The sequence below is a fragment of the Dermochelys coriacea genome, chromosome 14, assembly GCF_009764565.3.
Source record: "Dermochelys coriacea isolate rDerCor1 chromosome 14, rDerCor1.pri.v4, whole genome shotgun sequence".
Taxonomy (NCBI): Eukaryota; Metazoa; Chordata; order Testudines; family Dermochelyidae; genus Dermochelys; species Dermochelys coriacea.
Window position 1 is genome coordinate 10815507 of NC_050081.1, and position 72089 is coordinate 10887595.

Sequence of the window (72089 nt, forward strand, 5' to 3'; positions counted from 1 at the left end):
GCACGGCTCACTAGCACAGGGTAGATTTACACCCCAGGTGGCCGTGCCCTGTTTGTCTACACAAGCCCTGAAATGGTAGAAGGGGTGGGGAAATCTCTCTCTCTCTCACACACACACACCCCCTAGCTATACAGCAAAATCCCTAATGTAGAGGCAGTTATACTAGCAAGAAGTCCTTTTGCTGGTGCAACTTATTTCACTGTGGGAAACTGGTAAGCGATATGGGACCAAAGAAGTCTTTTGCATTTCTGCTAGGAGGGTTGCCAATCTAGCTATACTGGCAAACCCTTTCTAGTGGAGACAAGTCCTGAAATGAAATTCTAATATAAATCACCAGTCTCCAAGAGCTGGGGCCTTAGACATGGGCTGATGCCTTAAGCTAGCCCTGCCATCATTCTTCCCCAAGAATAGCTTTCTACGATCCAAAGAGGAAGGAGAGTCAGATGTCAAGACTACACGGTCAAACCAACCAACATGGAAAGTGCCCAGATATAGCAACCAAGACCCAGAAGTACAAAAATAGATATCATCTATGCTCTAATGATGTGATCTTTTGAATTCCAGTGCAAGTTTAGTTACTTTCTCCCTAAGTTGTCCTTTTTCTTTCTGGAACATACCAAAATGTCACTCTGGACTTAGACTGATATGAATAAAACCAAGAGTATTTAGTTCGGAATCAGAAATGAAAAGTCCAGTAGATAATACAGATGCTCAATACCAAAACCTTGTACATTTCCATTAACGGTAGGGAAACTTGGAAAGGTTGAGTTTGGATGAACACTCAGAAGCTTATCAGAACTTTATGCAAAGCTCCTAAATTGCTAAAATTGAGCTTCAAACCAAAAAGAGCCCAGGCTACCTTGGAGTTTGTTAGTGCTATTGATACTGGTTCCAGTTCGACTGGAAAGCCCGTGCAATTCCTCAAAGAGGACACGGGTCTGGTGCAAAGCTCATTAATCAGAAACTTTCCATTAACTTTACTGGACTTCAGATCAGACTCCAAGTGAGTAAATCAAAATAGAGTTTTAAAGTTAACCAAACCTTTTCCAAACCTCTAACAAGGCTTAATGTGCGTTTTGCTTTGCAGAAAAGAATTAGTGCTGGTTTTCTTTTTTTGGGGTGGGTGGGGGAAATAATTCATCCTCATCCATCCATCCCTGGTTTCCATACCAAGCAAGAGAGGGAGTGCAGGATAACTGAGAACAGCTTTCCCAAGCCCCTAAAATGTATCTGAGGGGAAAAAAACACATTAAAAATGATTTAATATTTGACAGATTGACAGCAACTAGCTTGGCTTATACACACTTTGTTACAGCAATGACTCTTCCTCTGCACTGTATCTATTGGAGTTCTTTACAAGTCTGTTCTATCTATATAATCTTCCTGAAAAGACACTGTATTTGAGTTGGAAGGTAGGGTAAGAGAAAGATTCCCACTAGACTAGTGTCAACATACTGAATGATGTCAGACATGTGCTCATTGTAGAACTGCCTCTCACAAGATGATGTGCAAAGGGAAACACTAGCTGTCTTTGCTCAGGAAACATCTGGTGGATACTTCAATTCTCAAGCAGGTCATTGGCTATTTTAGAGCTTAGTGGAACAGAAAAGTGTGGGAAGACAGGGGTATAGCCCTCTGATATTATTCTACCTAGTGGGCAGCTATAGACTGAAAGAAAAAAAAAAATAGATGTGAGGAAATGTCCTCCCTTTTACTGCTTCTCCGGGGACTTGGTCACTGCCGCAACATACAGTCACATTTTCTAGCTTGCAATGGAAAACCTATACTGTTTACAAAGCTTAAAGGGGCTGCAATGGGAAAGTAAGGTTAAATGTGCAGTAGCGAGGAGGGAGAGGAGGGGGGAGAATCTGGAGACTTTCAAGATAGCATTCATGCATAAGGAGTCCACCAGTTAAAAGAAAATAGCTTGGAGACTAAGATAAACTATCTAAGAAACACTGTTGAAAAGTTCTAAAATATTCTCTTTTCTCCTGCAATGGGATTTCACCATCTCGTTCACTCTACATTGGGATTCCACAGCTTTCACACTCAAATGAAGTCAAGCAAGTTGATCCAATCTTCATTAATATCTCCTGGCCACCCTCACCATTACTTTCCCCTCTGTTAGAATTACACACACACACACACACACACACACACACACACACACACACTTCTCTGCAGGGTCAGTGATGGGCTACTCTGTTTAAGCGGAGCGTCTCTTCAGCCAGTACAAGCTTCCTTCCCACTGTATACGAGAAAAGTTAACAGTCGTCTGCTACTGTACTGTAGATACCAGCTTCCCGTGAGTTTCTTCCTACCACAGAGCCACTAAGATATCAGTTCATCAAACCTTCAGACACTCTTTGCTTCCCCCCACCCCCATAACAGAAAATTAGAGGAAGAGAAGCACCAGATAAATATGAAGGCGAGGCTTTACCAGCAGGCAAATCAACACAGCTCTATATTAAAATGGATTGAAGACACAGTTTTGTGGAGACTGGCTAATGCTGGAAGCGAAACTTGGTGGCTTCACTTTGCAATCATGAGCACAGGTTTTCCGGTTTTGATCCGCCCAGAGCAAGTCAGGTCAGGTTCTCGCCACTGTCCTAGTTTCATCTGGTGTCTCGACCAATAAATTCAGTGTCAAACTCCGTTTGGTATACACAGCAACATGAAGGCACTCACAAACCTGCACAGCTTAATTACAAACATGCTGCTGATCTGACTGGTTTTGGGTAGCTCCTAAAAATCACAGAACACAGTGAGCACCACAAAAGGACTCTCAAGCTATTTAAAGAGATACTTCTGGAACAAAGGAGTCAGATGAATTTCAGTTTTCGTTGCAGACATTTTCACACCGCTGTTGCTAATGGCTGTATGGAGATTTAGGAAGAGCCCTGAACTGGGAGATAGCTAAAAAATGGATGTTACAGACAAGGATTTCTAGGCTGCTCTAAATTCCACCGTATGTAGTAATGAGACATACAAGTGAAAACATAAAAGAGGGAGGAAAAAACAAACAAACAAACAGTCTTCCCCCCACCCTCAGAGTTTAGTGCAGTACTTTGTCTTCTGCCAACTCAACTGTAAGCTTATCAAATATTTTGGGCTGGATATCCAAATTAGGGAAATGGATCAAGATTCCTGCTGTGGGATAGGAACATTAGAAATGATGATTTTTAGGAGAGAGTCACTTTCATTTAAAGAGTGGCAAAACTATTTAGAATTGTATTCTGTGAATATCCATCCCAGGGGAATTGGCCATAAGCAGCAATATTATCTTGAACTGCTTTGAATACAGGTATTAAACAAACACTTACCTTACAAGATGGCCTCCCAGTTGCCCTGTGCAACTCATTAAAACAAATGGGAATCACACCCCTCACGCCCATGGACTTTTCACATTGAAAGCGCCAATGAGCCAGTTTCCCCACCCTTTCCCTGTCCTTACTACCATTCCTTGCACTGAAGAAAGTTGCAGCATGTCTAGTGGCTATGGACAAATAGCAGTCAGTAGACCTGGGTGCTATTTCTTGCTCTGGGACCATGGGAAAATTATTTCACCTCTCTCTGTGCCTCCATTTCCCCTCCGTTTAGATGGCAAACCTTTTAAGAAGAAACTGTCTACCATACTAGGCACTGTACAAACCAAATTCTTAAGTACTATAGAATATAAATTGTAATTCAATTTCATGACCTTAAGGTCAATATAATACCGGCTGGGAAGACTACAGGGGTATGTTGGTATGATCCTGACTCATGTGACCAGTGAAATGGTCATTTTCACTACAGTGGCCTGGAATGCCATCTCCTCCCACTCCTTAGGAGGATAGTTTGATCTAGCACCAAAAGGAGGCTTTTTCGTCATTCTCCTGTTGCTTCCTCTTCATTGGCATCTTGTCACCTCAGGGACACAAAAAAAGAATGCAGACTTAAGGGTGTGTCTACACTGCAATCAGAGGGGTGATTAATCCTAGGGTGGGTATGCCTATCTGAGCTGCAATCTCCTGCTCAAAAATCAGAGTGAAGATAAAGAAGTATGGGAACTCTGGTACGTACACTGGTAACCTGTGCCGCTCCATCTTCACTACTAATTAGTAGTGTGCTAACGATATTAAAGCAAGTTCTAGCAGGCCTACTGGAGCAGCAGTCACACCTTCAATTGCCGTGCAGACATACCCTATGTTACACCTACATTTACAGATGCACTTGTGTGTGCGCGATATCTTTTGCCACAGCTAGAGGGCTCGCTGCACCTCTGCCCATTTGTGTTCGAGTGTAAACCCCCCAGACATCAACCCTGCAGCCTATACCTCTCCGGGGGTGGAATTCCACAAGTCTCCCACTCCTCGACCTGACCCTGGGCTACTGCACCCTGTAGATCAATTATGTTCACGCAGCAGGTCCAACTGAGTTCAGACATCTGCAGTTCTTCCCTTTGGGAACCTGCAACAGTGACCACCCAGCTTTCTTAAAACCAAAGTATTGGTTATTTTAGCAGTAGGAACAAAGCATGGAGAGGATGTTTTAAAAAACAAAAAGACAAACATGTAGACTTATCTTACTAAAAAGCTGAGCATCCCTTGATGGTAACCTGGGCAGGCCTAACTTCTTCAGCTGCCCCAGCAGATGCCCCTCTCTCAGCCTGGCTCCCCAATCTCTTTACTCCCTCCCAAGAGAGAAAGAGCTCCTTTTTAAACTGCTATAGTATTTGTTATTCTACATTCCTGGGCAAAACAAGTCCTGAATACTAAGCAAGAAGCCAAGCCAGAGGCCTCAAACGCAATGGCTCTGCCATTGTCCATTAGCATCCCTCATGTATTTGCTGAGAGGTGGCTATCTTAAGTCATTTATCTCCTGTGTGTTTTTCCTTGCAGACCCAGTATTAAGCTAATTCAATAGATTCGTGCAGTAAACGTCCCAATAAGCAGCTCAACATACAGTATTCAGACACTGCAGAGCAGCTTCACAGCCATCATAGCTACATTCCTAGGAGCAATTGGGTACAACAAGCAGTCAATTCTCCCTCTCTCTCTCTCTCTTTTTTTTTTTTTTTTTTTTTTTAAATTATTGAGGGCAGTAGATGTGTACTCCCCTTACTAACCAGAACAGGAAGACCCGAGTGACCAATCCAGCTCAGCCTTCTCTTTGGAGTTCCTTGCTTTCCCAAGCTTGCTTTTGAACAAGTTATTAAGACCATGCCACCGCTGTGCATTTAAAACCTTAGTGCGTGGACTCATTATGGGAATTATGCAACTGAAATTGCTGGAGAACACATATGCTAGAACCCAGGCTTCTCTATCAAAACACCCACCGTTTGCTACAATAGGTACAGAAATGTCAAATGACCCTTTCTTTTATGAAGTATTTATTTCACTTCATTCCCTTAGAACCAGAGGAAAATGTAGAAAAGCTACAAGCCTGTGGAAATCTTATAAAGGATGGAGTGTGGAAATTAAAAAAAAAAAAAACTCTATAAAACAGATGAACACAATCAGCAGCATAGTACATTGCTTTAGCAGGAAACAACCTTGCAGACACGAAGGGCTGTTCTGTCTGTCTGCATGCACAGCTCTCACTGGAGACAAAGGTATACTGAAGTGTATCACTGCCTTTCATAGACCTTGTTATAGAATGTGGGAACAAGGGGACACTTGATAAAAATTAAAAGGAAATAAAAGGTTTAGTGCCTTATGAACTGAACAGTCAAGCTGGGAAATTTAGCAACATCAGAGGTAGAGACATACTGTGGATTTAAAAAGGACTCTGAAATTGTATGACCTTTAAATACCACTGGGAACAGGTCAAGCCTGGATAATAAGGGTAATCAAGTCTTATGCTTCAATGAAAGATGGTTGTCTGCAAGGGGAAGGACTTTATTGTGCAGAATTGCCCAGTGCTAGATGCATTATGGTTTGTTTTTGTATCTTCCTCTGAAGACAAAGCTATTGGCCCCATCCAGAAGCAAATGAGGCTAACTGATTCAGAGAGCTGATTTCAAAGGGTAAATTGAGCATTCCAAAGTTATGCACACAGCAGCATAGACCCTTTAAATGTCTTAACCACTGTCCTATGTGGTGTGCACTTCACAAATAAGACACCACTGATTACCATACATAGGGTAGGGAAAAATACTTAGCAACATTTGAAACGAAGCAACAGTTTTGAAGGCAGCAGCATTTTAAATTAACACCCTCCCCACCACACCAAAAAACAAAACAAAACAAAAAACACAAAACAAAACTCCACCCCATTCTGTAAAAACCTAAAGCAAAAAACTCGTACAATGCTAGGTTTTCTCCTTAAACAATTTCCTCATAGCACTGATGTATCTCAAAGCCTCCTGCAGCATGCATGAAGCACACGGAGATACAGCCTGAAGAACTAGAGGGGATTTCTTATATATTCTTAAGGCTCCGAATTATTTCTTATACAGTTACTAAAGTTCCACCAGAGATAAATATATAGGATCTGACCAATTTCCTCCTCGACTCTTCGTAAGACGACCAGGGAAAGTTTCAGTTCATTATAAATTAAATTCTATGAATCTGTGATTAGGGCCAGAAGAGACCATTACCGCATAATTTAGTATAACTTGCATAAAAGAACCCAGGCCACAGAATTTCACCAAGGAATTCCTGCCTCAAGCCCTTATCTTGTGATTTTTTTAAATAGTCGTAGCACTGTATGCAAATATTTTTTTTGCAAAAATTAATTCCTGGGGTATATGTCATTGTATGCAGCAAATTGTATCTGTAAATGAAAATAAGGCCTGACTCAGCCAGTTTGAGTAATAGAATGCAAAGCGAATGATGTTTTAAGGAGATCAGAATGCTGCATTTTACCTACGTTATAGTTACCAAAAAGGTGGAAAAAATTGACTTGTGGCCTCCAGAGCTTCCATGCACTCCATTGAGGTAGTTTACAGCCACCTTTGTCCATGTCCCTGTGCTGTGCCTCCGAGAAGCACAGTGCAGAATTTCAGCCATGCAACAGTATGTTTATTATGGTGGGGCCTAAGCACCAACCAAGAACGGGACCCCATTGTGCTAGGCACTGTACAGACACATAGTAGACAGTCCCTGCTGTGAAAAACTTACACTCTGAATAGACAAGACAAATGCAGGGTAGGAGAGAAATGAGCAGAACAAACAAACAAACAAACAATAGGAGGGCAGAAAACATCATGTTAGTTTGATTTTTGGGTGGGTTCACTTGGGCAGGGATAAGCTGAATGGAAAAAAGGGAAAGGGGCTGAGGGGGCCAGGGTAGGAGAAATAGGGGGTGAGAGGGGCCGGTGTAAAGTGAAGCTGAGGTGAAGAGACTGAGGGAGAGGATTAGGGCAAAGCAGCCAATCAGCACAGGGCAGAGAAAGCTCAGTCAAAGCGGGATCAATATTCCTATCAGTGGGTCAAATTAATCACTAGTGTATCTGCACTGACTTAAGTCTAGAGAGCAGTAGACTTCACGATATGATGCCACATGTGTTTGAATAGCCTTCAAGCCTGTTACATTTTGTTTTGCAAGTTATCAAAGGCACCAGTTAGACTGATGGAGTAACTGTTTACAAAACCAGGGACAGAGTCTCAGCTGGGATAAATTTGCTGCTTTACAGCACTTGAGAATCAGTTCCAATATATTTTATATTATGGCATTTTCTTCTTCTTCCAGTGGAGAAGCTATCTGAAGTCATAACTGACAATGATTACTGTTTACAACTTTAAAAAAAAAACCAAGCAGATTAATCAGTTTACTCACCTTTTAAAAACAAACAAACAAAAAAAGTCACACAGTCTCACGGTGTTCACACTGAAGTGCAATTGATGATCTGCCATGTCCATTAGCCAGCATTACTATGGCTACATGTGCAAGTGATTAAGGAGCAAAAACTTTATAGCAAAGATTTTTTTAAAAAAAAACTACTCGTATAAATCTGTAATTTCAAGGTTTTGTTTTTAGTTCAATCAGCTACCATTCAGAGCACATAAGGTATAAAGGCAAATAACTTACATTATTACTTTTATATACAGAAATGCGTATAGGTCGTTAGTTACGGAGAAGATTTGCCATTCCACTGAAGGCTGTGCATCTGGCTAGATTAACAGCATGGGCTATGTCTATGATATCATCACCTTTGTGAAAGTGTTTTCCCTCAATATTCTCCCCACACAGACACACTCACATGGAGGTTTTACATGTGATTTTTTTCCCCTCTTTTACTGGGATTTCTTAAGTTATAGTATCAGCTGGAAAGTTTGGTTCTTGGTCTTCTCTCCTTGTATCAAACTTGGTAACAGGAGCTATCCTTAAGACAGCCATTGATCCCCATGTCAGATCAAGAATGAAGAAGCAGAACCTTAAAATTAGTCCCTAGCATGACAGTTAGGAGATCCTCTGATAATGTCTGATACTGGGACAGTCCTAAAAGGATTTCAAGTTATAGTTGATATCTGAGCTGTGTTTTTCACAGAACTCTTCCAGGTAAGGGCTTGATAGACTTTGTACACTAATTGGTTTTCATTAGAGCAGAACAAGGAACTGACTCATTCAGTCTTATTTCAAATCACAATTTTACTTATTATATGTAGATCTCTTCCATCCTCCCCTCAACTAACTGGATGTGGCAAAAGCATGGTAGGTACAAACTATTAGATTTGATAGATACAAAAATTCCAGTATTGGGACTTAGTCAAATGCCTGTTTAAATGCAAATGGAAGACATGATCATAGCAAAACTCTTAATTATACCCTGTAATAGCATGAGTCGCAGTGTGGGCTGCAGGTTATCTATCAACACATATAGCAAATATCCTCCCCCTGGATGGCCAGCAAGCAGGATGTGCATTTCTGATCAATGAATCTCAGCTCCCAATAAATACAGGATAAAATTTAGGAAAAGACGGGATAAAGAAACATACTTAGGATCATGGAAAGTATCCAGTGCATTAGACTTAAGAGCGCCTTCAAGGGGCAGCCAGTTTTGGCAGAAGGACTTTATTAGCAAGGCAACACCTGCCAGAACTGGTTATCTAATGTATACAGAGACCTGATTCATCACAAGAATCAAAATTTACTTTAAAAAGCTGCCATTTTACAGTATTCTTCTCCAACACGCAGTAACGGGCTCTACTCTCTGTTGAGGATTTAACATAAGCCAAAGTTCCAAAGCATACAGAATTGGGGGTGGGGGCGAACGAATGGGATAAAAAGGAAGGAAACTATTTGAAAAGCAGGTAGTAATTGCATCAGCAGTTGAAGCTAAAGTGCACAAGAGATGGCAAATGAAAAAATAAAGGCTTGACCACTTTGAAGGCATATGCCAATGGAACCTAACTATAATGAGTAGAAGATCTCAGGAGGTAGATTTCATCCAACAATGTTTCACAACAGTCGTCCTTGGAAGCATCCAATTTTGGAAATCAAATCAACAAACAATTCAGAGAGAGACTCGAAGCAGCAATTCAGGTTTTCTTGCAATAATTAAAGCAAGCCTTCTGCAGATCTTTGAGGAAAGCAGATACTCCACTCTGTTTAAAAAAAAAAAGTATACAGTGGTTATTCTCTGATGATGCTGGTATAAAAAAAAAAAGACACCGCAGGGAAAAGCTATATATAGACACCATTTTACACTACAAATATTCCAAGAGATAACAGAAGACAGTGCTTCTAACAAAAAGATTAAATTTACTACAAAGCAGTAAATTCTGTATTTGTTCCTAGAACATCACATTGTATTTCAGGAGTTTGCAAACTACTAAATCTGTCTGCTCGTACTTTGGAACATGAGTTTTTCTGGCCACCCTGGTGCAGAAACAACTCTCATGAGTTTTAGTATCAAGAGTGAGCTTTCTTGAGGTGTGGGGGAAGGAACAGTTAAAGAGACAGCTATCAGAAGGGAGGCCTGAAAGACAAGACAGAGTGGCCAAGAGGAAAGACGACTTCAGATAAAGATTGGCTGATCTTGTCTGATTTATGGAGGCCAGATTTGGATCCAGGGGGTGGATCTTCAGGAACAAGTTAGAAAACACAAAAAGATATTGCCCCCAGCTTCTTGCTTACCTTGGCTGCCCAGTTAATGAGCCATGACGGAATCATGCCACCAGGATTATCAAAGTAATACATGTAAACTTAAAGAGACAGAAATCGAAGGGAATATAGTTTATTATAACAAAATAATTAGCAGTTTACTTGCTTGGCTGCAGCTATATTGATTACAACTACAGTTTTTGCCTTACTATGGAATGCAGGATTTAACCCTAAGTAATGTTACATATACACATTGTTATCAAATAAAACATTTTTTTCTTAAATATCAACTTTGTTTTGTTTTTGATCAAAACATCCTTCAGTCTATTTAGAGGAACTTCAAGATTGGGTTCATGGAGATTCATAAGTGACTTTTCAATTAATGGAGTCTTCACTGGGTTATCCACTTTCCATTTGCTATCAGTGATCAAAACAGAATAACCAATATCCAATAAGTTCAAATGAATGACATTGGTTCTCCATTTAGTGGAGGGAAATGACTGATTGGACTTGCACAATTAAGAATGGTCCAATTAGAGAGTGACAGTGGCGTTACCTAACACATGAAGTCCAATGTAACATTCCCAGACAAGCTTCTTTCAGAATGGATTTTCAGAGATTATAAAACTCTTGATATACATCTTTACCGTATTGTTTGTGTGTATCTTCAAGTCCTTAGCCTCTCCTGCTTTGATGGTATCTGAGATTTTACATTTCATTTCCTCAATAAATGTAGAATAAAATTTGAAAGCTTGCTCTACTTTATTTAGCTGTAATAAGTGATATTTCTTACCTTTGGATCCAGTCTTGCCATCACTCTCAAGCACCAGACTTTGCACATAACTATTTACTCTGATAATCCCAGGTTTTTCTGGACACTGAGGAAGAGACGTGCTTTTAGCCAGCATAACCCAGATCTTCCGCCCATCAACCTCCATATCACGACGTTCACGAATATACACATACTGTATTGCAAGTTAAGAAAGATGCCTGAAAATTGAAGAAAGATGTGCGCATACACACAAAAGTATAACTGGGTTCAAAAAAGAAGTAGATAAATCCATGGAGGATAGGCCATCAATGGCTATTAGCCAAGATGGTCAAATATGCAACTCCATACTCTGGGTGTCCCTAAACCCCTGACTACTAGGGGCTGGGATTGGATGACATGGGGTTCATCACTCAGTAAGTTGCCCTGTTCTTTTCACTCCCTCTGAAACATCTGGCACTAGCCACTGTCGGAAGACAGGATACTGGGCTAATGGACCATTGGTCTGACCTAGTGTGGCTGTTCTTATACAACTATGATCAGTTTCACAATATCATCATCATCAACTTGTATTACAGTAGCACCCAGCAGCCCCATCATGACAGACACTGCGCACAACAAAAAGGCAGTCTCTGACCTGTTTCAATCTATGTTTCACCTCAGTCTATTAAATGAATCTTAGCGTTTGCATTATTGTAGGGTCTGATCCTGCAGACTCTCGCATTCAAACATGCATTTAATTGAAGTCAACGTGATACCCAGGAGAGTGATTCACATTGCACAAGTGTGAATAAGGATAGCAGGATCAAGCTTTTAAACCCTTTGTTCTCATCTCAGGTTTGGCTCTTCAACTCCCATAGTAACAGACAAGCAAAACTCTTACAGCTGCCTGCATGGACTCTTGAATAAGTTGCTTTGCCACCAAGACAAAGATTTGAAAGGATACATCTCTATTTGACAAAGGGAAAGGGTACTTCACTTCCCAGTAGATTATTCTCTTCTCATCATAAATCTTCTCACATAACTCTACAATTGGCAAAAGGGGAAAACAGTATTGGCCGTCACAGAGTTAATTCCAGTTGCAACATTTATACATATGTAATACCAAAACACCACTTAGACTAGCAGTGTCAAGAATTTAAAAATCTGGTTGCATCTCAGCACAGTTATACCAGGAAATGCTAGGTCTAGTAAAGCCAGGTTGAGAGAAAAGTTTGTTTCTACTATAGACCGTTCCATTCAGGAATTAAGTAAAACAATTGTACCAGAAATTGCAGGAAGAATCATATCTCCATTGCTACTGATTTCATCAATGCAAGAAGAGAACAATAGTCTTTGAGGAGCCCGAGTCAAACTCCCACCCAGAGAGTTAACTCATTCAAAGCTTGTCCCACCTCTTGGGTAAGCCTGTGCATAAGCATATGTTCCTTTTAATGCACAGCCTGTAGCTAGAACAGCTCTGTTGAACATGCATTTGAAACAAAACAGGCAATCACTTTATATCCTTGAGAGCCAGTCCAATCTAACATGGAATTAGAACATGTGGCAAGTATGAAAAAAAGAGAGAGACTCCCAACTAAAGCAAGCGATGAGCAAAATTTGGAGTGTGTGGTGGGGGAAGGTTACCCTTTTTAAAAATTCCATTGTTGTCATTCATTGGCAAGTGATAAGTTAACTCTGTTCCAGAGTTACCAGCAGGTGCCAATGTTTGCTCTGCATACTAGAAGCAGAAATAGGAAGCAGTCCGAGTGGGAGAGCCTGGGAACAGAATCAGAGTTCAAGAGACAAGATGACTCACTAAGGAGATCAGATGGGAAGAAAGTAGCAGGAAGGAGAGAGTGAGGGAGCTTAAGCCAAACTAAATCACTGGCTGTTAGAAGGAAGCTTTCCATGGAGTAAGTTATCCCCCTCCAACCGTCCACTGCAGGGTTTTCTTCTGATGCAGCCAATACTGGCCATTGTCAAAGGCAGGACACTGGACTAGAAGGATCCTGGCTCTGAGTCAGGATGGCATATCCTATCTGACCAGGAAGGCAACCATGTCCGCTGATGCCCCTGAAAAAAACCAAGATTAAGGAGGACACAAAAAGAGCCATCAGTGTTAGTTGCATGTGGTCAGATTGTGCCCAAGGACGTTAACAGTACCAGTGAGTTAGCACCATCAGGGTTAAGTGTTCTCATATCAAAGGAAGCATCCACTATAATTTTTCACGCTGGAACCATTCAGCTGTCTCCTAGGAACTCCCACTCCCAACTCAAGGTAGTGGCTGAACGATATATACAGATATTGCAAGACTGTAGTGTCATGCTCATGCACAGCTTCTTGGGTGTATTTACAAAATGGCTTTGAAAGTAGCACAGGAGGAAACACCATGCATTTACCCTTCCAAATGAACAGAGAACGGTGCCACAGAGGACGGGGAGAGTGACTTTCATGCGGGAAAGAAAATGAAAGAGGGAGGGGGAAATGGTGCATCTAAAAAGAGTTACCATTATACCCAGTGCATATGACTGTACCAGGTGTCCCACAAAACATACAAAAAATCCCATTTCCATTCCCCAGCCCACTTGCAATTTCACTAACATTTAAGACGTGCACACAGGATGCTGCAGTCCCTGAAATGCAATGACAAACCACACAGTATCGTGTTTTCCACCAGAGGTCACTGGAGTATTAATTTGTTGCCTTTTAACTATTGCTTTCGTTTAATTCTTCTTAGCTAAAATGCTAAGAAGTGAGTTTTCCTCCTTTTCAACAGAGGGGTCAATTTGAGAGTGCCATGCCAATACATATTGGACAGAATGAGAAGTGCTGCAGTGAAGAATGGCTGATTTTTGTATATGAGCCATGAACATGTGAATTATTATACTGCGCCATAGGAGCATGTGGTGCTTTATAGACAGAGACAAATCTACAGCTTATAGTCCAAAGCTTTGATGCTGAGATGGAGATCACTGTAGGATGAAACTGCAAGTCAGACCCAATGTAGCAATGCATGCTCTGTGTATACCTGTCTTTTGAAAGCTCATTCCACTTTTCAGGAAAACAAAACCACCTTCCACCCTGCCATGTGCTATGGGCCTAGCCAAAATATGAGCCATCACTCAGAATAGATTGCGCAAGTCTTCATAATATGGTGCTTGCTTCTTACATGCTTTGATGAGCAGTAAAGTTAAGAGCGTTGAAATTTAAAGCTTCACTGATATCAGCGTTAGCACCCCTTGAAACAATGGGCATATTTAATGGCTCCAGTTTTCTGCTATCTACCCAGAGTATTTTAAAAAGAAGTACTAGAGTAAGCCTTCTGCCAACAGGGAGTTAACTCGTCCAACCTTGGAGTATGAAATACCATTAAGCCAGCAATTCTCAAACTTGTATCAAATCGTTGTTTCAAACATATCCAAGTTCTGGATACAGTTCAGGGAGCCAGACTATTTCCCTAGTCAATGAGGGTGTAGAGGCCAACCCTGCAACATTATCTACATTTTAGAATTTAAAGGGTGTAACTTCCCAACTGCTTCCTTTCTATTCTCTTAGAATAAAAAAGGCATTATAAAAAAGATATCAGCATGTTGGCTTCAGACACTGTAGGTTGTAGTTGCCTTAGCTAAGTGTTTTAAAAACCAGAATCTGATAAAGTCATTTAAATGGAAAATTAGAACGACAGATTGCTGTGTCTTCGTGTATGATACTGTGCATGAATTAAGGTTCCACTTGAAGCTTCTTTTGGGTATGTCTTTGCTAGTAGAAAAGGTGAGTGCCTTTTATAGTGAAATAGCTTGTGTGTGTTAACTCGCACCTATTCTACTAGTAAAGCTATAGGTGGACTTAGATCAACATCTCATTTTCCATAGGTTAAGTAGCTCTCCACAATACTGCCCAATATACTGATTGAATACTGTGCAATCAACAGAACCATAGAGGCTAGAGCCCCCATGGTTTAAAAAACAAGGGAAGGCATCTGGCAGCATTTTCCTTGGCTTTCAAACTTGCTTCTCCGGGCCCCTATTCAGGAAAATACTTCATGCATGTGCTTAAATTCTATTGACTTCAGTGTAAGCATATGCTTGAGTCCTTGCCCCTCTAAAGTCCAGGTCTGTTAGTCTTCCAGACACCCTGCAAATTCCACCCACCCTCCCTCCACCTCCTCCAGGTGTTTGCAGAAATAGAGGTGTTGATGGCATGGGAATTTGTTGTATGGATAACAATGGCTGAAGTGTTATTGTTCTGGAGGTGGTCAGGTGTACTGTTATTTTCTGGGGAGGCCATCGTAGGTGTTCTAGGTTTTTCAGATGGACAGTCACTATTTTTGTAAAGCACCCAGGAAGGTAGGATGGTTGCCAATCCCTCCCCCCTACCCCCCCCCCCAAAAGACAAATAAAAGTGGGGGCATGACTGCTAACCCTGACCTCACCACTGCCAAACAGGCACCCAGAACTACCATCGAGTTGACAGCTATTCTGAGCATTTGATGTCAATTAGGCCATCTAATGTTTCTAAAGATTGTAAATTAAAAAATTATAGTACAAAGCTTGTGCTGACCCAGCCTCCAAGAGACAGCGCAGATGGATGAGAACGTGAGCCTCAGCACTGTCATTCAGGCTTTCTGGGTACGGTATCACCAGGTAAAGAGCACTTCAAAGGAAGATGTTCCCCCATCGCCAGAGCAGAATAATAGTTTAGATGCCAACCTCCCCCTTGGGAGACCTGGGTTCAACTCTGAGACTTCTTCTGCCACCTCAAGCAAGTCACTTAGCCTCTTCATGCCTGAGTTTTGTCCATCTGTAAGATGGAAATAATACCACTTCCACGGGTGATGCAAGGATAAAGACACTTGCAATGGTTAGGCACTTGGATCCTGTGGTAATGAGGGCCACGTAAGTACTTCAGAGTGGCAAGGACTGATGCTGTGGGGTGCTCTCCTTTGATATTTGAAATCTGGCCATGACTAGGCAAGAATGTATCTGTTATACGCCACATTTTTACTTATTGGTACAACATTGGGTGCCTGTTTGGTGATGAGTGCTTTTGATAATCTGGCCTCAATTGTAGATACTGAGCACCTGAAAATGTGACCTCAAGTCCTTTGGGGAACATGGCCCTAAGAGAATAGAGAAATTTTAGAAAGCCTTACTGGGGGTGGGGGGAGTTAAAGATAAAACTTATTTTTAAACTTTTAAAAAGTAATTTGATTTACTAACCTTTAACATATTGATCCCATTGTTTTCTGTAGTCTAAATCCATATAGACATCTGCAAGCAACTCTGGGGGACAATCGGCAAGGCCACCAAAGATTTTATACTCATAAAGTCCTGATTGCTGTGGAAATGGAACAGACGAAAAAAGGCATCACACAGGAAAGGGAAACATTCTATTGCATGAAAAGCAACTGAAGGAAGCAAGGTGGGGCACTTATTGCAAACCTACGTAAGCTGGGAAAGCAAATCCTTTAAAAACAATCCCCAATGCAATCTATTTGCAATATGGCCTTGTTTTTATGTTTGTATATGGAAGTGTAACAGTCAGACTCCCTCACACAGAGCCACTTCACAGTTCCCTTACTCACATCAACTAGTGCCTTACTCCACAAATAGTTCCCAGGAACTCAGTGTGACTACTTGGGGCAAATGGCAGTATAAAGAATAGGACTGATCCTGTTCCCATTGACTTAAATGGCACAGGATCAAGGTATCACAATCTGACCTATAAATATGAGTTTTTTGTTGTGAAACATGACTAGGTAATGCATGACCCACAGTAATCACTACTGCTGTAAAATGTTAAGCACAGTGGGAATCTTATTCCTAATTTTGATGTATAGATGTAACACAGGCTATACCTACAAATAAGTAAGAGAGAGTCATATTTTGAGTCTTGGATATTAGCGGTTTTCCTTCTGCAAGCATCCTGAAATCCCAGCCCTTAATTCCCCTAGCACACAATTGTGTGTTAATGCTTTTAAAGTTTCACAGAACATATGGAAATTCCATCTGTGCATATGGAGCAGTGTTTACACTATTGTTACTACTACGTCAGTACTAATTAAAACAATGAGAATAATATTTTTAAGTGTCAACTATAAGATTGAGCAATCCCAAGGGGGGGCGGGATATTATAGCTATTTAATGGTCTGTGTGAACAGACTTGTTGGTCTTTGTTCGGGGCCTACCTGTCCACACCACAAATCCACCACTGGAACTAGAACATCCAATACACCAAGAGACAAATAATGGATGGGTATGTAGTTTCAGCACCCTCATCCTGAGAGTTGCCTATTCCCTGAAGAGTAATTGAGATCACAGTCTGGCCCATTAGTTCCAATCCTGAACTGCCTTACAGCCTGTGTAATCCCATTGACTTTAATGGATCTGGACAAAGTGAATCAGAGCCCATTCGAGTAGTCTTATTTCTGTTATCCACAGAATAGGGTACATTCAGGGTAACATTTCATTCCTGGGAGCCAGTGTCGCCAACTCAGCCTTTTACATGCACAATATTTAAAAAGAAAAGGAAATATTTTAAAAAAAAAAAAAAAGATACAGCATGATTCATACCACATTTGTAATAAGGCATTACTAATACGTTTCCATTTTTACGAGACCATCTCAGGGTAATTTTGGCAAAATGGTACACTTCACCAAGCCAATATCCAAGTAAGTCCCTTCCAGACAGCTAAGAGGAATGATATACTGAATCTACAGTTATCCAATGGCAGCGGCTTTAGAAATAGATTTTAAGACTAAAAAAAAGGAAGTTTGGAAGCTGGTGACATGTAATTTTGTGATCATCATGGTGTTTCAAAGTATCCCATCCCTCTATGGAAGACCTTGTAGTAGACCTTATCAGTTATTTCAGGTTTTTCCAACCATGCATATATATCTTCCTGAAATAAATTTACAGTCCCAGTCTTGCTAGAATACATAGGCGCGTGTAATACATAGTATTACAAATGTAAGCACTGGCATTGTACTTAGTGGGATCATTGACACCTGTAAAAGTCAGTCACATGGGTAAGAGTCTGCAGGATTGGGACTGGAGTGTCCAATTTGGTGTATTCGGCTTAACACGCAATTTGGTGCGTTCAGCTTAATGTGCAAATTTAGGGACCATCTGGTCCTCAGAGATGCATCCTGTAAAAGTAAGTTACGTCTTTCACCTTGTAGTATGTACAGTAGCTAGCTTTACAAGGAGCACTGAAAGAGGTTTTAATGATTGAGTCTAATCATCTCTCTCTCTCTCTCTCCCTCCATCCTAGTTTGGATATTAAAAGGATTTTTTAATAAATAAAGGGATTAGTATCAGGCAAGAGGATATTTTTTTCTTATTCCTACAAGGATTCCAAACACCCTCCCTAATTTTAAATTTTACCAGTAACTTCCTCTCCACCCCCACCCCACCCCACCCTTTGGGAGCGTTTTATGTAACTTTTGGATGTTAGAATGTCTTCTTACGTGACGGGTTCCATTGTGTTCATAAAAGGTCATGAAAAAAACCACAGGATTCAGGAGCTGTCCATGTTGTTAATTATTAAAAACAAAACAAAACAAAAAGACACATATAACAAAGACATTCCTGAGCCTTACCCTGTATTTCCATTGACAAGAGACAACAAAATAACCAGTCTACACCCTTCGAGTCTGACGGGTATTTTTCCAATCCAGTTAAGATGGCAGCACAAGCCTCCCTTATTTGGTCACCAACAATTTGGCAACTCCTTTTTATATACAAGAGGAAGGCAACATTTGACACATTCTGACAGCACACTATATTTTTCTGCTATTTCCCCCCTCTCATTAATTTGGTTCCTCTATTACTCACAAGAACAAAAAAATGTAGGGATTCTTTAACAGGATTAGGATTCCCTGAAAACACACTACCAAAGGTGATCAACGTTACTGAACTCTTAATGGAATCTTCTGTATCTGATCCTGATCAGATGAAACAACATTACATTATGGAGAATGGTGGTAGGGAGAAATACCTATAAAGAGAGAGATAATATACAATATAGATAATATATCGCCACCGTTATTTTAAATCACACACCACTAAGGCTCTGTCTACACTGGGTTGTTCTGTCCCTCCTCCCCCCCAACACCTGTTTAATTTATAATGAGGGAGTGCAAACTCCCAATGTGAGCAGCATTGGTCCCAGATGAGGCTTGCGCCACTCTAACTTACCCCATTAAGCTACTGGAGCACATTGCACCAGCAGAGTGTGTCTGTGTTAAGTATTTACACTGTAGTAGCTATATCAGTGCAAATTACTTTAGACTAGACAAATCCCAAAAGTTAAGTAAATGCCCCTCCAATTAACAACTATAGTTCCACAAATAGTACAGTTAAACTCCACTATCAAGCTAAGTTTCTGATAAACTTACAAAAGCAAGTAGATGCCCTGTAACTGCTCTTTTCCTCATTGTGCCCAAGGTATGCAATGAAAGATCTCGACTTGCCAATGTGCCTTTAGCAATGATGAAATGCTGAAAGCTTGCTGACAACTCCTCATCCATGGCGTGACGCAAAGGCAACTGACAACAGTCGAAAGAATCACATGGACGTCAACAGGCTATGGATCAGAGTTATAGGCATATCTATCCAGTGCAGAACGGACCTTAGTGCTGTGCAGAACGGACCCTAACTTTCACTGTAACAAGCGTATGCACTGCTTTGTTGGACAGACTTTCAAATTTACAGTTTTGAGAGGTAACCATCACTGTCAAATGCAGTGTGGGGTTGAAGATTTTCTTCAATTTAAAACAGTTTATCTGCATTTACATTATAAAAATAATACAAGGCAGGATAATCAATCACATTTCCCTAATCCCACTAATGGGCTAGCAAGCATTAATTGTATTCTCTTTGTCTCTCGTATAATAGCTCATTGCTATGCTGTTGCAGGAAAAGAATCATCTTTATTATTCTTTTGCTGGATCCCTTCCAGTTTCTTCGTGTCTCTTGACAAGCCACAAACTGAGCCTGCTGAAAACTATAATCCTGCCGTCAACATCCATAACTTAAGTTAGAATGTAGTAGAGCAAGTTAAAAAGGACAGAAGCAAAAAGTTTATCTCACTGAACCCTTTATTCCCCTTCTGTTTATCTACTTGGGAAAACAAAAGCCACACAGCACTTCCTTCTCATTTAAGCTTACAATGGTAGCATCCACACATTCTAAATCCAGTGCTGTGTTTACACTTCTCTCTCTCAGAGCTTGTGTTCATTAGTGTGTTATCTTGCGGTATAACTCAAAGTGTTGCCCCAACCCGACTCCCATTCACACAGCTCTCTAGCTTGAATTTGGTGGCGCTTTAAACAGGAACCAGCTGGCTCATTATGGAGGCAGGTCGAACCTCAAGTGCTGCCAATACTTAAGCTAACAATACAATGAGGACAGAGCTACTTTGTGATGCTAATGAAGTCACTTGTGCTGACTGAGTGTTATTTCACTATGGAGCCACTCTCACTCACCTGGGCCATCCTAAACTACCAAATGTGCCCCTTGGGTGGCTGATGAGAAAACCCGATACATAGCATGGCCTGATCTGCATATATCAAATAAGGAGCTGTGGGTCTATGGTTGAGAGTCAAACTAACTACATGTCCACGTAAAAAATGTCATAGTTACGAAAACAACCCCCAGACAAGAATCTGGGTCAATTAGCAAGAGTGAAGGAGCTTGAGAGTGACTACACTGCAAAATAACATTCGAGTAGCCAATGTGCTTTTAGTAGCAGAGTAGCTGTATCCCCATTGCATTACTAGCTTGACTGAGAAAGAGCTTGCTTACCAAGAGAAGATTAATCAGAGATTTCATCAAAGTCTTCAACTGCATTCACTGTGCAAGAGGACAATCTGGGCTTCCCAAAAATATAGCATCACTGGTTAAGATGCTGTATGAAGGTTCAAAATGCTGCTATGTAAGGGCAGAAAGTGGAGAGACCAATTGATTCGATATTGTTCCTCCCACCAAAGATGCAGATTCAGGTCAACCAAAACATTTTGTGAATTAATGTTGATTTTGACTGACCACTTCAGTCAAAATGAAAAAAGACTGTAGATGTACTGAAATGAATCGTTCTGATATTACCAATATAAAACGTTTTGATATTTCAGGCTAGATGCACAAGGGAATTTAGGAACCATTCACAAAACAGGTGGTAGTGGCAGCACCACTGCCCTCCCCTTATGTCTAGTAGTCCAGTAGTCAGGGCACTCACCTGGAACATGGGAAGCCCAGGATCAGTGCCCTACCTGAGGGCTAGAAAGCTATGTTCGCTCTCTCCCCTGCTCTCCCACCGTGGAACAGCTTCCGCAGGACAGACAGAGAGCCCCACCATAGAATAGCCCATAGCCTCTGGACTAGGGCGAGATTGTGTTGATTTCAAGGTGTTTATGCGCGCTTTCACTGTCCAACATTAAAAAACAGAGATACTTAAGTTCAGGGGTTTTCTTCTACAGAGGCTTTGGTTTTATTTCATTCCTTGGCAAACATGTTCATTCTCAAGTTGAAAATTTATTGCTCAAACACAAGAAATTAAAAACCAAGCATTTATACTGATACTGGAATGGAGTGATTATGCAAAACAAACTTAAAGCCTTTAAAGCAGGGGTGGGCAAACTTTTTGGCCTGAGGGCCACATCGGGGTGCGAAACTGTATGGAGGGCCGGGTAGGGAAGGTTGTGCCTCCCCAAACAGTCTGGCCCCCACCCCATCTGACACCCCCCCCCACTTCCTGCCCCAACTGCCCCCCTCAGAACCCCCAACCCATCCAACCCCTCCTGCTCCTTGTCCCCTAACTGCCCCCCCGGGACCCCACCCCCTATCTAGCCCCCCTCCCCCGAACCTCCACCCCATCCAACCGCCCTCTACTCCCTATCCCCCAACTGCCCCCCAGGATCCCCTACCCCTTATCCAACCCCCCGGTGCCAGCCCCCTTACCATGCTGCTCAGAGCAGCATGTCTGGGAGCCACGCAGCCCGGCCAGAGCTACACATGCTGCCACTCTGCCCTGCAGGAGAGGGGGGACAGCGGGGGAGGGGTCGGTGGCCAGCCTCCCTGGCCAGGAGCTCAGGGGCCAGGCAGGACGGTCCCGCGGGCCACAGTTTGCTCACCTCTGCTTTAAAGTCTCTCTCCCTTTGGAGATCAGTCTTATTTTCAAAACAAACTTTTTGATGTGAAGGGTTAATTTTACCCTCAGTCCAGATGTGTAAAGGGTACTCATTTCATCTGTTTCTAATGGACAGGCAGGCTGAATATGGAGGAGAGATGGGATAGAAAAGGTAAGGGAAATATGCCTTTTGTTGGTGTTTTTGAAATGCTGGACAGCTGGTCAGTCACAAATGGATGCTTTGGCTGTTAGGCCAATCACAGCACCTGTTGCTCAGATCCTGGTTCACATTCCAGTCAAGGATGTCACTTGCTTGAGTCTTTTCTCCTTAGACAGGGCAGGGCTGTGGTCATATTATCTCGCTGTGCAGATGCAGGGCAGATGATTTTACGATTTGATGAAAAGCCAAGAGAGAGAGAGATGGGGGGGATGGAACAGCATCTTGTATGCCTCTGCTATGCTGGCTGTTACGTATGCCCCCGATGGGTAAGGACAGGATGGCATGGTGATTTTAAGAACTCAAGTGAGAAAGTTCCTTGAACAAGAACAAGGCTTAATGGCCTCCCTCTCAGAAAAAGTATTTTGATCTGGTCTGCTCCTGCTGTCTCAGGGAAGATGAGGTGAGTAGAAGACACCCTGGGAAGACAGTGATGATTTTTTTCCCCCAAAGTCTCTTTTTAAACCCCAAAAAGGGAAACGCGTAGTTAATCCCCTCATTATTTTGTCCACCTAATAGCCACCACACCAATTTTGTTTCATTCATTTCTGGCTCCACGTCTTCCATTTTTACTAAGCACAATTTCAACAGTTCTTGCACATCTCGTTTTACATACGAGATGCAATTGGGGCAAATGTTTAGGCCTGATAGCCACAGCAGCACTCGCCTGGGAGAGAGGGGCACCTGGGGTCAAACGATCTCCCACATCCCAGGTGAGAGTTCTAACCACTCAGCTACTGACTGTAAGTACGGATGACACCACCACCACCACCTTCACCTCCTCCATTCTATGATTCAAGCTCTTTATTTCATTTTCTAACTTTAAAAAATAAATAAATAAAAGCAGTGTCCAAACAAAACATTTTTAATTTTCAGTGAATCAAAAAGTCTAAAAATTTTCTTCTCTCTCTCTCTCTCTCTCTGTGTGTGTGTTTTTTTAAAAAAAAAACCACACTTTTTGCAACTGTCAGCAAGCAACAAACATTTGCATAGCTCTACACTACGCTAATCAAGGGTACTTGCCAAATTATTGGATTTTCTCAAATTGCTTACCAAGGTTTAAACTATTGATCAGGCTTTGTAAGGGGAATGGAGGATCACTCTATGCATACACATCTACTGTAGCAAAAGACATGCTGAGAGACAGGAATTTAAAATGAGTTCAAGGCTAATAGAGCCTGAAGACAAAAATTCTCAAGATTTCAGAGTCACGTGCCAGCTAAACATTTAGAGATGATACACTGTACAACCAGACTAAACTTAGCGTCTTTATTACCCTTTTTCAAAACATGACCTTTGTATTCAATCCAACCTCAACTATCCAAACTCTTGTCATGTCTCCCCGGAGATTCAGAGAAGCTACATTTAGATAATTGTGGCTGCACTTGTCCCTTCTCCCAGGATTCACTGCCAACTACTTGAACCATACTGCCCCTAAACAGGCAGAGCCAGCCAGCTTCCCATTCGGCCAGTAGGACAGCAGAGATTTAATGTACCAGAGCAGAATACTAAGACGTCTACATTCAAGGGAACCAACTCAGTAGGGTTTGAAGCCTGCTCTCTCAGGTACGGCAATTCAGTTTCAGTTTTAGTCCATTGGAATCACTGGAGGTGATCAGCTGAAATCCAGAGTAACAGACAAATTTGGCCCAGTCTTAGCCCAGCACAGACTTAATACCTGCTGAGCCTGTTTCCCCCAGTTATGCGATCCTCAGTAGTTTGGATAGTCTACATTGTATTCCCAGTTCTGCTTCTTCTGATGTAACCTATGAGACATTCTATCCACACTGCAACATTATACCCGGGTACAAGTTCTATTATTTTGCCTACAGTTAGTGAGATCAGGCGTCTTCACAGAACTGCAGCCATTAGCAAGAGCTAGTTAGAGAACTAAGCTAATGCCACATCTACCAGAAAACGTTACATACTTTCATCTGCAGAGTGGAAATGGATTTTGACCCATCATCCTTTTCATAAGTTTTAGGCACTCAGCACAATCCTACAATAAAATCCAAAAGGAGAGAATTCGCAGGTGCAAAAGATCTGTGTGTTGATCATCATTGTTTTGTTGACGTGCACCCTGAATTCCTTTAAGTACATCCTTTATTTCCACCCACCCTCAGAGTTTATCCATTTCTGGACGAACATGGAGAATCCTAGTCATCCCTCCCCAATAACCCCCCTATTCACACCTCAATTTCAGTTTAATATTTGAGGGTCACTCTTGCATCTGCAACAAACATCAGTATGAAATGCAAGATTATGAAAGAATTCCCAAGTACTTTTTTTTCCTTCATAGATTTTAAGGTCAGATGAGATCATTAAAATAGTCTGATCTTCTGCATGACAGTCTGTTGAATTTCACTGACTGATCCTCTCTCTCTCATGCCCACACACAAATTTATCCTCATAAACAGCCCTATAAGGTGGGGATAATAAAAGTTCCCTATTTTGCAGATGGGGAACTGAGGTACAAGAGAAATCAAACTACTTTAGATCAGACCCTTAAAGTTAAGGTGGGGGTCCTGCTGATCAAAGATATACCAGATACCCCATTTTCAATATTTAAGAATTTCCATCTTCAAAATATTTTTCAAAAGGGAAAATATTTTTTAGTCTCATACGATTTCTCAAGAAGTAAGTCAACAAAGGCCCAGTGCTCTTGATGTTTCTGCAGTAGCGCATGCCTAATGAGATAGTAGATTGAATGCAGGCCTAGTTCCATCTAGGGTTCACCAGGGGGAAGTTTAGCAAGCTTCATAGCATAGCACAGGGTACAGCCTGTTGAGTCAGGACTTAAAAATAGTATACTGATGAGGGTCAAGTTAGACAATAGTCAGCAGGAGTTCTATTGAATTTGTTTGAAAGCGTCCATTTTTAGTGACTTATACCACCCAGTTAAGAGATATTATCCACCCACAGTTATCAGACTATGTGGAAATACTGCACCATTGCACTATAATTGATTTTACTGGCAATTCAAAGTGTATATTTTCCTATTAAAAAGATGTATAAAATCGTATAAAATGGTAAATGACATTTTTTCTAAAAACATTTAAGAATTTTCCCTTTCCCCCCCCCAACAAAAACCAAGCTTTTGGGGTTCCCCCACCCTCTCTCCTTCCCCATTTTCAATTGGGAATCATCAGGGAGGGGGAAGGGAAAGTGTGAAGAGAGAAAGAGAAAGACAGACATTTTCAGGGGGAGGAAGATGGAAAAAACAAGATTTCAAGAGCAAATTTAAAAAGTTTCTCCTCAAAAACAACTAATATTTTATGACCAATTTTACTGGCAGCTACTGTGCGGTACCCAGTTACTCAGACAATGCGGTTCTGCACACTTGTACCCTCCCCATAGATTCCACCAAAAACATTGCCTATTTTATACTTCTTTCAAGTACCTGACAAACCTCATTAGCTAGCTATTTACTGTGTATATTCCACACACTGACATGCTTTCATTTCAGTACTAGAGGTTACCACTCCCATACTATAAATAGGGGAATACATTACCGCACAGTGACAGAAGAAAAACAGATTACCCTGAAGTGACAATTCTGTTTCTTGTAATGGGAATGAATCAGACTTTCCCCAGCCACCCTTCCCCTTTCACAGAGACCTGGACGACCTATTTGTTTGCTTTCTCCTTTATGTTTTCCTTTTAGGAAAGAACATCCCAAGAAACAGGGCACCTAAACCACCAGAGTCAAGAGGTGGTGTTTCCTGAACCCACGTTTAATCCCTTAATATGTATTTTTTGCTTCTTAAGAAGTAATTACAAGACTTCCACGTTTTGATCTCACTATTCCTTAGAGATACCTTTCAGAATTTAGGGGAAAACATGTATATTTATGTGTAGTTGAGCAGGATGTTCCAATGCGGAGGACACTATGTTTGAACCTATAACTGGAATATTTTGTTTGTCTAACCCAAACTATCTTTCATCTGCCATGTCTCCAAAACAAATTAATTTGGGGACACCAGTAGTACAAATATGATCCCCATTTTGTAAACTGGTGAACTAAGGAACTGATCAATTTCTTAGGCCTTGATCATGCAATGAGATCCAACAGGCAGATTCTGGAAGCTCTGCCATGCTGCATGAAAAATCAATGAGATTCTACAATGGGATCTGACCAACCATCCACCTCTCTCTCTGGGAGGTCAAGAGGTTGATCAATCACAACCTCTGGCGGGACACAGAACGCGAGCAGCTCCCCCTGCTGAAAACCTGCCAGAACCAAGAGGCACATGAACTATTTCAGAAGTCCTTGGCTCTTCTTCCTAAGGATGCTCACAACATGGGAGCCCCATCACTGCCCCTTCCTCAGGCCTTACTAACAGGTAGTACAAAGATCTCCACCATCTAGCGGAGTACTTCAAAAGCATCCTGCCCAGCTACTGATCACATTGTCATTGGATATTCCCACACTGTCCCTCCCACCCCAACTGCCAACTTTGCTACCATAGCGCACTCATCACTTCTTCCTGCAGCTCAAGTGAAATTTTTGCAGCACTCACATGGGGGGTGGGGGGGAGAAGAGAAAAAGAAAAAGAACTAATCAAAAGTTCCATCACATCATTCCTAAGAAGGGCCCGTGAATGGTGGCTTTTGGTACTCAGCACACTGCAGGGTACTCATCAACTTGCATTACAGGCTGTTAGCAGCAGGTCTCTGTAAGCGGTTTCCCAGGTTCTTCCCCACTGTACTGTGCATGGCAGCCTCCACTCAGGTGCAGAGGCAGGAAGGGTGAGCTGAATTTGCACATCAGGGAGGTCTGTTCGTGCAAAGACAGACTAGCAGAAGATACTTAATGTTGCCGGGGTCCGGCAGCCATCCCCAAGTGAGAGAAAGCCCAGCGGGAGTTTGAAAGGGAGAAGGACCAAGGGACCCATGAACAAATCGGGGAGGCTTCCACTGACTCCAGCTGTTGTTGACTCTAATACTATACAACCCTCAAGCCTGGCTAAGGGTGTTGTGTATGCCAAATACAGAGAGATTTCCTCCAATACTAGACCTCATTGCCTGGAACCCTTTATAGCTGTGGCCAGGAGTTGCTCTCTAGTGCCATCTGTTGTGGAACATCTTTATTCCCAAATAAATAAATGCCTGCCACAAGTATAGGAGAGAAAGAGAGCCTGGAGCACTGGGCCTGGTGCAAGATTTGAGGCCTGAACCAGAGGCTATGAACCAAAGTCAGGCTGTGTATTAAACAGATCTTACAAATTCACTTTGTGCTATGTTAACTTGGCAAAGTTGTTGCTCGCATACTAGGCACTAGATATTTATGTAAATCCATTCCAGAAGGCTGGTATAGATACACCCCAATCTAGTACAATAGGGATGTTTTGTCCATAATATCAGGAACAAGGGGAGGAAAAATATATCATGAAACATGTAACATGGTACATAAATTGTTTATCCCAGTTGTTTGTCTCAGTCTATAAATGTTCCAGTACCTCACCTTAACCCTTTGTGTGGCCAAGGGGACAGCAGAAACTCCCACTGCTGACTGAGCTGCTCCTTGCCACTGGGCACTCATGTGTTAGTGTACCTGTAGCTCCTGTAGGATGCTAGCACTGTACTTTGAGGGCAATAAAGCTGGCCAAGTGCCTTTGTCACCGAACTGTGCCAGTGGTCTTTCTTTATGAGTAACATTAAGCTCTCCTGAATTAGCAGGCTACGTTCTCTGCTAGTGCTGATAACACCAGAGCTCCAAGGACAGAAGCACCGAGCAGTTGGAACAGCTTTATCAGCAACAACATTCTTCTACAATAAGCAGTGAGAAACACGAGAAGACTGGAGTGGCTGTGAGTGGAGACCAAAGTGATCTTCTAAAAGGCTTTCAACCCAGACCTGAAGTGGAGATTGCAAGAGTGCGGATGGCGGCTCTTTATAGAGAAAATTAATGCTGGTCCTCAGCAGGTCAGCCCAGACAATTTAGGAAGAAGGCCTGCTGGAACCTCAAACTGACCCAGCCTGATATGACCACCAGGTTGCCACTCTTAGACTAGTGGGTTTTTTAAAGCCCAATTTAATAACAAAATATACAAAGTTTCATAAGCATAGGAGCCGGGAAAGGGGAGAAATGGGGAAAGAGGCCTTCACTGCCAGCAGCGTTCAGGGACTCATGCTACAAAGCAACTGACTGAGAAACTATAAACATTATACATGGGTAGATAGTCAGTAATCACTCTCTGTATTACTGTTGTGACAGCCTCTGACCATATTTCTAGTCCTTCCATTTCAATTCAACTTACCCACTCCTAGCAAGCTATTTGGATCTAACCAGATCTGATGATGAGTAAGTGTAACTGCCAATGGAAAGATATTTCCTAATTCAATTTAGCTAAGTCTACCTTTCATAGTTCAAGAAAATTTATTTTAAGAATTAATCCACATTTGATCTAGCTGGAAAGTGACATGCAGAATTAATCAAATTGTATTTTCAATAGCTCTTAGGGTATGCTGAATGATACAAGTTCCAATTGAGAGGCCACTGAAGTTAGAAAATCACATATAAAAGCTATCTTTACCTGAATTACTGATACCATAGATTATTAAAATGGATTTAACTTTTAAAGTGTCATTTACTTTTGATTGTTTATGCCATTTGCTTTTTTTATTTTATTGAGCTCTGAAAGAGAAAACAGGCTAGTCAGCTTCATTTTGGTCAGTTTCAAGCCAAGTTCTCTTTCCCATTCTTGTGTACTACCAAAATACTGCAATATTCAGATTGCAGAGACAGCAGGAAACAAAACTGCTTCCACAGACTTTTTAAAAATAAGTTGATGAACAATTTTATGCCAATACTAGATTCTGTAAAGCTTTGCCCTACATAGTATCATACCATTTAATTCCAATGCAACAATAGCACTGACCTATTAAGTATGCGATAAGAAGAGTAACAAACTACAAAAATGAAGACATTTTGGAACCATATTTATACCTAAAATGTTTGAATAAGTCAGGAAAATTGATTAGTTATCATGTAACAATAAAGAATCACCTGCCACTGATAGAAAATATCTATATTCAACTGCAAGCTAATTTTAAAGATAGATTCTAGCCTTGAATATTTAAAACATTTTAAACCATTGAACTGTATCAAAGCCAACTCAGGCAGTTTTGGACATCTCAGCCATAATCTTCCCTCAAAACCAAGAGGTGAAGATTTTAATGCTGATAGGGGATTTATTACAGTATTTTCTGAAGCTCTCCTTGATTTGGGGCCTGGATCTTGATGATGTGGCCCACAGTAAACAACATCATCAGCTAAGAAGAGAAGGAGATGGAGACAGGACATGTACCTGGAAAGTTATTGAAGATTCTAAGCTCAGGAACAGATGGTATTTGAAGGTGGAGTAATAAGTTTCCTACCCTTCCTCCTTAAGGGATCCACTAAAAGAAAAGGAGTACTTGTGGCACCTTAGAGACTAACAAATTTATTAGAGCATAAGCTTTCGTGAGCTACAGCTCACTTCATCGGATGTGAGCTGTAGCTCACGAAAGCTTATGCTCTAATAAATTTGTTAGTCTCTAAGGTGCCACAAGTACTCCTTTTCTTTTTGCGAATACAGACTAACACGGCTGCTACTCTAAAAAGGGATCCACTGTCATTCTCCCGGAGATAGATTTTTATTGGAGGGAGGAAGAAGCGGGAGACAGGTATTTCCCACTGAAATCAGTAAACTACTTCCTTCAGACTAAAAGGCTTCCTCTCACCAAGCAGAGCCCTCCATCAGGAGTTTCCAAATTACCAAGTGTGACTAAACCTTACACTCTCAGTAATCTGCAGGCCCTGCCGCAGCTTTTAGAGAAACAGGCAGTGTTTACAGCTGCAACAGCTTTCCCCATCAGCAGTTAATGGCATTAGCCTGAAAGCTGCTTTCTGTGACTCAGGAGACACTGAGCTAGGGGTGTTAGAGCTCAAACAGATGACAGAGAGGTGCCTGGCACAGGGGAGCAGTTCAGCCTGTCTAACTAATCAGCAGACCATCTCCCCACTTTTTAATAGCTGGCTAAATACACAAGCCTCTTCCACTCTAGAGCATGGATACTCCTCTACAGAGCGAAACCCCACATAAAAGTTTCTAGGTGATAAACTGTCTCCAGCTAGCAATCAATCCTACTTTCATTCAGTTACACTGCTGACAATCATTTCTGCTTCCCATCGATATATAGGGGGGCTGTTTCTCCCTAGATGTAGGGGATACCCAGTATTCACCTGCTGTAGCTATAGATATGCACCCATAGACAAGGGATGAGCCCTTCCCCCCTCCTCCCCTGAATACAGGGGAGCCATCACCTGATATATAGATGCCGTCCCCATTTATACAGGGAATGCCCCTATCCAGCTAGCCACCTGCAGAGCATGCCCAGGTGCCCAGGCACAGTGTGAATAGTCTCCTTCATGGACGTTTGCCATTTGCCCCCCGTACACAGGGAGCACTTCCCTACTGATGTCAAGTATGCCCCCCCTTCCTCCATGATAGAGGGGGTGCCCCCACCTCCCCAGGTCTCCAAAAGAGGGGCCCTGCCTCTGCCCCTCCCCCAGAGGGCGCATGAATGCCTCTCATAGACACGGCATGCCCCGCCCCCCACATAAGGGACACCTCAGGCCTACAGGGGCCGCCGGCAAGGTGACCCCTCTCCAGGGTACCTCGTGGTAGAGCCGGTAGATACCGATGCCCATAGTCTCCACCAGGAGCTGCCAGGCTCCCCCTGGGGCCGGGGCCGGCTGGCTCAGCTCCCGGCAGGCGGCCTGGAACCGCTCCTCGGAGAAGCCCGGCTGCGCCTCCATCCCCCGGCTCTGCAGGCCGGGCCCGGCGCGCCATGGGATATCCCCGGCCGGGCCACAAGCGGCCAATCGCGGGCACCCGGCGCTCGGCTGGTTCCGGGAGGGGGAAGTGCCGAGCCCCGGCCTGCGGCGGCGCGGGGCGGGATCCGCTCCCCGTGTACAGCGGGGCCTTTCCCCGCCGTGCGTGAGACTCTCCGCCTGCCCTGTGCCTCGGGGGGGGGGGGCATTTCCTGCCCATGTAAGGGATATAGGGGAAGACCCCCCTCCTCCAGGCGCTTCCTCCAACATACATATGGAACATTCCCTGCCCAGGCGTAGAGGGACCACTTCCCTCAACATATATAGGGAGGCACTCCCTCACATATATATAGGGGGTATTATCTCTTCCCCCATCCAGTGTATTATGGGGCATGCTCTTCCTCCCTGCCATATAGGTCCTGCCCCCCTCCCCAGTTTGTGTATAGGGTCACGCCCTCCCCACCCCACCTATAACACCGCCACCCCACATATATAGGAGCAATCTCCCTCATGGGCCATTTGTATGGGAACTGTCTCTCTCCACATGAATAGCAGGGACACTGTAGCATGGCTTTGTCTGTTAAACACCTACTGCATTCTGTCTTTGGTGCAATTTCTAGGAATAAGTGCAAATGGTGTCAAGGCAGAGCTAAGGTTTAGAAATCAAAGAGGTATAAGTAGAACCCTGCCAAATTCACAGTCCATTTTGCTCAATTTCACCGTCACAGGATTTTAAAAATAGTAAATTTCATGATTTCAGCTCTTTAAATCTGAAATTTCACAGTGTTGTAATTTCAAAGATTCTGACCCAAAAAAGAGTTTTGGGGGGTTGCTAAGTGATTGTAGGTGGGTTCCGGTACTGCTCCCCTTACTTCTGCACTGCTGCTGGCAGCGGTGCTGCTTTCAGAGCTGGGCAACTGAAGAGCAGGAGCAGAAGTAAGGGTGGCATGGTATGGTATTTCCACACTTACTTCCGTGCTGCTGCTGGCAGGGTGCTGCCTTCAGAGCTGGGTGCCTGGCCAACAGCCACAGCTCTCCGGCCACCCAGCTCTGAAGGCAGCGCAGAAGTAAGGGTTGCAATACTGTGACCCCCCCTAAAATAACCTTGTGACCGCCTGCAACTCCCTTTTGGGTCAGGACCCCCAATCTGAGAAATGCTGCTCTCCCCTGTGAAATCGGTACAGTGTACGGTAAGACACACAAAAAACCAGATTTCCCAGTGGGAGACCAGATTTCACGGTCCATGATGCGTTTTTCTTGGCCATGAATTTGGTACGGCCCTAGGTAAAAGTTTATGTAGTTTACATATCAAGTGGGGCAGAAGGGGCTGTATGTGACACCAGCACAGAGTCTCCTCTGAATTTGGCCCCCAAATTGTAAAGTGCTTTGGGGTCTCTCGGGATGAAAATCAATATAAATACAATTGATGTGTTGCTAAGGCAGCCTCACACAGACAGCCACAGCAGCCAGTCGAGCAAAGTGGGGCAGTGCATGTAGAATAGTCTCCATAAGCTGTACTGCTATATTAAATATTGTTTTGCTCACACATCTCCTGCTTGCACACAGTATCCCTTGGTTAAGAAAGATTCAAGCATCCCTGAGCTACTAGTGGTGGACAAAGAATGAGTCTCACAACACCATTATCATCACCATTCCATGGATGGGTAACTAAATGCAAGTTTAGCAAATGTTATTTCTCTCTAAAAAAGAAAAGGCACCTCTCGTGGCACCTTAGAGACTAACAAATTTATTAGAGCATAAGCTTTCGTGAGCTACAGCTCACTTCATCGGATGCATTTGGTGGAAAAAGCAGAGGAGAGATTTATATACACACACACAGAGAACATGAAACAATGGGTTTATCATACACACTGTAAGGAGAGTGATCACTTAAGATAAGCCATCACCAGCAGCGGGGGGGGGGGGGGGGGGGGGAGGAAAACCTTTCATGGTGACAAGCAAGGTAGGCTAATTCCAGCAGTTAACAAGAATATCAGAAAAAAGAAAAGGAGTACTGGTGGCACCTTAGAGACTAACAAATTTATTAGAGCATAAGCTTTCGTGAGCTACAGCTCACTTCATCGGATGCATTTGGTGGAAAAAACAGAGGAGAGATTTATATACACACACACAATGCATCCGATGAAGTGAGCTGTAGCTCACGAAAGCTTATGCTCTAATAAATTTGTTAGTCTCTAAGGTGCCACAAGTACTCCTTTTCTTTTTGCGAATACAGACTAACACGGCTGCTACTCTGAAACCTAAGAATATCAGAGGAACAGTGGGGGGGGGGGGTGGGAGGGAGAAATACCATGGGGAAATAGATTTCAGAGTAGCAGCCGTGTTAGTCTGTATTCGCAAAAAGAAAAAAGAAAAGGAAAAGAAAAGGAGTACTTGTGGCACCTTAGAGACTAACAAATTTATTAGAGCATAAGCTTTCGTGAGCTACAGCTCACTTCATCGGATACATTTGGTGGAAAAAGCAGAGGAGAGATTTATATACACACACACACACACACAGAGAACATGAAACAATGGGTTTATCATACATACTGTAAGGAGAGTGATCACTTAAGATAAGCCATCACCAGCAGCAGGGGGGGGAAAGGAGGAAAACCTTTCATGGTGACAAGCAAGGTAGGCTAATTCCAGCAGTTAACAAGAATATCAGAGGAACAGTGGGGGGGGTGGGAGGGAGAAATACCATGGGGAAATAGTTTTACTTTGTGTAATGACTCATCCATTCCCAGTCTCTATTCAAGCCTAAGTTAATTGTATCCAGTTTGCAAATTAATTCCAATTCAGCAGTCTCTCGTTGGAGTCTGTTTTTCAAGCTTTTTTGTTGAAGTATAGCCACTCTTAGGTCTGTGATCGAGTGACCAGAGAGATTGAAGTGTTCTCCAACTGGTTTTTGAATGTTATAATTCTTGATGTCTGATTTGTGTCCATTCATTCTTTTACGTAGAGACTGTCCAGTTTGGCCAATGTACATGGCAGAGGAGCATTGCTGGCACATGATGGCATATATCACATTGGTAGATGCGCAAGTGAATGAGCCTCTGATAGTGTGGCTGATGTGATTAGGCCCTATGATGGTATCCCCTGAATAGATATGTGGACAGAGTTGGCAACGGGCTTTGTTGCAAGGATAGGTTCCTGGGTTAGTGGTTCTGTTGTGTGGTGTGTGGTTGCTGGTGAGTATTTGCTTCAGATTGGGGGGCTGTCTGTAAGCAAGGACTGGTCTGTCTCCCAAGATCTGTGAGAGTGATGGGTCGTCCTTCAGGATAGGTTGTAGATCCTTGATGATGCGTTGGAGGGGTTTTAGTTGGGGGCTGAAGGTGATGGCTAGTGGCGTTCTGTTGTTTTCTTTGTTGGGCCTGTCCTGTAGTAGGTGACTTCTGGGTACTCTTCTGGCTCTGTCAATCTGTTTCTTCACTTTAGCAGGTGGGTATTGTAGTTGTAGGAATGCATGATAGAGATCTTGTAGGTGTTTGTCTCTGTGTGAGGGGTTGGAGCAAATGCGGTTATATCGTAGCGCTTGGCTGTAGACAATGGATCGAGTGGTATGATCTGGATGAAAGCTAGAGGCATGTAGGTAGGAATAGCCGGTCAGTTGGTTTCCGATATAGGGTGGTGTTTATGTGACCATCGCTTATTAGCACCGTAGTGTCCAGGAAGTGGATCTCTTGTGTGGACTGGTCCAGGCTGAGGTTGATGGTGGGATGGAAATTGTTGAAATCATGGTGGAATTCCTCAAGAGCTTCTTTTCCATGGGTCCAGATGATGAAGATGTCATCAATGTAGCGCAAATAGAGTAGGGGCATTAGGGGACGAGAGCTGAGGAAGCGTTGTTCTAAGTCAGCCATAAAAATGTTGGCATACTGTGGGGCCATGCGGGTACCCATCGCAGTGCCGCTGATTTGAAGGTATACATTGTCACCAAATGTGAAATAGTTATGGGTCAGGATCCATTGTCTCGATCCATTGTCTACAGCCAAGCGCTACGATATAACCGCATTTGCTCCAACCCCTCAGACAGAGACAAACACCTACAAGATCTCTATCATGCATTCCTACAACTACAATACCCACCTGCTAAAGTGAAGAAACAGATTGACAGAGCCAGAAGAGTACCCAGAAGTCACCTACTACAGGACAGGCCCAACAAAGAAAACAACAGAACGCCACTAGCCATCACCTTCAGCCCCCAACTAAAACATCTCCAAAGCATCATCAAGGATCTACAACCTATCCTGAAGGACGACCCATCACTCTCACAGATCTTGGGAGACAGACCAGTCCTTGCTTACAGACAGCCCCCCAATCTGAAGCAAATACTCACCAGCAACCACACACCACACAACAGAACCACTAACCCAGGAATCTATCCTTGCAACAAAGCCCGTTGCCAACTCTGTCCACATATCTATTCAGGGGATACCATCATAGGGCCTAATCACATCAGCCACACTATCAGAGGCTCATTCACCTGCGCATCTACCAATGTGATATATGCCATCATGTGCCAGCAATGCCCCTCTGCCATGTACATTGGCCAAACTGGACAGTCTCTACGTAAAAGAATGAATGGACACAAATCAGACGTCAAGAATTATAACATTCAAAAACCAGTTGGAGAACACTTCAATCTCTCTGGTCACTCGATCACAGACCTAAGAGTGGCTATACTTCAACAAAAAAGCTTGAAAAACAGACTCCAACGAGAGACTGCTGAATTGGAATTAATTTGCAAACTGGATACAATTAACTTAGGCTTGAATAGAGACTGGGAATGGATGAGTCATTACACAAAGTAAAACTATTTCCCCATGGTATTTCTCCCTCCCACCCCACCCCCCACTGTTCCTCTGATATTCTTGTTAACTGCTGGAATTAGCCTACCTTGCCTGTCACCATGGAAGGTTTTCCTCCTCCCCCCCCCTCCCCCCCCCCGCTGCTGGTGATGGCTTATCTTAAGTGATCACTCTCCTTACAGTGTGTATGATAAACCCATTGTTTCATGTTCTCTGTGTGTGTGTGTGTGTGCTCTAATAAATTTGTTAGTCTCTAAGGTGCCACAAGTACTCCTTTTCTTTTTGCGAATACAGACTAACACGGCTGCTACTCTGAAACCTGTGTGTGTGTGTGTATATAAATCTCTCCTCTGCTTTTTCCACCAAATGTATCCGATGAAGTGAGCTGTAGCTCACGAAAGCTTATGCTCTAATAAATTTGTTAGTCTCTAAGGTGCCACGGGTACTCCTTTTCTTTTTGCGAATACAGACTAACACGGCTGCTACTCTGAAACCTGTTATTTCTCTCTAGTTTCCCTGTCTGATTGCTAGCTTCTTTGACAGAGTCCAGTGATGTCAGATATTCCTCCCAGTTCTAGCTAATTGCTCCATAATCAGGCTGTGAGGCTTTCTGTCTTCCATTGTGTTGGATATCTCAGCTGGGTATGATCCCTGAGTAATAAGTTTGTAAGAGCTCCAGAGAAGTTCTAGAGAGAGCCTCGTGGCTGATGGCAGACTGGTATCTTACATCCCTCCTCCAACATGTGATTTTGACACTGGGCGTGGACCTGTACCTTCTTTCTCAAATCAGATTACTAATGTTGGTATGCCATACAGATCCAATTGCATCCATGCATGGATCAGCTGCTTGCATATCCTTAGGGAAACAGACTAAACAGTTTCTATATTTTACTGGTTTGTATTCTTTGTGAAATGCCACGTAGTTTTTATGCTCTGTGGGTCATCAGTCGCTTCACTTGGCTAGCCATAGCTTGACAATAATATTTGGAAGTTAATATGTCTTTGTTGCTAAACTCTAAAATCCTCAGCTGATATAAATCTGCACAGCTCATCTGACATCAGTGTAACTACGCTGATTGACATCAGCTGAGGATCTGGCTGTTGAGTGGACTATGATGTGGTGATTTTCACGTGATAAGGCATTATTGGTTCTTTCACAATATGCTTGGTTAAATTCTATAAATACTTTTATGATCAATAAATATAAATACCTCCCTCCGCAAAAAAAATCAATGGGTGAAAATCACCTCTGTGCAGAGGGCCGTCACAACATGACTTATACATCACTTTTAAGTTCCACTTACACTCTCAGAACAGGGCTTAGGTGAGACTGAAGTGGTGCATGGTGGCCTTGTGCTGGGCCTCTGTACAGAAGAGAATTTCACCCAATATTAAAAAGAAGAAACAATTTGCATGTGTAAGTCAGAGGATGAAGGTTTTTAACATGTAGCAAGAACAAAAGTCTCTAAATGACCTTGATGGATTACATGATCTCCTATCTTAAAAAGCCTTGGCAGTGTAAATAATTAATATGGGGACTGCTTAATGTTACCTGCTACTTTACAGTAAAGCTCAGATCCATGAAGATAGTTAGACTCCTAACGCCCATTGAAATCAATGGACATTTGGAGGCTAAATACTTTGTAGATCTGGGCCTGTGTGTTCTTCATTATATTGTCTGGATAACACTGAAGTGGCTGTTGTACACTGCCACCTCTCCAGCACCCTCACACAAAAAAAGATGTCCGTCTTACAAGGTTATTCCAGCATGCAAAACTTTTAAATAAACTTCCAGTTTTCATCTGTGGCCATGTGGGGTGGTGATTACGGGTGCAAGCACTTCGGAGAGGAGCTGATATACTCTACTTGGTCAAGTTCCGTTCAATTCTATAAAATTATTTATTATTTGTATTGCACTAGTGCCTAGGAGCCCCAGTCATGGATCAGGCCCTACCATGCTAGGCGCTGTTCAGAGAGGAGTTTATTTTCTTAACGTTACAACAAGAAAGAAATCCATCTGCAAAGAACTAACTAATTAAAAACAGTGGGTCACTATTATGTGAGTTGTGGATGGGGTTTCAATAGTGCCTAACTGATTTAGGAGCACAGATCCCATTGACCTGGGACTTATGCTCCTTTGATTTCAATGGTGAATCAGTGCCCAACTAATGGGCCAGATCCTCAGCTGGTGTAAAATGTCACAACTCCATTGATTTCAGCTGAGCTATACCAGTTAAACAAGTTGAGAATCTGTCCCCATGTTAGGCAAAGGGTACACCTGGTTTCCAGTGGTAATTCCCACCAAATGAATTTGCGGCCCACAGTTTACCATACTTTGGTAATTGCTCTTTCAATTAATGCAGTTAATTAATTGTTAAGACACTTTGATGAGCTCCTCAAAGGAAAGGTATTAAAATTAGTGAAAACCTTCATCATTATTTAAGTGCATGATTCCCTTGAATAAAATAATTATTGATGGAAGTGTGTTCCCATATGTAGCAATTTAATCATTTATAATAATAAGCAATGTTTGTAAAGATAAAAGAAAATGGGGTTTACTGTGCAATGAAAAGCAGAGCCGTTTCTAGATCCATAAGCAGGGTGATTGATGAACATTGCCATCCACTGAAACGCACGAGATTTCCATGTACAAGAGCTTTGGGGGTGGTTGGGACTTTGGGGGTGTTTTTTCAGGACTTTTATAGAAAATAGCTTTGTGGACTCTTTTATGACTTCTTGCAAATTACTATAAAGACCAAAGTCCTGCAGAAAAGTCAGTAGTGCAGCCTTCCCCACACTGACTACACCCTGCTCCCAAGGTTCCACTTCTAAGAGTGAATGGGTCATTTGGTCCCCACGGCCCATTCAGTCACTGGCTTCTCTGCTGGGATTGTCATCAAGAGAAGTGAGTAGTGCCAGATGTGATGCAGATGCCTATTGGATTGAGGCCATCTCCATTTTACATAGACAGAGAGGTCACCTACATTTAGGCACCTGAGTGTGAACTTCACTTCTTTTCAGAGAGCCAGCAGAAAGCATATGTACCATTTAAGCCCTTAAAATAGGTTTTAAGTGGAACTTAAGTGAAGCATAAGACTACACAGGAGTGAATATCATCCTAAATCCATATGCAAGTATCTAGCTTCAATGCGGTTAAACATAGAGATAGAGAATCCTCCTGCACAGAGCTCAGTGCAGAATCAGGGCCTTCACTCTAGCTATAACTGACTAGCTGCTGCCTCTAAGTACTAAGTATTTCTGTCTCTCCTGTAGGCTTTAGTTGGCTGAACTGTGTGTGTAGGGGTTTCTCTCTTTCACCGTGGGCGCTAATCTGTGAAGTGCTTTTTCAAAGACTCTAAAGAAAATAATGTCCAATTCCTGTGTGCTTCCCCTATTGGGTAAATAAACAGGAGCCTATAAGGCGCAAGCTGCTTGATGGAGAGAGGGTCACTTAAAAAGTTAGGGCAAGGAAAGAAAGGGTTAAAAGTATTCTCTCTTGTCCAAAGCCATACAGCCAAAAGATAAACAAGTCGATTTAGATCTTGATTTGGTTTGGCAGATGCTTCTCTTTCCCGCTCCACATCCTATAACCATCAAAGACTTCGAAATGGATGGAGAAAGATTTCTAAACATTTCCTATAGCATGTGATAGAGTTCTGAACAAACATGTGTGAAGTCCTGTGTTCTGCTAAAACAATTCTTTCTGCTCTAAAAGCTTTCCCTGTGTTGAGCATTTGACTGTTTACATAAAAAACACATACTAAGTACAGGAAAAGTCTCCTTTTGAATTATAGAAAGTGTGCCTGTTCATTCTGACAGATCCTGTCTGAGGTTGTGCTCACCAGTACAAATACAGGAGAAAACCATAATGGGAACCAATGGGTGGAAGTTAAAGCCAGACATATTCAAATTAGAAATAAGGCACATATTTTTAACAGTGTGGGTTGATTAACCATTAAGAGGAACTACCAGGGAAGTGCTGGATTCTACAAATCAAGACTAGATACCTTTAGCCAAACACAAGTTATTGAGATCAACATAGGAGTAATTGAATGAATGAATTGAATGAAATTCTGTGGCTTGTGTTATACAAGAGGTCGGACTAAATGATATAATCGTCGCTTCTGGCCTTAAATCTATGAATCTATTTATCAATAGCCCTTGCTGCTGCTCTCACACACCACCAAAATGCTGTTACTTAGCGCACAGGGTTTCTGCAGCAGAGCTTCTGCCAGCCTCTAGGAACGTAGGAACAGCCAGAGTTTATCCATTTAGTCGCTGACAGTGGCCAGATGCTTCAGAGAAAAATGTAAAGCCTCTATTATGGACAATTTTGTAATATAATGTCTGGCCAGAAAGTTTCTTCCTTAATCCATGTAATTAGTGATTAGCTTATGTCCTGAAGAAGCGTGAGTATAACATTGCTTGCACATTTTTATTATTTAGTGTTAACTAGAGGGACCAATCTTATTATTCATATTGGCAGGGCAGCAGCCTGGGAGCTAAGATACATGGGTTCTATTCCCAGACTGTCACTGACCTGCTGTGTGACCCTTGGGCAATGCACTTCACCTCCTTGTGCCTCTGTTCCCTTCCTACTTTTTGTCTGTCTTGTACAGGGCCGGCTCCAGGCACCAGCGTTCCAAGCAGGTGCTTGGGGAGGCAGTTCCTGCGGTCGTGGCGGCAATTTGACGGCAGCTTTTCTGTTCCACCTGCCGCCGCAGCAAATCGGTGGCAGCTTCTTCCTTTTGCCATCCACGGCGGCAGTTTTTTTCACTGCTTGGGGTGGCAAAAACTATAGAGCCGGCCCTGGTCTTGTAAACTCTTCAGGGCGCGCACTGTCTCTTTCTACGTCACTTTTTTGGTTTGTTTTTTTACAGCAATGGCATGGTGAGGCCCTAATCTCACCTGAAACCTCTAGGTTGTACTGTAGTACAATAAAATAATTTACAGCAGCATAGAAAATGCACTAAAATCATGTAATTTGCATGTCTATCATAATACTTGTGCTCCATTAACGCCAACAACTGGAGAGCGGCAATGGAAGTGAAAGAGTCAGAATGTTCTGCAACCTACTTCTATCAGGTTTTGGATTTAGCTTCTGGTAGCACACATGCAGCCCTTGCTAATTAAAACTGTACACACAAGGAATGTAGCTCTTCCAATGCAAATGTATGTCATTATAAAAGTAGCTGGACATAAGAATGATCACATGCAGTTACAGATGAAGGGCCCTGGGCTTCCCAGTGCATCAAGAGGAGCAAGTGAAAGTCAAAAAAGGCAGAAATGAATGCCCCAGTCCTGCAAAGCACATGTGTATATTGAAGTCAACGGAATAACTCGTCTAAGGGAGATGAAGAAAAGCCCTTAACATATTGCTGTCATCCCAGGGTGCATCCTTTTATAATTAGCAGCTCATCAATTTCATTGTTGGTGTGATGACATATAAAATAGGTGCAGATATTAATGAACAAGGCCAGATTCTCAGATGGTGCAAACTGATGTAGTGGCTTTAACATCAGTGGAGCTATGCTGATTTGTCCCATGTGAGGATCCAGCCCATAGTATTAATTACTTTATTAATCGCTACTTTTCCATCCCACAGCACTCACATTCCACAACAGCATAAGGACAACTTAAAACACATTTAAATACATTAAAATCAAAGATCATTCTCCAAAAGTTCCAGAAAGCAAAATCAACTGGGACAGAGGAGGGTGGAGACCCACAAAAGGAAAAAAAGCAGTAGAGGGTGGGGAAAAGGGAAGAAGAGGTAATTGAATATGGAACCCATAATGGTCGTACTTTGCTAGACCAATGAATCACTTTCTGCTTTGCTGTGATATAGAGATTGGGAGGCTGTTAATATGCAGTCAGAATCTCAAAGGCAGCCACAAAGCATTGCAAGTGTGTCATTTAATAAGTGGAGCAACAGTGTTGCTCAATTTAGGGGTACCACCCTCTGCTTTTTTAAAAGCCCATGAGAGTTTACACTGGGAGGACTTCAAACAGTCATGCATGATGTTTCCTCGCCTGTTGTTCCAGCAACAGTGGGCTGCACCTCCCCAAAGCAGCTGCGTGAGTGCAAAGGTAGGCCAGACAGGGGCTTGTCATTTCCCAGCCATTTCATTTCTAATCCCCTCTAGTTTCCTGTCAGCCGCTGCAGAGACAGCCTAGGCTGAAATCATCTTCTGGAAAAGTGTGGAGAGGAGTTGTCCATGAACAATTCAGTCTGTTGTCAGCGTGGCTCTGCAGTACCTCTGGCTACCAGAATGGGAGCCTAACTCCTTCCTCCAGTGACCTGCCTCTTCTCTAATAATAATATAGGAATGGCTGCACCAGGCATTTACTTAATACCTTGCACCCAAGGAGCAGTGAGGTTGGTAAGCATCTCACTGGTAGGGAAACTGAGGCACAAAAAGGTGAAGTAACTCACCCAAGATTGTCCATTTCAGAGTAGCAGCCGTGTTAGTCTGTATTCGCAAAAAGAAAAGGAGTACTTGTGGCACCTTAGAGACTAACAAATTTATTAGAGCATAAGCTTTCGTGAGCTACAGCTCACTTCATCGGATGCATTTGGTGGAAAAAACAGAGGAGAGAAGCTACAGGGGAAATCTTGCTCACACCAGGCAGCCCTGCTAAAGAGAGACAGCTCGGATGAGATGAGTGATGGGATGAGATCTGGAGAAGAGGATCTGTCAAGGACTCCAGTGACTGTCCTGAAGTCATGTCATCAGGCATTCTACCAGTGACAAGGTTAGGCAAGTCCTCTGTTTTTTCCACCAAATGCATCCGATGAAGTGAGCTGTAGCTCACGAAAGCTTATGCTCTAATAAATTTGTTAGTCTCTAAGGTGCCACAAGTACTCCTTTTCTTTTTGAAGATTGTCCATTGAATCTCTAGTAGAGCCCGGAATAGAAACCAGGAGTTCTGGCACCAGCTCCTTTATATTAACCACAAAACCACCTTTCCTTTATATTTACCTACAGCGATTCCTTCTCTTTATCTCTGTCCCAGTCTCTCCTGTCACTTTTTATTCTCTACCATTGTCTCTCTTTCTCTGCCTGACACCTGATCTTTCTTTCCCCTACTTCACTGGTCCTCGCCCACTGCAGTTCTCTGCCAGCCCTGCGTTTCTCTTTCTGCTCTGTCTCCTTCCCCAAATCTCTGCATCCTAGATCCTGTTTCCCCACTCATCTCCATCTACAGTTGTTCCCTCCTCAGGTCTTAATTCTCTTTACCTCATAAGCATATGGAACTCCCATCAGCCCTCCCTATGATGAGCAAAGGGGGTGATGAGAGAAAGTGTGTGGGGCAACCAGAGCCTACTGTCTCCTTCTCCCCCATCTCTAACTCACTGTGATAGTAAGCTGGGAGAAGGGGAAGCAGCCTTGGTTGCCTGCTCAACCCAAGTAGTCCCCTGTAGGTGGGAGGAGAAGCTACAGGGGAAATCTTGCTCACACCAGGCAGCCCTGCTAAAGAGAGACAGCTCGGATGAGATGAGTGATGGGATGAAATACCTGAGATCTGGAGAAGAGGACAGGGGTCCTGAGGTCTGTCAAGGACTCCAGTGACTGTCCTGAAGTCATGTCATCAGGCATTCTACCAGTGACAAGGTTAGGCAGAGCTACCATTGCTTTGTGATATAGTCATACAGGGCTATTAAAGCATTGGCCTAAAACATTAGGGTGAAATACACCCCAAGTCTCATACACTAAGCTCCATTTACACTAGATTCCACATTAGATTCCATTCTGAGGGAGCTGGCCTGTCTTTTGGGAGGGATGAAAGGTGCTGCAAACATAAGAATCAGAAAGGAGTGCTGGACAAAAGGTGAAAATAGCAGACTTCTTGTATAAAGTAGTGGCAATTCTCCAGAACACCTCTGACCTGGCTTTGACTGAATGAGACACAACCCATGGTGGGATAATTTAAGGGATTGCATCTCCACCACCAGAAAGAAGTTAACACAACAGGAAGAGGGTGAAATCCCGGCCCCAGAAACATTAATGGCAAGATTTCCATTGACTTCACTGGGCTCAGGATTTCACTCCAGAAAGGGGAGTCAAAAGTACAGGTACATTCTCAGCGACAGAGACTGATTAAATACATCTGGTGCATTGCTGGTCCATCAAGCATTGATTAAATAGTGCCTTTTAAATGTAAGCTGTGGCTAAACTTAACCACAAAAATCAAACAGACCCTTCCCCCAACATTTAAGGCAAAATTTCCCCCTTATATCTAAGGAAACAAAGGAAGCCACAAGATTAAAAATAACTAAATTCTTGATATTGTATTAACTGAGAGATTGAAGCCTAGAAAGTCCCTTTACATGGTTTTAAATAAGATTGATAGACACCTTCAAACTTCATTGCACTAAGAACATAGTTCTAAACCTGATGCAAGCTGCATTCCTTCCAACGTTATTTCTGAGCAAGTAGAAGCCAGCTGGGAGCCCCTCTGGATTTCAAAGCGCGCTGTGCTCCGGTAGAGCTTTTAAAAAACCATAAGACACTGATCCTGCAATGAACTGCACTTGAGCAGACCCCCACCCCTCCGTGCCCCACTGAAGTCTATAGGGCTCAGCACCGCCTCAGCAGTCCTGCCGCTTGGATCAGAGCCTTACACCACATTGCAACTAAACTTCATACGGGGGGGGGGGGTGTTTTGATTGTGCCACCCTCTGGGTTTGTCAGATATCCGGAGCTGCTGTAAAATGCACCTGTTTCCCCAGACTTGCTGGATCGAGGTTCATATACGGCGCCCATCACCATGGTCTTTGCGTGCATTTCAGAGGACCTGAAAGGTGGGTTCCGCGCTGGAGTGGGTGGGTGGAGGAGGAGGGAGTGGGGTTGTGATTATTTCTGTTACCCGAGCACCCACGGGCCAGGCTGGGATCTCCGCAGGGGCACGTTTGCTCAGGGTGGGGGCTGGATGGCCGAGCCCGCTCCCCTCCTGCCCAGCGGAGAGACGAACCCCAGAGGAGAAACCAGCCAAGCCGCCTTCCAAACCTCCAGCCCGCCCGCCTGCTCCAAAGCGGCTCAGCCCTTCCCAGCCACGCTCCCTGCCGCCGACTTTCCCCCGGTCCCTTAATGGTCTTTCCAGCCTGGCTCCGCACTTTGCTTACACTCCCTTGCGCTGCGATGTGCGCCCCCCCCTCTCCGCTGTGTGCGCGGTGCGAGGGGCTGGCTGCCCCAGTTCCACTCTGGCCGAGGCGAAGATAAGCGGCGCGCCCAGGCTCTGGGCTCCCACCGCCCGGGCACCCAGCGGCATCAGCGGGCCCTAAGTTCACGCCCGCTGGGTACTGAGCGGGGGTTTTGTGCCCCAGCCGGCGGCTGGCTCAGGCGAGTTTCTGGAGGAGCGGGAGCATGTGCGCTTTGTTGAACGGGCCCCAGAGCTGCGGCGCTGTTGAGAGGGCTTGTCTGGCTCCAAAGGGAATCGCGAGGGATGCAGGTCTCTGCTGTGCTGGTACAGGTTAGCGGCCGCTGTCCCGCGGGCCCAGGAATGCTTTCCTTGGGCACAGCTGTTGGGAGCGCCGCGGAGCGAACCCGCGGGGCGCCTGGTAGGAAGGTCCGCCCGAATGTAACTGACCCCGCTCCGCTTGGGAGAGGTGGGTTGGATCCAGTCTGCTGCGGTTCACCGAGAACGTGTCTACCTGGTGTAACGTTCTCTAGGGTTGGTCAAACCAGGGGAGTGAACCAAAGAAGGGATTTCGTTCGCTAACAAATCCTGGAGTTGTTTAGATTTAGTGTAACTTCTAAAGAACCTTATTCGATGTCTGTTGGTTTAATCCTTGTTACATTCAGGAGGACTTTTCCCCATAAAGGTAAAATGTCTAGCGCATATCATTCTTCTTCTTCTTAACTTTAAGGTGGTGTATGAATTCCTGATAACAACACGCTTGTACTGGGAGAGAGCTGCTTCTTTTCTCTCATAGGGGAGTGTATGACAACCTTTTTGTGCCTGGTCATGCCCCCTCTCTTATATTTGACTATAGACGTGACTGTTATTAGTTTACAGTACCATAGGGGTGCATGGTATATTGTTAAGTCTCCCTCTTGAAAAATTTTCAGTCGCTAATTCGCATACAGTGCAGATTCTTCCCCCACCCCTACACCCCCAAGATTATGGCTGAGAAATGAAAAACTACAATAAACTACTTGTAATTCTTGCATACAGGAATTTTGTGTAGCAACCAATATCGGCACCCCCGTCCACGCTCGGATGCAGCCTGCATGTATATTACATGTACCTCTGCTACCTTTTTTGTCCTGATCCTACAGGCTTACTCCTGTGAGTAAGCGCAAAGTGACTACAAAGAACTACAGAACGTGTAGGACAACAATCAGGCCCAGAACATCTATGCAAAAAGTCTTAATCACCTTCCTCCACTATTGCATAAAAAGCAAAAAGGTGGCAAGGCTGTGGCAGCTGGCCCACTCCCTCTATTTGCACTTCTCCAATGGTATTTGGCATGGAGCTGATCTCCTGAGAGAGCATCACAGTGGAACCTTTCATAGTTTGAACATGAGACTTGATTTATAGATTTCACATCTCAACTTTTCTATTTTCATGGGGAATAAGTTTGCTGTGTGGATTCAGGTTTGTTGAGGGGCACTGCTATTTCACTGCAACATATTCAAGGGTAAATGCAAATCACTCACAGAACAGCATATCTATTTCTAAGCATGCCGCAGGCACTGTGGTTTGTTTAGCACAAATATCTTAGAGGTTTTTGAATAGACTTCCTTATAAAATGAATACAGTGGATGGTAAAAACCTTTTTTTTTTAAAATACCTTCAAGTACGCAGTTGGTAGTTAATTCAGAATATTCCTTTCTTTCTTCTGCAGCAGGACCATGTATACCTAGTTAAAGGTTTCATGGGGGGAGGGAGAGTGTCTAAAGTTCAGCTGGTAACTTTGTTAGGCATCAGGTACAACAACTTATTCAAAAGGATAAGAAAGGAGATCTTATTAACTTATATCAGTGATCAGCTAAATGTATTTTAGATATTCGTGAGTGTAATACCTTGAGGTTCTGGAGAATAACAGAAGTTATCTGTGTAAATGCACACTTGCATTTATGGGATATTTAAAAACAACTTCAGTTTTATTATTCCTTGTATTTATTGCCATCCTCAAAGACCCTGCTGCGAAGTTAAAATGATCCTAACACTTTACCACCTTCCCATGCCTATAGAAAAGCAATGGTGAATAAGCCTCATAACAGAAATCTTTGCCGTTTTGGGAGGTAACCCAGCTGCCTGGTGATCTCACAGCTGTTACTGCCCTCGATAACAGTTTCCCTCACTCTGCTGCTCTCAAAACTGTCCCACTGAACTGCTCCAGATTCTGAGCCCTTAGAAATCTTATTTAAAAGAGTCAGAAAAGAAAATGACAGCCTGATCTTAAATACAATGGAACAGTATTTATCAGCCTAGGACACAGGATTCAGTTTACTGAATAAAAGGGGAAGTTTTCAGTGTAATAAACCTATATAAGAGCAGGGCACTATCAGTAGAGTTTAAAGCGCTTTACAAAGGGAGGTCAGTATCACTAGCCACAGTTTACATGTAGGGAAACTGAGGCACCAAGTGGTGACGTGACATACCCAAGGTCACCCAGCAGAAAAGCTGAGTCTAGAACCCACATCGCCCGAGTCTCATCCAGAGCTCTATCTTTTAAGCTATCTTTAAGTGGGATAACCCCTCATCATGGATACTGGGTTAAGGGTTACATTGGGCAGTAAAGATTCAGATTCCACTCCAGCTGCCCTCAAGCTCTTTTGCCGGACGCTTTAATGGACAAGGATGTCCCGGGTTCCAATGCTCATTGCTGAAGGTGACACGCTGTCAGAGGAAAAATACCAGGGTCAAAAGCAAGAGGCTGCTGTCACGAAGGACATAGGCACTAAAGAGCAGAGGCAGGGGAGGTAGAAAGTCCCCCCGCCTGTTCAGAAGCCTGTGTAGAGCAGACCCTTATTTCCTTGCAGGAGCCTTATTCTGAAGAGCTGATGTTACCCAAACTCTTTTCTCGTAGGAAACCTTCATGCTAGAGCCATATCATGTCCAATTCATCATCCAGCAACAACTAACACCCCAAAGACTGGAGCTGCTCTTTCTGCTGCCTGACTTTACCTCAGAGTGACTTTTTAAAACCGACTCCCCTGCCCCCCCCCATCCCAGCCACTTACCAAGTGATTTGCTGTGATGGATTTCAGAGGAACATGGTAGGTGCACACAGCTGGATATTGTTTTCAGCTCTTTTAAGTAAATCTCCTCTTACATTTATTAGTGGATACTAAAGTAAAACATTCCTCTACCCCTTCTATAGCTTTACCTATAGAATAACTGCTGCGACACCTTTGCCCAAGTGAAAATAGCTGCTTGGGGAAAAAAACTGAATACAAAGAAATGTGTATTCACTAAAATCAAACTAATGGCACAATCCTGTTGGTATTGTTAGTGTGCCCTTCATAGAAGTTCCAACTTTATAAACCCTGAGTGTGTTGGCCAGGTGATGTCAATCAGGATTGACTTCACTTGATCTTCATCAGTTTACACAGGCTGAGGATCTGGCCCTGGCTTTTCCAGGAGCGTGTACGTTTACTACATGCATTTGGAACAGTTTCAGTTTATTTCTGTTCCAGTAACTGAAGGTGGCTTACCATATTTTTGTAAATGAACATTTGTGCACTTATGCTCTCATGTAGAGACATATCCTGTCCCTTTGAAGTCAATGGGAGTTTTGCCAAAGAGTTGGATGGGGTCAGGGTCAGGCTGTAGGTGATTTTGGTACTTTTTAGGGAGGATTTTATGTTTCATATTGTTCATTTTTGTTGTTTGACACAGAGATTGCTTACTGGGCAGGCAAATTTAGCTTATTCCCATAATATTTTTAATATGCATATTTGTCCTGATTTTGTGAAGTTTGATACTATGCACCAGGGTGATACAATGCTTATTAGGAATGTACATAACAAACTGGGATGGGAGCAGAGGGACAGGGATGCTAGGTAGTCAGCAACAGACATTTAAAAGAGAGGTACAATGAATGTTTTGGAAAATGAACAAGTTTATTATGGGCCTGATCCAAAAGCCTCTTGAAGTGAATGGGAACTTCCCTGCTGCTGTCAGTGGGCTATGGATCAAGTCCAAATGTGCTAAATCATTACTATGGGAGATGTGGTAAATAATATGTCTTTTTATAATGTCTGGGAAGTTTAATAAAACAGAAATGGAGTTAAAATAACACAAAGGGTTTGACCCACTAACAAAGCTAAAAGACAGCATTCTGAGTCGTGTTCTCCATTGCCCTGCTCCTCCTGTAGTGACTTACAAGGGTACATATTGTATATACATTGGCACTATTCTGACCCAGTAGCATTTCACATCTTTACACTGGTGTAAGTCACTGCTCACAGGGTAGAGCAACAGAGGATCAGACCGAGGACTTTTTGCTTGCAATTTTTAGTAACACCTGAGATAATCGGAACAGCAAGATTAAAGGAAAAGGTGGGTGTTTCTCCATTCCTTCAGCTTGTCCTTCAAAACAAATTGGATGTGCACACCGAACGCCAGTGGCCTCCTTTGACCGTCCCAGACGTTGTCTAGTCAGATTCACCTGAATGGTCAGAGAGACTGTGTGGAGGCCCATGGATGTCAAGGGGCACCAGCCCCAGCCCTGCTCACTGCAGGGCAGGGGGGTGGGCATGTAAAGTTTTGCCACCTGGTCTCAGGAAAGAAAACACATTGTAATCGAAACACGCGAGTCTGATTGATTGTTAACCCACAAAATTGGCAGGGGGCACCCAGGGACAGGCATAGGGCCTGAAACTACATTTTCATTAAACAAATAAGGGGCATGTGTACACCGGGTGTTTATGGTCTGAAAATGCCTGAGTACATGCGATGCAATTCATTCATGGGAGCACACTGACTCCAGATTCATCACAATCTCTGGTGTCCTCTAAGGCTACTTCTGTGCTTGAAGCTGGGGGTGTGTGATTGTGATATGTACATGCTAGTGCACTATGAATAGTATTCAGAGTAGCAGCCGTGTTAGTCTGTATTTGCAAAAAGAAAAGGAGTACCCGTGGCACCTTAGAGACTAACAAATTTATTAGAGCATAAGCTTTCGTGAGCTACAGCTCACTTCATCGGATGCATTTCCGATGAAGTGAGCTGTAGCTCACGAAAGCTTATGCTCAAATAAATTTGTTAGTCTCTAAGGTGCCACAAGTACTCCTTCCCTTTCTCTAAATAACCCTTAACTTGAGAGACAGCGTATTGTTCAATGCCAACAGGGGATAGATCCGGTCTCCGTGGGTGAGAAATGTGAGCTGTCAAATATACAAAATAAGCAGGGATTTGGGGGCCGGGGTGTTGAGAGAGTCTGGATGACGGGGGAGTTGGAATAGTTTAAAATAAAGCAGCCACCCATTGGTATTTTCCAGCACTTGATTCCACAGTGCTAGGCACCTTGCACATTACTGCATGGCCATAGTGACTAGGACCCCTGAGCGAGGATGAGAGGAGAGCCTTGTTGTGCTAGGTCCCATGCAGATGAAAAACAAATGCAGTTCCTGCTCCAGAGAGCCCACAGCCTGGGATTTTAAACTGAGCCTATAGGAGTTAAGTGCTCAAATCCCATTGTAATTGAATGGGATTTGGGCACCTAATTCCCTTTATTTTCTTTTGAAAATCCCAGATGAATTAAAATATTTATAAGGCCCCAGCATGCACCAGTTTACACATACACTTAATGTTACAAAGACAAGCAGTTCTACTTTTCATGAATGGCAGAGCCTAAAGGAAAGGATTCAGAGTAGCAGCCATGTTAGTCTGTATTTGCAAAAAGAAAAGGAGGACTTGTGGCACCTTAGAGACTAACAAATTTATTTGAGCATAAGCTTTCATGAGCTACAGCTCACTTCATCCGATAGTGAGCTGTAGCTCACGAAAGCTTATGCTCAAATAAATTTGTTAGTCTCTAAGGTGCCACAAGTACTCCTTTTCTTAAAGGAAAGGAGTAACTTTTGTTCATTTAAAAAAACAAAAACAAAAAGTAAAATATTTGATCTATCAAATGAGACGTTTATTCTCTGAATTATTCATTCATTACATGGACAGCTTCAAACTCTGCTTCCAACCTAAGGCTGGAAATTGAAGTAGATATTAGAACTGTCAAAATAGGTTTGATCAAAACTGTGCGTTTATTCTGTAGATCTATTTAGGTTGAGATTTTCAGTGTTGCCTGGGGATTTGGATGCCCAATTCCCATTAAAAATTGATAGATGGTATTACTGCTTACTGACTTTCTGTCTGCATTTAGGCCCTTATTCTGCAAAGTCTTACTTATCTCAGTGGGGCTACTCAGTTATTACTCAGTGTGAGTAAAGGGGGAAGAACGTGGCCCTTTTGTATGCTTGTAATGATTTCCTTTCAAAGAAGCTGTAATAAAATGATTCCGAGAGCCAATATACAGAAGGCTCTCAGGAGGAATGCAAGTTAAGTACAATTATGGAAGTTGCAACACTCTGTTATGAAACTAAATAAATATGTAGAATTGCTTATTTGACTTATTCCCTACTGATGGGTGATATCCGATGATCTAGAGTCAGTGACGTGCTATTTATGTACTGAGAAAAAAGATGCAAGAAAAGCAAAAAGGATGTGGAATCTAATAACTTATAAACAATTAATAAAGATCAGATTTATTATTGTAAAAAGCTTCCTGGTTTTATTTATATGTATAAATAAAATCATAGAAGGAAGAGCAGATAATTGTTATAAAAATAAAAAACAATCTCCCAGGATCAAGCTGTTATATTACTGTTTGCTAGTTTGTTTATATTTTTATTTTAAACTGCCTTGATGCTTCATGTATTTTGGGTGAAAATGCATCAGACCTTCCCCCTTCCTTTAATGCCCCAAGCCTTACTAATGTGCCTAACTTGAAGTAAGTGACTAACCTCATTGAACTCAGTGGGACTACTCAGAAGCTTAGAGTTAAATCGGTGCCTGAGTCTTTCCAGGATCCGGGCCTAAATGTAGATGGTGTGGTGATGAGCAATGCCTATATATTAAAAAGGTGAAGAGAGTAGGCCAAATTCTGCTCTCACACACAAGCAAACTTACTGTGCCAAATTCCATAGCATAAGCAGGTCCAATTCCACTGAAGTCTAAGAAGTCACACCTATTTTGCACCAGCTCATTGCCTTTAGATTGTACAGATATAGCTGAAAACAAAATTTGGCCCAAGACCCTTCAGAGCAAGCGTTTGTCAAGCTCTGTGGCTCAGTTCCTTCAAAGACTTATGCATGTGCTTAACTTCAGGCCTGGGAGTAGCCCTATTTTAAAATCAACTCCAGTCCACTGCAATCAAGAGGAAATACTCACATGCTGAAAGTTAAGCCCAGACATAAATCTTTGCATGATCAAACATGCTATGTTTTTACAGCATCTAGCACAACTGGGACCTTTCCGTGCTACCATAAATGTGTGCAATAGTTAAAGACTTGTCAGCTGAATGCTTGCATCTTCTTTCCACAGTGTAAAGGCATATTCAGCAGAACCTGGTCTAGCCTAAGAATTTGCCTAGAAAGTCCAGAAGCACAAGATGACAGACGAGCCCATTAAAGAGATTCTGGGAGCTCCAAAGCATCCTGAACCCGTAACGATGGAGAAGAGCAATAACAATGACTGTGTGGTAGCCACTGTCCCTTTGGTCAGTGAGTGCCAGCTGACTGCAGCAACTGGAGGAGCGGAGCTGTCCTGTTACCGTTGCACTATCCCCTTTGGCGTGGTCATTCTTATAGCTGGAGTGGTGGTCACCGCTGTGGCGTATAGCTTCAATTCCCACGGCTCAATCATCTCAGTGTTTGGACTGGTCCTCTTGTCATCTGGACTCCTCTTGCTGGCTTCTAGCGTCTTGTGCTGGAAAATCAGGCAACGGCACAAGAAAGCCAAAAGGCGTGAGAGTCAGACAGCGCTTGTGGCGAATCAGAGAAGCTTGTTTGGTTAGAGACTACCAGGAAAACATTGAACAGAAGAGCGCTCCCTTGTAAGTCAATTTGACTATTTATTGATAAGTCAGACTGCAGGAGGTTTTTGACTGGATTGGAATGAAAATGGGGTGGATTAAGAGACTCTAGGAGCATCTTTGGAATTGTTAGTATCTGTCATTTCACAGACTTAAAGAAAATGATATTTCTTCCAAGACAGAGGCGGGAAAGAGGTGAATTTTATTTTTTTTTTCCTTCACAGAAAACAAATTTGTCATAACTGCAGTCGAGAAAATTAGTCAACACTCAGATACTATTGGAAAGGGACCCTGGTGAACAATCAAGAAAATAACTTAACCTGATCTGATGTGCCAGAAACCTGCTTAAAAATAATACTCACTGTGAGGTCTGACCAAGGGAGGAGTTGTAGCATTTGAACAGATGACAAAAAAAACCCATGTGGTAGATTGCCTTTGACTTGCGTTGTTCTAGGGACAAACAACTGTGATTGCTCAATAAGCTGATGTGAGGATGGCAGGTCATTTTGGTTTGTTCCAATGAGTTATTGGTGGTACTTTTTTTAAAAAAAACAGTAACATTAAATTTGTTTTACTATTGAATAGAGGTAGGTCGCTACTTTGTAATTATATTTGTCCAACATAAATAATGAGGTATGAGTATAGCTTAAAAAAAAGTGAGGTTTTTGTAAATTAAAGTGGTTGGATTTAGCACTTTTGATGAGTTTGATATAAAAAAAAGATGAAAAGTGTACATTTCATTTAAAATAATAAACATTCAGTGCTGCTAGAGCTTTAGAAAGTCTGGCATTTTTCATTGTTATCAGGACAGCTTGTCCTTTCAGCTTCGATACCCGTGCTTTATGATCTTTTTTTCACAACATCCCTTTGTAGAGCAATAGCTGTGCTAATAATTTTGAACGCAGACTGTCCTGTCTCATCTATACTTACAAAGCCTATGTTTGATTTGATGTGTTTTCCTATTTACATCTTGAGTAAAGATGGAGCTACATCAATATTATAAGGCTCAGTCCTACGAAGACTTATGCATGTCAGCAATAGCATTCAGACTGTGAAGTCGATGGGGTTTCACAAGTTACTCATGTATGTAAATATATACAGGATCAGCCTCACAATTACCACTCTATTTAGATACATAGGGCCCAATCCTGCAGATACTCAATACCAGGTGTAGTGCTCATCATCACAAGTAGATCCATTGGTGTCATTGGGTCTACTCACAGTAGCAAGCACATATGATGTGTGGTATTCTGTGGTCACTCAGTGCTTAAGGTGCTTGCAAGAGCTCTGCTTTATTCAGTGTATTTATTGTCCATAACAGGAGCTTCACTCAGTCCTGCCCAGACTCTGTCTGGGAAGTTCAGTCCTTAAAGGCACAGTCCCTAATACTATGCAGTGGGGCTCAGAATTAAAACAGAATACCATTTTACATTATCTTGAATTTCTCCAGATGGGTGTGGATGTAGAGGAAAAAAGAGGTCTCTATATTTTACAGTTGTATGTACAACATCTAGCAGAACTAGGGTAGGGCCCTGATTTAGGAAAGCACCCCTATTCAGGATTGCATTTAAGCATACATTTAAATATTTTCGTGAATAGGGTTGGACTTAAACATGAGTTTAAATGCTTTCAAAAATGAGGAAAAACAAAGATTTGACTGACTACACATAGCGAGCAGATTTGTGGACTAAGAAGGTGCCATTTTTACAGTCCCTTTGGTCAGCCCTCTAACCTTAAATGTTCATCAGGAGATCCAAGGCCTTTGAAAGAAAGGAGATTGCACTTCTATCTACTGCTTTACAAAACAGCTTGCACCGCTGAAAAGACTGAAGCAAAACAGGTTTGTGACTGAAGACCATACTGTTTTTACAGCAGTAAGTAAAGACTCTGCATTCAGTTTTTATTTGGCACCCTGTTCCCTTCTTAGTTAATAGAATATTTTTACAGGCTGTAGCCTTGCAAACAATTTTTTGGTCATTATTCATGACAGGCAAACACTGGCAACTTAATCACCGATAACTGGCAAGATCTGCCATCTACTACGGGCTCAGGTTACACAAAATCATTTTCTGTTCAAAACTGGGTGGAACAGAGACAATAGACATTTTCTGGTGCAGTTGTCCCATGGCACAGCTCTCTGCTCTGAAATGCTGTATCTAGCAAGGCTGTCTTGCTCCATTGGTTAATTGGGTGGGTTGGTCCAGAAGAAAAGCAAAACATAACATTCTCAAGTGATAGCATGAAAGATAAATGCAGAGGACTTTCCATCTAGGACCAACGTGAGAGCCCTGATCCACATCTTCTCTTGAAGCTAGTGGCAGTTCTGTTTGCCTGAAAGACAGGTTGCAGTATCAGGCACTTACAGGTCAATGGGCAGAATTTTCATTTCTTTTTGTGAGACCCAAGTGGCTGAAATGGGCTTTAAAAGGACAACCAGAAGTCAGTTAGGACTGGACTGTTGTTCAAGGCAAAGGCAGACATTGCAAACATTGGGAAGGGGATATGGCCGGGTCAGGGGATGGCCTTAGGTGTTTTGAAGGCAAGAGTGGAAAATGTTTTCAGTGCCCCCATCCCTGCCTCTCAGCAGCCAAGCAGTATGGCACCCCAGCCTTTGGTGGCCATGGTGACCCCCCGTTCTCATCCAGCCCCTGGTCACCGTAATAAACATAATGGGCTAAATTCTGCTTCCCTCAGAGGCCCCAGTTTAACAAAATATTGAAACACATGCTAAAATCCCATTAAAGTCATTGGGATGTAGCTGAACTAGCGCCTCCATCTACATGCTAAAGGGGAGAGAGTTTTTGTAGGTAGGCCTTTTCCCCTCAAATGCATCTGTACCAGGGCCCACCTGATCCCATTCCTTCCCACATACCCCCATCTCCCTGCATGCCAGGATAGCCTCATAGATGGGAGCACTGACCACACCTGTTGAACAGGTGCAGTAAGGGTCTCTCTGGCCTGGGAGTGACCATGCCTTGATAGCTTTCTTCCCCTCCTCCCCAGCAGGGCTTATGCTTCTAAACTCCCTAACTTATCTGGGGACTTGTGAAGCGCATGTTGTGTTTTAAATAGAGCAGGCTGTACATGTGGGAGGGATGTTTGGAGTCAGTATTTGCGTTGCTACACTCCGTGGTTACTTGACACGGTAATAAAACTGCTTGCATCAGAGGAAAGCTGACAACACATTTTAGCACTTTCATAGCACCAACTTAATCACAGCAGGAAGTTTTCCTGCTACTGGGAGAACATGTTGCGTCACCAGAACATTTGACACTGGTGTCCAATGTTAATCACTTTGCTTAAGGTCATTAAAAAATATTAGGGTGTCCCCTTACAATATAAAGCCTTAGCATGACTGACAATTAACAGGAAACCCATAGCATGCTAAATAATTGAACAGGTGCATTCAAGAAGTGTCTTTCCTGGTTAAAAATGAGAAAAGTGATTGACATCAGCGCAGCTGGGGTGGGCTGGTCAAACACGGCTCTAACAGGCCTGCCAAGTGGGTGTCATGGGAAAGAAAATAAATTTTTCTGCCCCTTTTTTGGAAGTGGAATTTTATAGACTGCAGTGAAGGGAATGGCTTCAGCTGGAGTCTGGGTCAAGATGGAAAGTCCAAGAGTCATTAGGGTAACTCGGCAGCTTCTGCACTGAAATCTGGCGACACGCAGGTATAGAACTGGCGGGAGAAGAGACCCAGGCTGCTCTCCCGTGGCAGCGGAGGTCTTTCAAGGTATATTGTCTCCAAGGGAGAATCTAAAGTATCAACAACTGAGCTTGCATGTGACACACACAGGATGAAAGCAAATTAGAAATGCAAACTAGGCTAGGAGCCATAAAAGGCCGAATTCAATGGTGGTTAAATGAAGGGGGCTGGATGTGGGTAAGTGAGGGCACATATTGACCATAGGCGTTTATACAGAGGCAGAATTTTCCTTTGTGATCAGCCTGGCAAACCTCTAGTGCCTATTCTGTTCTCTCCCGTGTGAGTAATTCCCACTGATGTCAATGGGAGCCTGCAGGGCAGGAGCAGGCTGCTTGTGCCAGGGTCTGCATTGCTACTAAGGGGGGCAGTTAGACCTTAGCCTTCTGGGAGACAATGGCGGACCACATTTCAAACCTTCAGCGTACGAAGACCAAGCCCTCTGACGTTCACCAGTGCATGTGCAGCATAGGTTCTCATACCAAAGGGGTGTCTCAGAAGAGAAACACTGAGGCCGGAAGAGGTATCGGAGTGTGGGACCACTGCAGCTCCATCTGCAGAACTCAGTAATCACCCAGGCAGTATGAGAAGGTGCATAGCAGCATCTGCACTTCCACCGGTGAGAGGAAGTGTATCTAATACTCTGTAACATGTTTACAGGGAAAGGTTTCTTCCCTATTTCTCATTACTTAGGCAAGCAAAATGATAATACCCTGGAAAAACAAGCCCCTTATTCTGGTCTCATTCAGAAGTCAGACAGAGTTTATCAGGGGAGTGGTCAGAGGACTCCTTCCTTTGCCTGGAAGTCCTAGGTTCTGTTCCCTGTTTTATCACTGACACACTGTGTACCATTGGCCTAAAGATTAGCCCACCCTTTGCCAAAAAGTGGCTGTTCGTTTTGGGTGCCTCAGTTTTGGGGCAGTTTGAGGCGTGTGTCGGTAACACACGTTGCACGCCCAAAGATAAAGGCACACAAGCATGTGACTACTTTTGAAAAGCTTGTCCTCAGTCTACCTGTATGCTTGCTACCCATCTGTAAAATGGAGATAATACCTACCTGCCACAAGTTGCAATACTCAAATAACTGATGCTGTTCAAAGGGCTGTAAGGGCCCTCCGTGGCAAGGGCTAGAGAAGGCCACAGTGTTGTTGTTATTACTTCCCCTATACCAGAAAATGAGGATACCACATTCAAGTAGATCTGAACTTCTGTGACGAAACTAAAGCTGCACTAAGTGAACCCCCCAAATGAGGCAGCTGCACACACAAAACTCTGCCTATGTTTGACAGAAATTATCCTGAGGTCCATGAGCCCTTTGAGCTAATCAGGATTTGATGTGTGGTGTCATGCCAAAGTCGTGCAGTCCCCATGGTTTTGCATCAAAACTATTTGAAACAACAATTTCCACTGAATTCCACTTGGCATTTTTCATTAGAAATCCAGAAGTCGGGATGCAGCCCCCTCAGAGATCAACATTAGTTTCCAGTTAAAATGCCTTCCCTTCTTGTATGAAAAGACGTTGAATGCAACAAATGATACTTCAATTTTGGGTGAGGTTATGTGGGAGTCCATGCAAATTTTATTGTCTCCGCTGCTTGTCTCTCCCTTCCTGAAAGCTCTGGCAGCATCACACAAGGAAAAAAATTGCCTTCACACGGATAGAAAATTATCTAATTGGGAATTGCTCTGGTGCACCAGAGCAAACATGGGGATCTTAAATAATAATTTAAAAATCTAAGTACAGGAAATTGTGTCTGTAACTACACCCTGTGTTGCTATTGTACACAACGCCTGTTATAGCCTGGAGTTATCTTAGGACTTATCTAAAAGTTGCCACTTTAACAGCGTTGCCATAAATAAAGCAGCATAACCCCCTATTTGGATGCCATTACCTTGTAATAAAAGTGCTTATAATACTATAGCTTATTCCGGTTTGGGAACTGAAATAAACGACACTGGTATAAGATCACGTTATTCCAGTTAATGGCATCCACGCTAGGGCTTTACAGGTATAACTATATTGGTAAAAATTAATTAATTAATCAATCGCATCCCTGAATGTGGACAAATGCACCATGAAATGAATGATGTATCTGAGATACATCAAAGATATTTTCATCCTCTGGACAGGTGACCTAAACTACCTCATAGATTTCCACCACAACTTCAGCAACCCCCGCCATCTGTTCAACTCTCTATAGAACATTCCCACAGTAGCATCAACTTCCTGGACACCACAATCAGCTTCAGCAATGTAACCTTACAGAGGACTATATACAAGAAATCTATGGATCACCACCCCACCCTTCCCAGATCCAGTGACTACGCCAAAACATACCAATAAATGTTATCTATAGCCAGGCAGTCAGATAAGCATAGGCACCGACTCTGTGGGTGCTCCAGGGCTGGAGTACCCACGGTGCTTAGGACTTTCCAGGAGGGACGGAGGAGGAGTGGTGAGGAGGCGGAGAAGAGGCACAGCAGGGGCAGGGACTTGGCAGAAGGAGGTGGAGGGGTGAGGGTGGTGCAGGAGCAAGGCCAGAATGGGGTCAAACACCCACCGGGAACAGTGGAAGTCAGCACCTATGCCATAGAATATGCTCTCATGAGAAAGTCCAGGACATACACTTTAACACACAAAAGCACTTTCACCAAACAAGGTCACTCCACCAGAAAATTAGATCACATCATAGAACGAGCCACCCAAATACTCCAAGAGAACCTGTTTCAATATGGAACTAAAACTGCCCTCCAGCGGCACACCCCTATTGTCACCTACCCTCTCATACTGGAACCCCTACAGGGTATAATTAAACAATTACAGCCATGCTTAATGGACATCACATCCTGAAAGATATATATTTCGTGCACCCCTCTTCTGGCCTTTAAATAACCCCTCAACTTCTCCAAGCTCATCATCAGACAAAAGCTCCCCACAGACCAGGACACACCAACTCAAAGCGGCACAAGACACTACCAGATCAACAGATGCAAAATGTATAGGCACTTCTTCACTGCTATGATGATCAACACCCACCACAACTCACATTTCAAGATCCCTGGGTCCTACACATGCCTATCACAACATATGGCATACCTTACCAGTTGCACTAAATGCCCTAACAACAACTATGTGGGCAAAATGAGACAATCACTACACTCTCAAATCAACTCACACAGGAAAATGATAAAAGACAAAAACACCATATCACCTATGGGTGAACACTTTTCACAAAGTGATCACTCTATATCTGACCTATCAGTCCTCATCCTCAAAGGAAACCTGCACAAAACTTTCAAAAGACAAGCCTGGGAGCTTAAGTTCATAACTTTGCCAGACACTAAAAATCTTGGTCTTAATGAAGACCCTAGATTTTTGGTTTATTACAACAATCTATAACTCACTAAATACCCCACTTTTTTTTCCTTTCTTCCCGCCCCCCCCCCCCCGAATGGAGAGGTGTAAACTGGCTACTTCACCTTGAATTGTCTTTTGAAAGATGTGTTAAATACTTATGCTCAACAATTTGTTCCACCTTGTATTTAGCTGTGACAAGAATACATTTCCCAGACCTGAAGAATTTTGTGTAGGCGTGAAAGCTTGTCTCTCTCACCAACAGAAGTTGGTCCAATAAAACATATTACTTCGCCCACCTTGTCTTTCTAATATCTTGGGACCAACTCAGCTACACAACCACTGCATACACATCCCTAACTGACAGTAAACATGTGTGTAGACCAGCCTTTATAGACAAGGCAAAAAGAAAAGGAGTACTTGTGGCACCTTAGAGACTAACAAATTCAAAGGTGCATCCGGTGAAGTGAGCTGTAGCTCACGAAAGCTTATGCTCAAATAAATTTGTTAGTCTCTAAGGTGCCACAAGTACTCCTTTTCTTTTTGCGAATACAGACTAACACGGCTGTTACTCTGAAAATAGACAGGGCAGAAATTGCTGCTTAAACTGCAGCATCAATTTGAATTTTAGGCTCTTATTGAAATAATGTCACTATTAACACAAGTGAGGACTGATCACCTCTCTTATGTGAGGGAAATTGAAATCCTAGTGTGCTAGCCAATGCATCGAAATATTTCTTATGGGGAGATTTGCATTTCTGTTTCACAAAGCACCTTTCTTCTGTCAATTTAGTTCATGCCCAAGTGCTTTGTGCAGTAAAAGCCCAAAACTGTGTAAAACCACCTTAAAATATGGATCTGTAGAGACTATATTGATACTCTGATTTTATATAGAATATCTACACCATATGTAAGAATATGGAAAGATACCGTAGCTTTTAAAGATGTGTGTAGATTGCCCAGCTGGAGGAAATAAATTTAACAGTTTATAGAAGATAAAGTCTTGTTTGTAAGACGCATTGGGCCAGATCACCAGCTGGTGTAAATCAGCTCAGCTCCAAAGAAGTTAATGAGGCTTCACCATTTACACCAGGTTAAGATCTGCTCCCCTCCTCCTCCTGTTCCATCTCCCAATCACCCCCGACCCCAATCTCATCATAATGTGTTTAATGTGCTACCATCATGTAATAACCACCCTGGCTAGGTGAATTCATTACAATCAAGCATAGGGCTCTTTGAAACTCAAAAAGAATGTCCCAGGTTCTAGTGAAATAGACGCATGGCCATAGCTAAACTGCAATTTAATCTCCAAGAGTCAGAGCCACTTTATACAGTAAAACAATTAACAGACTTTTTTATTTATTTATTTTTTTTAAAGGCCACCAGTGCTCGGCCCAGCCATGCTACCCTTCAGTCTAAGGTCCCAGGTTTGTGAATTGAGTTAACAGCTTTCCTGGAAAACTGGCCCATGACATTATTTCCTTGTGAACTCCATCCACCTGTCATGTTAGTGCTTGGTGCGACGCCAGCACTGGCAGGAAATAATAGGCAGCAGGATACCGGTGTGTGTCAGTGGCCCTGACCCTCCCATTCCTGAACATGAATAAGTTTTGAGCTTGCAAGGCGTCACAGCGGATCGGCTTCTGGGCCCACAGAAATGTATGGGTGGGATGCACAGCTATTAAAATAACATCCAGCCGGCTGGGTTGCAGAAACAGCACTGTATGGGAAGAGACAGTGGTGCATTGTCTCTGGCTATTACTGTAATGCAGCTCTTTGTTCTTTTGCCTGCCCTCTCAAAGGCAGGGAGTTATACAATGGCTAGTTAAAACAAGAACAAAACTACTAATTTCAGGTCCATCAGTGTCTGAAATTCTCAAAGACAAATCTAAAAACTGCAGCTAACAATTTCTACCATTAAGCTCCAGTTTTCCAGCAGATGAAGAAATATATCAAACATGTTGAAAAAAGCAAACAAAACAAAACAAAAAAACCCTTACAACCAGAGATTGTTTTCAGATCCATTATTCTCTATTTTATAGCTGTTAGTCATCAATCTGGTAACTGATTAACTGTACCAGTGCAGCAGGTGTCATTGGTAGCTTTAATAGTTTCCTGGGAGAAATGAAAGCCATCCTGAAAGAGCGATTTAGGACCAGATTGTGGTTTTAAGCTGCAGCTGTTACTGGAGTGTGGTTCAGGAAATGCTACAGGAGAGGCCAAGGAAGGAATTGCTACTGAAGACAGCATGCGGCAGTGGCAGCTCTCCGGTCCTTTCAGTGTGTGCACTGCAGTGTGCATTCTTCCATGCTTGGCCAGCGTTGCCATGCCTCATTGGTAAGCTAGCATCCATCAGGCCAGGGTGCTAACAGAGAACAGTGCCTCAGTGCCTCAACAGGTTTAGATAAAGCCCTTTCACAAGGCAGCAGGAATTCTCTTTATGCTCTGTCCACGTGTAGAGCAGGGCACAATCTAGGTTCTTCTGTAACAACTCCCCACCATGGCATCCCCAAGCCTTAAGACCATAAACCTGGAGCACACAGCCAAACGGTCCAAACTGGCCTCCGATTTGAGGTGCCGCGGTTGGGGGTGTCTGACTTCGGATACCTTGAAGGAGCCTGAAGGGTCTTCTAAGCACCAGCCTTGTGATGATCAGGCCACTTTAAAGGCATCTCATTCTGACAACCCAAAGTCACAAGTCACTTTTGAAAATGTTGAGCCCTCAGACGCTGAATAAAAACAACATGCTTCCCTGATTACACAGAGGAGCAAATAGCTGTGCCGGGTAACTAATAATTGAGACAACGTGGAGTCCGGTGGCATCTTAAAGACTAACAGATTTATTTGGGCATAAGCTTTCATGGATAAAAAAAACCCCAATTCTTCAGATGCAGGGAGTCATGGAGTCTGATGCATGGAGTCGAATAACTGAAATGTACAAGAGTATGACAGAAAAAAGAACCCTCATTTCCGGGGCCGGTGGACGGGAGCCAGAAGACGGCTGTAATGGCACGCTGGGATTGCAGCTGAAAGGAAACTCTTTGTTTGTAAGCCAGCAATCATCCTCCCTCTTTTAGCCTGGCTGATCCCACAGTCCCTCCTCTGGCAAAATTCCTGTTCACTTTCAATGAGATTTCTGCCCAAAGGAATCCAGTGGCCATAGCTTTTCCCGTGCTGCTAGAATAGTGGCAGCCTTTCATCTCAAAGCTGCCAAACCACCTGGAATTAACCCAGGAGAGTTTCATGCTCAACTTTTATGGACCCCCCCCCCACTCCCCGCTCCACAACATTCCTTGAAGAGCAAAGCAAAACTGTTTACCCTCTCCTGACAGGCATGGCATTTCTGAGATTACATTTCTTAGTTTCATAACAAAACCTATGACTGCTGGTCACATTGTAGGTCTTCTGAGCTGAATCAATCTTTGCAAGCCTGCCCCATCCCTTGTGCAACCAACTAGATTTACTTCTCGTTTAAAACAAGGTTCATAATAGCCCCAGAAAAGTGCAGTCGTCCAAGAAAGAAGGGAAAGGCAATTGTCTGCTAGTTTAAAAATATTGTTAGTATCGCTTTAAATCGTGAGATGAGCGAAGGTCACATGACTAGAGGGAGACGTTACAGAAGATCTGAAGTTCTGATGCAGTGGAGATTCACCTTCCATGCAGGACTCTCCTCCCTGCCCACAGTGAAGTGCTGTCTAGCAACCAAGAGGTTCCCCTCTGCTGTGTTTGGGTCTCCATGGCCTTTTGGCACCAAGGTTGAGGGCAGAAAGAGGCAGGCAGGTGCTGGGCCTGATCTGCAGTGCCTTCTCCTGCAAACCCATCAGAGTTCCCATGACAGTCTGGCAAGGAATTAGTAGGGCTTAACTCCCACTGGGAACCCAGGCCACACACAACTAGGAGGGGCCCCAGAGGGATAAAGGTGCCATTGCAACAGTACAGAGGCAAGATTGGTCCATGCAGACCTGGGAAAATGAGTAGAAGGGATCAGACATGGCCCCTCCATCCCATATTCCTCTTGTGCAGGCAATGTGCAGGGATCTCCAGGATTTATGCCTCACTGAGTTTCTATGCCCATTCAGTCCATTCCACTGACTTTCTCTGTGGGAGGCAGCATCTGGGCTGTCATAGCAAGGTACCTCACTGTTACTTCTCAGTGCTCCATTGTAATAAGCTGCCTCTAACTAGGAAAGTAGCTTACCCATCTCTACAACTCACAACGCTTAAGCAAACTTGTCTGTTCCATCAAACTGGATGTAATGAACCTGAAACCTAAAGCAAAATGGACTGAGAAAAAGTTAACCCAAAAACCCATACAAGCTGAAACTGACAACCTTTGCATTGCTCTCTATCTTGTTGTTAGAGTTATGCTGGTGCTGCTCCCCATGTAATGGCAGAGCAAAGATCTCTGACAATTTCCAATTACTTAACTCAAGAGAAGAGCCTATCATTTTAGACTACTTGGGGCCAGATCCCTCGTTGGTGTAAACTGATGTTGTTCCATTGGGTCAATGAAACTATGCCAATTTACATCAGATGGGAATCTGGCCTTTTAAAAAGAAAAGTAAGCTTAGTTTTTCTGTTAAGTTAAATATCTGTTATCTGTATCCATCACACAAGCAGAAAGGCCTTTCAGTCATCATTCTGGCTCATTGAAATAAGTTTGTAAATAGACATCCTGCTGTCATAGCCACTTAACTATAAATAGACAGTTTTCGTAAGAAATTCCAACAATTGGATCGATTGCTTCCTGATCCGGAAACGAAACTGGTACAGCTAGATTACCATATGCAAAAGGGTTAATAAAATCCATGCTAAAAATAGACAGTCAAATCACCCCCTACCCTTCAATCTTATGCAGGCAAAACTGTTAGAGGCAGTGAGTGTTTAACTTCTGCAATGACTGTAAGATTAGACACATCATTGGTAACATTTCAGTTGTTTGTTAGATCAGCTCCAAAATTTTAGAAGATAAATATCTTGATTTTTCTTTTAAAATAAGATCCTAGAAAATTAACTTCTCCCTCTACTTGCCAGCACTTGAGTCTAGGGCTCAGTCTTTGATTGCAATAGCTGATCACACCATAGCTATCATCCCCTGATTACCAGAAGCCTCTTAAATCAAGGATTGTGAGATACATAAACTGAAAGCTCTCTAGAGACTAACAAATTTAAGCTTTCGTGAGCTACAGCTCACTTCATCGGATGCTCACGAAAGCTTATGATCAAATACATTTGTTAGTCTCTAAGGTGCCACAAGTACTCCTTTTCTTTTTGCAAATACAGATTAACACGGCTGCTATTCTGTAAGCTCTCTGGCACTCTAGGAGCTATTCACACAGTGCTGACTAAAGTCCTGGCCCAGTGTGCACAGAGTTGAGTAAAAACAAGGATGAGTCCTTGTGGCACCCTAGAGACTAACAAATTTATTTGGGCATAAACTTTTGTGGGATATAACCCACTTCATCAGAAGCATGGAGTGGAAAATACAGAGGCAGATATAAATACACAGCACATGAAAAGATGGGAGTTGCCTTGCAAAGTGGGGGGGGGTGTCAGTGCTAACGAGCCTATTCAATTAAGGTGGAATTGGCTCATTAGCACTGACCTCCCCCACATGGTAAGTCAACTCCCATCTTTTCATGGGCTAGAATATATATTCTGCTTACTGTATTTTCCACTCCGTGCATCTGACGAAGTGGGTTTTAGCCCACGAAAGCTTATGCCCAAATACATGTGTTAGTCTCTAAAGTGCCACAAGGACTCCTCCTTGTTTTTGCTGATACAGACTAACATGGCTACCACTCTGAGAGTTGAGTAAAGTGTCAGATAGGATCTTTGCGGTCAGCCTCTTTTTTTGGTTGTTCTAACATCCTGGACAGGAATAGAGGGGAATTCCCCGGACACTCAAAAATCCACTTCAATTGTCAAGTGGTTGTAAAGTGAAGAACTGCTGAGGAGATGCACAGATCCCTGAGCTCAGGACTTAACAGAAAAAGAAGAAGAAGAAGAAGGAAGGACAGATTTTCCCCTAGCTACTTGTTTTAATACATGTTTACAGTTTTAAAAATTCTGCAAATGATTTGAGGTGTTTATAACAATTTTTTTAAAAAAACAAACAAACAAAAACACACAACACACTAAGTTTTTGCAGTTCTTCTTTCAAACATCTTTGTGGCATGGACAACAAAGATGTACTGACGGGGACAGAGTGTTGTCTAATGGTTAAAGCAATAGGGGAAACTTAAAAGTTCCCGTCAGAGAAATATCTTCCATGTTAAAGCCTTATGGAATAACACATTCCTGGTGGAAGCTCTCCTCTTTCCTACTGCTATCAAGGGTGAACGAAGGCCTCAGTCCTGACCTGAAATTTTCATCTATGGGATGAGACTATAGTTCAGACTCAGCAGAAAATGAATGGGCACAGAGACTTATCTTCTTAACCCGTGATTGAAACGTGCAGGTCAGGATTGAGGGCTTGTCTGTATGGCGAGTTAGCATGCAGCGAGCCAGGGTGTGAATTTACAGGTCACCAGATTACGGCGCACTAACTTGCTGCGTGGACACTGCTATAGCACAGTGACAGTCCTGGAGTATGGCTTAACATACTATAGACAAGCCCTGAAACATGTTGGCAGATAGCTTGGAGAGGCCTGCTGCAACTGCGGCTCATGATGTCCCTGATCCATGGATAGAGAAAAAGCTTGGTTTTACTTTTGTATAAAGCACATGACTGAGTCAGGAGATCTGGTTTCTATGCATAGCTTTGCTAGACTTCTTGTGCGGCCTGGCTAAATCACAGGGCATATTTGCTACTGCCAATTGTGGTGGTTGCTGTTATGCTGGGGACAGCTCTCCAATAGGAACTGGGTGCATAGGCCACTAAACAGTGACTCAAAGAGGTATCAGCTTTCCATCGAGTCTTACAGCTCACTTGCCTAAATAAAAAATAAAAACAAAATTCCCTTGCTAACAGTGAAACTCTTTGCTTTTCTGTTGAAGAATCCCTATTGAGCCTGCATTGCAATGAGCTGAACCCCTTTGAATCAGAATTCGTTAATTTTGGGGTCCAGAACAGAATTTTTTCAGCTGCCCACTTGTTTTACTAGAATGCCTTAAACACCCATACATGGCATACAGACACACCTATGTTCACAAAACTTTGACCACCCTAGCAATACCTGCTTCATACATATTGGGACTAGAGATATTTTCATCACAAGGTATGTAGGGCTAAGTTCCGCTGCTAGCAGCATTCCCCTGAATCTCAGTGAAGTCTATATGAGCTGCCAGCACGCAACCAAAGGCACTTCCCCTCCCCTCCAACAAAATAAGTAATATAGCGTATATGTCAAAGATGTTGGTATTATTAAGAGCTGCACATAAAGAACTACACACAAGAAGTTCTAGTGGTCCTACCAAATGCAAGAACAATGCTGCATATTCTTGAGTGACGTCTACTGGCACCTTATCTATTTACATATATACACATACACATCTCGTTTATAGAACACTCCTGCAACAGGGACAAAGGATTTCAAGTGGGAGAGGGGGTTTGATGGGTCGGAGAAGGAGGAGATCAGGAATTCCAATATGGTCAGTCTTTTTCTGCTGTCTGTCACTCACATGCACAGCCATCGGATCATGCAGTGGGGGGGAACAGAATGAGGGCAGCCAGCTTCAGTAGTGTTACTGAGCATGCTCAGTCTGTGTGAACATGCTCAGTACAAGCAAAGCAGCAAATCTGGTGGGCACGTGACCCTGCATGCCCCCCTTGCCCCATGCGTTGACTCCCTGTGCAATGTTGCCAAGTCAGTCTTACACTTTCAAAAAAGCCTCCATTAATTTTGGATGCCAAATTTTAGGCGTTGAAGCTGGGCACCCAAAAAGCGGAGCGCACAAAAATGAGGGTGCACTTCTGAAGACAAACAAACAGACACACTCAATTTTCCCAATTGTAATATAAAGCGACTACTATTTCCTGCCCTCAGACAGGATGTTGAGGGTATTACTTAAACACTCCTAAAGTGCTTGGATATCCTTGGGGGAAAGGAGCTTTCTGAGTGTCATTATTAGAACTGGTTGACATGTTTTCTGACTGACCACGGTTCCATTGGAAAATGGTGATTTGATTAAAATCTAGATGTTTTGCAGAAACACAATCGATTTGGTCCAAAAAAAAAACCCATCATGGTAAATTTAGAGATGGTTGAAATGTTTCAATGTTATCGTTTTGAGTTTTACGTTAATGTCACGTTTCGTGTCAAAACCATAAAAATCAAGAATATTTAGTTTTGCAAAAACATCTGAAATTTTAACCTTTTGACCCAGTTTGGGCTGAAGCAACATTTAAAAATTTCAGAATTTCCCACAGGACAGGGGACTAGCTCTCACTGTTATTCCTTTGTATCTATTCACCTATTCAATTTGCCCTGGAGGGAAAGACAATAACCTGACCCAAGAAATGACCCACTCTGATCAATATCTATGCACACACTGTTGACACTTTGCTAAAACCCTGATTCTGACTATGTCACTCATTTCGCTGAAGTAGAGTGTTGGCAGTTTCAGTTTCCTGTGGCTGAGGCAAATCTTTTGTACTTTTTCCTTTTGGTCTGTTTTCTTTTACCGGTGTTACAAGCTTGCAGAGCCTCTGCAGCTGCCTTTCAGAGAGACACACATCGCAGGCCATTGGGCAAGGAGTACAAAAGAACTCCAGTAACCGTAAACGTAACAACATGGACATCTGGCATATAGATTTGTAAGTATGGCTGTGTTGGGTCCTTGGCTGGATAGTGGTATTGTCTCCAGGTGTGGTTCATGCACCTAGTTTAACACTAGAATGCTGCAAATATAACCAGCAGCAGTTTTGCCAGTTAATTTGAAAGAGCTCTTTCTTCTATTTAGCTGTCATTTGGAAAGGAATAAAAACCACCCATTTTTGGACCTATTTATTAGTATTTTGGTAGCAGCTAGAGGCCCCAATCAGACCCCCATGTATGCACTGTACATACATCATAATAGAACTGTTTCAGAGAGCTTACAATTTAAAACACATGGTGAGAGGCAGCAAATTGAGACAAATAAAACAGATTGGGGGGAGGGGAGAAGGTAACCATGAAATTGTTGTATTTGATACAGTCAGCAGCAGCCCCAGCCAGCCCACGCCTTGCCTTTTTAAAGTGTAGCCAGTTTTTATCAGAACAAAGAAGAGACCAAGTAATTCAGATTAATCAACTTTCAAAACTCGATGTGCCCCAATCTGCTCTCTGTGTACAATTAATTACTCCCATCTCGCTCCATCATGCCTGTTTTAATTGATTGGGTAGTGCTAATTGTTTCTAGCCATAATTCAATCACAATTCTAAACCTAAGGACCTGGCAGTTTGAGCAATTTGAAAGGCCATATTGCTTACCAAGACATTCATCACATGCCTCTCATCCCAGCTACTTCGCTGTCTCTCCGGCTGACACACTGGTAACACGAGCATGGTTTTATGGTCAAGACACTAGATGAGGGGGACTCCAGATATCTATGTTCAGTTCCTGGCTCTGCCATAGATTCCCCTTCTATCTCTGCCTCAGTTGCCCATATGCAAATGGGAATAACATTCTCCCACCCTTTGTCTGTCTTGTACAAACTCTTCAGGGCAGGGAGAGTCTCTTCCAATATAGGTACGTACAGTACCATGCACAACTCTCTGCTGGAGTCTTTAGATGCAATCATGCTACATCAGCTTAACAACCAGGCATTTAGCATAAAAGAGACAAACCTTTTAAAATTTATCTACCAATGTGATATATGCCATCATGTGCCAGCAATGCCCCTCTGCCATGTACACTGGCCAAACCAGACAGTCTCTATGAAAAAGAATAAATGGACACAAATCTGACATCAGGAATCATAACATTCAAAAACTGGTAGGAGACCACTTCAACCTCTCTGGCCACTCAGTAAAAGACTTAAGGGTGGCAATTCTGCAACAGAAAAGCTTCAAAAACAGACTTCAATGAGAAACTGCTGAGCTTGAATTAATATGCAAACTAGATACCATTAACTTGGGTTTGAATAGAGACTGCGAGTGGCTGGGTCATTACATATATTGAATCTATTTTCCTAAAGTTAAGTATCCTCACACCTTCTTGTCAACTGTCTAAATGGGCCATCTTGATTATCACTACAAAAGTTTTTTTTTCCTGCTGATAATAGCTCATCTTAACTAATTAGCCTCTCACAGTTTGTATGGCAACTTCCAATTTATCTGTAAGATATATATACATTTATCTTCTTACTATATGTTCCATTCTTTGCATCCGATGAAGTGGGCTGTAGCCCACGAAAGCTTATGCTCTAATAAATTTGTGAATCTCTAAGGTGCCACAAGTACTCCTGTTATTTTTGCGGATACAGACTAACAGGGCTGCTACTCTGAAACCTGTCATTTAAAATATTATTTTCTTTGCCTTAGAAGTATTTAGTGGAGGATGAGTATTGCAAACCTACAAGAAGTAGCCATCCTCATTTATATCTAACTGATCCTCAGGAAGAGATCATGTGTCCAGTGATCTAGTATAGTGTGATTTTAAGTCAGGCATAAAACCAAGGCTCTTGTCAACTGTTAATGAAGAAGAATGACTTTAAAAAGTCAACGTCCAAAAGTGTAAATAAAGAGGATACAATAAATGTTTTTAATTAAGCGGAATTTTGGTTCATTTTAAAGGCGAGGTTTCAAATGCAACCCTATAATGATATTTCCCTCGGGCTAATGTAGCATGGGGACCTCAAAATAAAGGATGCCATTGAAGCAAAGTTTGATATGGAAGGGATTAAGTACCATGAAGTCAAAACTCGGAATTTTCAGTTCAGAGACCTGCAAGTCACATTCCTTGGCCATGTGAACTGTATCACAACTCAGGAGTCATGGCCATCTGACAACTGTCTTCAGAGAAGCACTTGGGGAGGGGTAACTTAAAGTACTGGCAAGCATTCGTTAAGGGATGCTAGAATGAGTGGGGTTACAAGAGGGTAATAATGTAGGTGGCAGCGGATAGCCGATGGCCATGAATTGGAGAGAAACCATCAAGACTTCTAATGAAGAAGGAATGTTTTAAGTCATTAACCATTTCCACTGTGGAGAATATTTAAAGGATTTCAAAGTCTGCTATAAATAAATAAATAAATAAAAATTGTGCATTCGTCCAGAGTGTGTTTTTTTCTAGTTAAAACTCTGTCTGAAGGACGTTTGAAGATGCTGGAAATGGGAGTTAAGGTAGGGACAAAACATTGGATCACATTTCCAATGCAGAGCTTTTGCTCTTTAGTATATGAATGGAGCTCACTCCCTGTATCTGTCTCCTCTACAAGTCACCTGCATTTGTGAAGACTGGAAAGTGCCTTTTTTCCCAGATCTTTTTCCACTTTAGTATTTTCCCTTCATCCTTATTTGTATTTATTTACAGTACAAAACATACATAGGCAGCCATCCCACATGCTATCTCCCCCCCCACATATAACAATTTCATAACAAGATGATAGAACATTTTAATACGTTTGCCAAACGTGTCTATTGCTCAAGCTTCTGGGTACATTTACATAATTTAAAACAGGATTTGTTAGAGGCTTGCATCTTATTTCCAGTCTGCATATTTCTAACTTTTGCTTCCAACCCTTGGCTTTTTTTAAATGCCCTTTTCTACTAAATGAAGGATAATCTTCTCTCTTGATAGATGCTCACACTCCATGATCATGTCACCTCAATCTTTTCTTCAATAAGCTAAATGCATTGTGCATCTTAACTCTCAAAGTCTGGAAACATGCCTTAGATGAATTGTTCTTTACATTATGTATGATGTAAAGTGGTGTGGCTGGTCTTTCTATCACACACAAGGCTCACTGGGGGAAATCCTGGCCCCACTGATGTTAACTGCAAAACTCCCATTGACGTCCATGGAGCCACTGTTTCATCTACTATATTTTTTCCTGTGGACACCAACAGTTTTTATCATTATAAGAGACATCTGATGTTCATGGCTATTCTATGGCTCTGAGGAAAGGAAATTTAACAGTCTTTCAAATTTCCTTATCAAAGTAGAGGAATTGTTTCTCACATACCAGTTGAAAAAATTATTTAGCAGTTCAGATCTTACGTATATTCACTCAAGTGCCTGATCCAGTGTCCACAGAAATAAATAGGAGTCTTCCCCTTGATTTGGATCAGGTCCAAAGTATATA

General features: G+C 42.8%; 2 protein-coding genes across 11 annotated transcripts; one reads left to right on the forward strand and one right to left on the reverse strand.

The window, feature by feature from the left end:
* Window positions 1–7939: 7939 nt before the first annotated feature.
* LOC119843251 (phosphatidylcholine transfer protein) lies at window positions 7940–31082 on the reverse strand. 4 transcript variants are annotated; one of them, XM_038372348.2, is made up of 6 exons: window positions 30789–31082; window positions 16001–16118; window positions 11745–11824; window positions 10823–10994; window positions 10063–10130; window positions 7940–9530 (listed from the first exon to the last, which is right to left on the reverse strand). In XM_038372348.2, the coding sequence occupies exons 1-6, from the start codon at window positions 30927–30929 to the stop codon at window positions 9465–9467; spliced, it is 645 nt and encodes a 214-aa protein (XP_038228276.1). In that variant the 5' UTR covers window positions 30930–31082; the 3' UTR covers window positions 7940–9464. The 4 variants fall into 4 exon arrangements, with proteins under 4 accessions (XP_038228276.1, XP_043352310.1, XP_043352311.1 ...); XM_043496375.1 differs by having other exon boundaries at window positions 11745–11830; window positions 30789–31031; XM_043496376.1 differs by lacking the exon at window positions 10063–10130 and having other exon boundaries at window positions 11745–11830; window positions 30789–31051.
* A 13600-nt stretch (window positions 31083–44682) lies between these two features.
* On the forward strand, window positions 44683–53343 carry TMEM100 (transmembrane protein 100). Of its 7 annotated transcripts, none has more exons than XM_043496381.1 (3): window positions 44985–45232; window positions 52313–52823; window positions 53027–53343. In XM_043496381.1, the coding sequence occupies exon 2, from the start codon at window positions 52380–52382 to the stop codon at window positions 52782–52784; it is 405 nt and encodes a 134-aa protein (XP_043352316.1). In that variant the 5' UTR covers window positions 44985–45232; window positions 52313–52379; the 3' UTR covers window positions 52785–52823; window positions 53027–53343. The 7 variants fall into 7 exon arrangements, with proteins under 7 accessions (XP_043352314.1, XP_038226545.1, XP_043352316.1 ...); XM_038370610.2 differs by lacking the exon at window positions 53027–53343 and adding an exon at window positions 47799–47988 and having other exon boundaries at window positions 52313–52926; XM_038370609.2 differs by lacking the exons at window positions 44985–45232; window positions 53027–53343 and adding exons at window positions 45260–45368; window positions 47799–47988 and having other exon boundaries at window positions 52313–52926.
* The last annotated feature ends 18746 nt before the right edge of the window (window positions 53344–72089 follow it).

What these genes read in the sequence shown, in the direction of transcription:
- LOC119843251 (XM_043496375.1), bottom strand. Translation starts at nt 30,929, where the DNA reads ATGGAGGCGCAGCCGGGCTTCTCCGAGGAGCGGTTCCAGGCCGCCTGC. An exon ending in ATGGGATCAATATGTTAAAG is followed by an intron (nt 11,831 to 16,000) that starts GTTAGTAAATCA and finishes CCCTTTTGCCAA; the next exon opens with TTGTAGAGTTATGTGAGAAG. An exon ending in TGGCAAGACTGGATCCAAAG is followed by an intron (nt 10,131 to 10,822) that starts GTAAGAAATATC and finishes TGTCTCTTTAAG; the next exon opens with TTTACATGTATTACTTTGAT.
- TMEM100 (XM_043496379.1), top strand. Translation starts at nt 52,380, where the DNA reads ATGACAGACGAGCCCATTAAAGAGATTCTGGGAGCTCCAAAGCATCCT.